The 60,948-nt window shown below is 40.5% G+C and overlaps 1 protein-coding gene across 1 annotated transcript; it reads right to left on the reverse strand.

Annotated features, from left to right (window-relative positions):
• Window positions 1-34,069: 34,069 nt before the first annotated feature.
• On the reverse strand, window positions 34,070-60,701 carry GASK1B (golgi associated kinase 1B). The gene is made up of 5 exons (XM_039322829.1): window positions 60,483-60,701; window positions 58,453-59,730; window positions 40,319-40,533; window positions 38,357-38,583; window positions 34,070-37,477 (listed from the first exon to the last, which is right to left on the reverse strand). Exons 2-5 carry the CDS (start codon window positions 59,393-59,395, stop codon window positions 37,270-37,272), a joined length of 1,593 nt encoding a protein of 530 aa, XP_039178763.1. The 5' UTR covers window positions 59,396-59,730; window positions 60,483-60,701; the 3' UTR covers window positions 34,070-37,269.
• Window positions 60,702-60,948: the final 247 nt, after the last annotated feature.

Consider the following 60,948-nt stretch of genomic DNA (forward strand, 5'->3'; position numbering starts at 1 on the left):
CACTCTCTGAAAGCTGAAAAGGCCACTTGGGGGTTTATCGGTGCTCTTAGGGTTACCTGAATCTATGCAATTGGTTGTGGAATCTTCTTGGAACTGCTGCAAGGCTGCATTGTAAACTGGAGATAGGTGGTGTCTTATTCCTCTCCCTCTGTTGAGGGAGGGGTACTTAATTCTAACACAGATGAGTTCTTTTACCCCTCTTTTAAAGCAATGGTTTTCTCTATCCAAAAGGTGGACTTTGTTGTTTTCAAAAGAGCGACCTTTGTCTTTCAAATCCAGATGGACTGCTGAATCTTGTCCTGCTAGGTTTGACCATGTATGTTGTGCCATGCACTTATGAAGTGGTTGTTTTGCTTCTCCAATGAACAAATCTGCACACATCTCACTGTATTGTATTGCATATATCATATTGTCTGTTTTACCCTTGGGGTGGACAAGTTCTGCCTTATTCTTGGGTTTAAAGTGTACATGGATGTAGTGTTGGTTGAAAATACTCCTGAGCTTTTCAAATATTCCTGCAACATATGGAATGACAACATTGCTACATTTGTTGTTCTCTTCTTTGTTTGTTATGGAGAAAGTTTTAGAGTGGAATGTCACAGAGGTCTATTCTGACCCTGGACTCTTTAACATTTTTATTGGTAAATTTAATGAGGGAGTTGAAGAGCTACTTATACAAAACTGGGAGAAGTCAGCTAACATTGTAATGAAAGAGGGAAGATTTTTAAAAATTTAGATAGTTTTGAGCAATTTTCTGAAATGAATAAGATGAAATTTAACAGGATAAATGTAAAAAACCTGGATAGGAAAAATATAAGCTATAGGATGGGAAGATATAATTTGGCAATAATACTCATGAAAGGGTTCTAGGTTCCCTTGTTGATCACAGCAAGCAATGTGATACAGCTGCTAAAAAGGCAAATGCTATATTGGACTACATTAACATAAGCAGAGAATCCAGATCAATGGATTAATTGTCTCATTCAGCCTTGCTCTGGTCAGACGTCATTTGGAGTATCATGTCCATTTCAAAAGGACAGAACTGGAATAAGCTCAACGGAGGACCACTTTTATGATGAAAGCTTGGAAACCAGTCCTTATGTTGAATGGCTAAAGGATCTACAGAAAAGAAGATTGAAAGGAGATAGGATACAGATCTGAAGGGTTGTTGTACAGAAGATGGAATGCACTTATTCTCATTTGCCCCAGAGGAAAGATCAGAACCATTGTTAAAACTACACGAAAGGAGATTCTACCAAGAGATCTTAAGGAGTATCTATTCTAGATTATACAAGTGGCCAGCCAGTGGAATAGTTTACTACACAGTACACTGACTTCATTGCAAAGATTTTCAAACTGAGGCTGATGGTCAGAGATACTGTAGTGCAGGCATGTCAAACTGCTGGGCCCCAGGCTGGGTGCGGTATGCCAAAACCACGTCCATCCCATTGCCAACAATGGGGGAAAAGTCATGATACATCGCGCAACATCACATGACATCGCGAGTTTGACATGCCTGTTGTAGTGGATCCTGCACTGAGTACTCTCAGTTATCAGCATACTTGAATACTCTCTACTCCCTTCTAACTCTAGAAGTCTGTGATTCAGTGACTCAAACTCAAATCATTCAGCCAAGAGAAAAAATGCTCATAATACAAGTTCCCACCAAAGCAATGAAACTTGAAGAACTTATTTTGGCAACCTTGCATTTAAATTTTGGCTGCAGTATGTTCTTTTTTCAAAATGCTATTTTTCTTCTACATCACTGCCTTTATCCAAGAAAGTAGGCTGTTATTCTGCATTTGGAAAATAGGACAGAATTAGTAATTATGCTTACAAATCCACTGGCTTTAAAATGGGTCAAGTAAAGAAGAAAACTTGGAGAAAAAAAACCACAGCTCCTGTAGCAAAGGATTTTTTAGTTTTATTTTGGAAGGGCCTAGACCATTACTGTTGCTGTTATGCTGAAGTAGATGTTGGTATTAACTGCATATTGTAAAAACATTCAACTGCATATTAACTGCATATTGTAAAAACATTCAACATTCAACTGATGCAGCTTTGTTTGGAATACGCTTCAAAGATTCACTTGTTGTATTGAACTGTCATACTTGCAAAAGCCATATGAACTGAACCATAAAATGTTAGTAATACTAGCTATACTGTTCAAGTAAAGAAAAATGTCATGTACTAGAATGTGCAAAACATTTCAAATCTAAGGTTTCGTTTGACCTCAGAACATTGTGTTGTTTAGGTTACTTGACATCCTTATCTTTCTGAATGGGGAAAGGGTCAGTACTGAATATACTGCAAAATAAAATAAAAAAATAAAAAGTTTGGGTGCAGCTAATCAGAACTGAAGCTTCTACTGTGAAAAGTGATCAAATATATTGTGATAAGGAGTCCTGGGAGATACTCTAAATCTCAGTTCAACAGGAGAAATATGAGAATAACAGTTCTCATATTTAAGTTGCATTCTTCCAAAACTCTTGCTATTTTGGAACTCTAGGTGATGAGTTTCTGCCTAGATAGACTAGAAACATCAATGCCCGATATATAATTACAGGGCTCTAATTTCTTCCTTCTCCACCCTTCTCTGTGACCTGTGGGAGGTGATTGGGATAATCAGTCTGGAGTTTGACAGCCTCCTGTATAAGACCTGGGAAGTAAGGCCAGCTTGGCCAACAGTGAGAATGCTGGCTGAGAAAGGAACTGCACAGTGTTGGAATAGTGGGAGTGTCTCTGAACATTGTATCCTTCTTTGTATTGTTTTGTATTATATATTTATTTGATATTGTTTTTGTATTTTGTTTTAACTAGACTAACATAGAATAACAGAGTTAGAAGGGGCTTTGCTCAAGCAGGAGACCCTCTACTAGGTGTCCCCAACCCCTGAGATGTGGCCTGTTTGAAACCGGGCTGTGGGAAAAATGGGCAAGTGTGCATGCATGAAGTTCTACTCATGCAAGCACAAGTGCCCTCTATTCAAGCACCCTCCACTCATGTGAGTGGAGCATCGTGCATGAGCACATGTGCTTATTACTTGCACAAGTGGAGCTTTGTGCACAAGCACCCTCTGCTCGCGCACAAAGCTCTATTTGTGCTAGAGCAGTGGTGGCGAACCTATGGCACAGGTGCCAGAGGCGGCACTCAGAGCCCTCTCTGTGGGCACGTGCGCCATCGCCCCAGTCCTAGGCCTTCAGCTGGGTTTTATAAAAACCTTTTCACTTTAGGCCTCCGCCACTGTGTGCAAAAAAAAAAAAAAGGTTCAATCAGTCAATTTCAACTTCTCGCGGGAAAAAAAAAGATCTTGCAAAGTTGGAATTGATTGACTGAACTTTTTAATCCCACCCAGTCTGCTGTTACCACCACAGCCACGCTCAGCCAATGGGCCACACCCACCCGTCACTCGGCAATGCATAAGTGGGTTTTGGGTTGTAGTTTGGGCACTCAGTCTTTAAAAGGTTCGCTATCACTGTGCTAGAGGAAGGTGCATGTGCATGCGACTCACACAAATGGAGCTCTGCATGTGCACTTGCCACTCACATGCCCCCACATACCAGGCTGGGCTGCCAAGCTGGAAAGGTTGGGGACCGCTGCCCTATACCATTTCAGACAAATGGCTGTCCAGTCTATTCTTAAAAGCAGTTTGTTGGTTTCCTTTTGCGTAGAGGTTTATAGAAGGTGACTAGATTGTTTTGTCCTATTCTTGCCTGGCAGAATTGGCATGAGTGTCTTTATAACCAGACTGCTGTGATGGCTAAATGAAATAAGGAAGTATTGGGGAAGAGAAGAGTGTGAAACTTGATTTCCACATTAGGTGAGTTGGGGCTAGGAATGGATTAGGAGAGCATGGTTGTGATTTCCCAGTTTTGTTTGGCCTGGGAATATATAGCAGGAAACACCAACTTCTGGAGGCAAGTTGTTCCACTGATTAATTGTTTTAACTGTCAGGAAATTACTCCTTAGTTCTAGGTTGCTTCTCTCTTTGATTAGTTTCCATCCATTGCTTCTTGTCCTGCCTCCAGGTGCTTTGGAGAATAGCTTGACTCCCTCTTCTTTGTGGCAATCCTTGAGATATTGGAATACTGCTATCATGTCACCTCAGTCCTTCTTTTCATTAAACTAGACATACCCAATTCCAGCAACCGTTCTTTATATGTTTTAGCCTCCAGTCCCCTGGTCATCTTTGTTGCTCTTCTCTGCACTCTTTCTAGAATCTCAACAAAACTGGATGCAGTATTCCAAGTGTGGCCTTACCAAGGCATTATAAAGTGATATTAACAATTTAAGTGATCTTGATTCTATTCCTCTGTTAATGCAGCCTAGCACTGTGTTGGCTTTTTTGGCAGCTGCAGCAAACTGCTGGCTCCTATTTAAGTGATTGTCCACTAGGACTCCAAGACCCTTCTCACAGTTACTATTATTGAGCCAGGTACCACCTATACTATACCTGTGCATTTGGTTTTTCTTGCCTAAATGTAGAACCTTACATTTTTCACCACTGAATTTCATTTTGTTAGATAGTGCCCAATGTTTAAGTCTGTCAAGATCCTTCGGTATCTTAAAACTATTTTCTGGAGTATCTTCTTAAGCCTATATGCTGGACTTTGTTTTTACCTCTGAACATGAAAAAGTATTACTATCTGCAATTCATCATATTCAGATTTCTTCCTCAGCCAGATATAATCACCACCTAATGCTCTGCATGGCCTGACACAATTGAATGGCTTGGTCTGGTTTCTTGTGGGCAATGTGGTTGACGGCCTGGTTTAGCACTCACAAGAAGTGGTATCTCAGATCCTTGATGAAATCACCTTCAGCAACCTCTCTCTGCTGCCCAATCCCAGATAAATCCTCAATTTTCTGAGAACCTGCAAGAGATGAAGTGGTAGAAATGACACCTTGAGCATAAATGGAGAACCATTAAGGTTGAGGTTGACTAAGCACAAGTGGATACCGAAGTTTAGGCCAATTCCATACCAATAAGAGGGTGAAAGCACACTGAATTTTTATCTTATTTCATTGGTTGATTGTCATCCAACAATCCTCTCCCAGATGGCCAATTGTGCTTGGGTAGGAGCCACCTATTGATTTACCACCTGGCTGCTATGAGCAATTTGCTTGACACTTTGCCAGTAAATTTGTTCCAAGTTTCTGTAATCTGGACTCCACTTGAGTGCTGACTTGTATGGGAATATCTTGTGACCAAGTTACCTGCTGGACTTATCCCTGGTCACTCTGATCCATACCAAGAGAAACAGCTGGTTATCCCTTGTTTTCAGGAAGTTAAAAGGTCCAAAGTTAAGAAGTGATGTACCAATTTGATAAATAAAAAAGAGTCAGTGGGTCTGCAGATATCTTACTTTATCTTGCTTTAATTTGGAGAGAAACTTTCATTTTTAAAAAATAACCAGAAGCTGCAAAGTAGGCCACCAATTTCTGGGTTTATTTACTGTAAAACTAAGTATCATTTGAACTTTAAAATGTGCAAATGGTTGCAGCTCAGTGCTTGTGTTTGTTTCTTTAGTGATGCTATGTTAATTGCCATCTAGAAGAACATGGGAAACATCATTGTCAAAACTGAAGAACAGCTAAAATCTAGGTGGCCATGTCTTAAGCCAGCTTCATTTTCAACTGGTTTCAGCATGGAAGACAAGCCCACTTAAAGTTCCAGTGGCCTGGAACAGCCTTATGTCTTACAAAATTGAAGAGCCTGGATACTTGTAAGAATAAATAAAAGTGACTGAGAAAGGATATGACAGCAATTTTCAAGAATTTGAAGGAGTATCACATGATAAAAATAGGCTGAGATGCAAAACATAAAATGGTGTTAATTTCCAGGAAGACAGATACAAGCTGAGTGTTAGGAATATTATCCATTATCATTTATTCCTATCCCAGTTCGGAAACTTTTTACCCTAACAAAAATAATCACTGAAAAGAGAAATAGTGGGCAACTTTTCACCGAATGTGTTTAAGAAGGGGCAGAACAACTATTTGTTGGGAATGCTTTAATATGGGTTTTTGTACTGTGTAGAGGATTTATAAAAAGCTTCTTTACTTATATAACAAGGCCTTCCTTCCTTCCTTCCTTCCTTCCTTCCTTCCTTCCTTCCTTCCTTCCTTCCTTCCTTCCTTCCTTCCCTTAATCATTTCCCCACTAGATGTCATCAGATTTCTAAAGAAGGATTATGTTTGAATTGGCCTGAATTGGAAAATTATTTCAGCTGCTCTAAAATCTTTGCCAAGAAGAGCTAGTACTTTTCCAAGTTTGTACTTAGGGAGCTGCAAATTAAATGTTTGCCAATTGTATCAGCTGAAATCACATAATGCTTCCTTTATTTCCTTTAATAATACATTGTGCACTGAAATCTCATAGTTTAAGACTGCTTTCCAAAACATACACAAATGTGGCCTTTTGTGAGTAAACATGTATAGTTAAGCATATGACAATGTCACAGAAAAAACATATCTCACCATGCACAACACATATTTCACATTATAACACATTGCAAAAAAATGCATTTGACTCATGTAAAGTGGACAAAAGAGAGTTTGTTAAACTGTTTAATTAGTGACCAGTTTTTCTAATTGCTTTTAAATGTAAAATCTAAATGAATTTCTTTTAAAGAATTGAAGAAAGAAAATACACACTTAAATAACTCTGCATTTAATCTTCCTGGTGAAAAGTAAGCCTATTTATACTCTTCTCAAAACAGAACATTTATTTTAAGTTATCGACTTCTGTATTTCAATGAAGGATCCAGGAATGAAAAGCCAGATGCTTCCTTAAAGATCTATATCTTTTAAATGTATAATCAGAATATACATACATCCCTCCTTTCCTAGATGAACTCAGTTTATACAAATTGTGGAACAAAGCATGCCACAAAAGAGTGGAAGATGAATGTTCTGAATTATGGACTACATTTAAAAGATATAAATCTTTGGAGGAACTGCCTCTCATGTCCTGAAATCCCCTCTGAAGCTGAATGATGCAGAACAGGACATGTGCAGCACAAATGGGGCCTTGTTTATGCCTGTAAGGATCTGCCCCAGCTGAACCTCTCAGGAAAGAACAACTCTTGACCCCATAGGATTCATCAAAAGAATTTGAACTGAGAAAGTGGTTGCAGTAAAGACAGGCAGAATCTAACAGGACACAAAGCTATTCTTCTCACTTTGAAACCCAATCCCCCTGACCAGCTTACCAGCAGCCAATACAGTGCCGCAAAGTTGTTTTGAGAGCGCTGAGGTACAAGTTTGATAACGGGTCATCCTCACTTGTCATTTGCCAATGTCACTTTAGGGTCAGAGGTCCTATCATTGTCTATTGAAAGCTTGTTTTTTGTTTGCACTCGGTGGTTACTTGGGCTGCCAGTTGATAGGATGGAAGCACTGAATTGATTACCTCTGCTTTGGAGCAATTGTATTGTGGCATGAATGATAGTGCATCAGCTAGAAAGTTCTTGCCCCCTGGGATATAACGCAGGGTGAAATCAAAATGGTTAAAATACTGCACCCACCACATTTGTTTAGGAGAGAGCTTATGAGAGGTTTTCAGGGCCTCCAGATTCTTGTGATCAGTCCACACTTCGAAAGGTATTTTACTCCCTTCTAAGAAGTGCCTCCAGGAAAGAAGTGCCCACATAGTCCATTGCTGTCTCAGACAGTTTCCTGGAGGTGTAAGAGGAACGTTGCAGCTGCCCACTTTCACTTTCCTGTAGTAACACAGCTCCCACAGCCACATCGCTTGCATCAGCTTGTATAACAAATGGCTTTGTTGGGTCAGGGTGCTTTAGAACTGATTCAGCTGCAAAAAAACACTTAAGCTTTTTGAATACAGTTTGACATTCCATTGACCATTTTAATGGCTGACTGTGTTTAGGTTTGTCCACTCACCTTAGTTTTTAATATGTTCATAATGGAGAGGGCTATTTGAAGGAATGAATTGCCTGTAAAAAATGGTGAACCCTAGGGAACTTTGTAGTTGATTCCTAGTGCGGGTGGCACCCATTCCAGCACCGCTCTGACTTTTTCAGGGTCCATTTCAATCCCCTCATGCAAGATACGGTAACCCAGTAAGTCTATTTTGCTCTGGTGGAATTCACATTTTGAGAGTTTGGCATACAATTTGGTGGCATGTAGTTTTTGGAAGATTGCCCACACGAGCTTTATGAGTTCAATATAGTCTCAGTATAGATCAAAATGGTCTCAGTATAGATCAAAATGTCATTCAAATACACCAGTACTCCTTTGTACAGGTGCTCATGCAGGATCTCATTAATCAATTGCATAAAGACTGCAGGGGCTCCCTGTAGTCCAAAAGGGAGTGCTTTGAATTGGAAGCAATCCAGTGGGCAATTAAATGTGGTTTTCCCTTTCCTGATTCTCACATGGTAATATGTTTCTTACAGGTCCAGCTTGGTAAAAAAAATTGCCCTTAGCCAGGTGGGCTAGCATGTCCTTCATCAGGGGTAGGAGATACACATTCTTTACACACATCGTGTTTAACCCTCTATAGTCAAAGAGGATTAGACAAAGAGTTCTGTCCTTCTTCTCCAGGAACAGAACTGGGGCTGCCACCCGAGGTTGTGCCAGTTGAATGAAGCCTTGGGCTAAATTCTTAGCGATGAACAATCACAATTCTTCAGAATGTGCCCCCATCTGCATCCCTATGGGCTCAGTGGCAAAAGTTGCTGGTATGCTCCCTGCAACAGACCCATTTAATTGGCAGAATGTGACTGGGACTTTTAGCCTCCTCAGTCAGATTCCCAGTTTCTCCACCAGTGCTGGGTTCACCAAGAACCTGGTGCAGTCCGAGTCTAGTAGGGCTATTAAGTTGGCTTTCAACCCTGACCCAGGGAAGTTCAGTTCTATGGTAACAGTCACAGCATAACCAGGCCACTTACAGGGGGTCATTGTTGGAGTCAGTGTCCATCAATCCCTGGGGTTGGAGTTTCCTCAGCCTTCCTGGGCATCAGGGTGAACTCAACAACCTCCCCCCTTTCAGTACCATTTCTCTGGCTTGTGGTTGCATCTTAGTGGTTTTCCCTGCAGGGGTAGAGTTCACTTTCTTGGCTGGATAGCCAGTCTTATACTCTGCAGCTTGGTGTCTCTCTTGGCCACACTTAAAACAGTTGGTGGATCGGCTTGAGATGCCTTGGGCTTAGTCACTTCCTTCTTCTCCAAGGGCAACCATTTCCATGACTTTACTGTGTAGTACTTGTTCCGGGCTTGGTTGAGTTCCACTTCCTCAGCCAGCACACACCAGTCATGGAGGGTTGCAGTGTCCCCCCTCACAACACAAGCATTGTACAGATCGTCATTCAGCCCATCTTTAAAACAGCTGACGAGGATGTCCTCTGGCCAGTCATGTTGGCATGTCAGATCGCAAAGCTCCTCAGTGTATTCTGCCATGGCTCTGTGGCCCTGTCGTATGGTCAGCTAGAGGGTCCTTGAACTAGTGACAGAGTGCTGATAGTTTCTCAGTTCAGGTACGTTTGTGTTGTGGAGCATCACCATCCAACAACCTGCCACTCCCTCCAGCACTAGCGTGGCATACCTCACCTTGGTGCCCTCAGTGGGTATCTCCAGCCAATATTCCTGCATGTAGGTTAGGACATGGATCAGAAAGAATCCCAGTTGTTGGGGGTCCCCATCAAATTTCACACCCAGTGGTGGGACTTTTCATCTTCATGGGGCTACAGCATTCACATGCTCCTGCGGCCACGGTGGCACCAGCTGGGGTTGCTGAAATTTCCACAGTACATACGTCCATTTTAATTTTAAAAATAAGATAAATTTATTTTAATTAATTTAAGGGTCCAGCAAAAGTCATCTGGAGAATCCAATATTCAATGAATCTGCAAGTGTCACATGGCTGTTCTCTGGCTTATGTGATATTTCAAAAAAATGAAGATTGGGAACTAGTTTTAGAGAGCATTTGGTTTCCTGCTGCCACAATCATGAGCTAATATAACAGGAAAAGATTAAACATACTTACCCAGGAAACAGCTTAAGCAGAGCACATATCCAGAAATAACTTTATAGTGTGAATCAGGCATAACTAATGTTTTCTGCGGAAGTACAGTTGCTGTGGATAGGAAATGTGTATCCCTAGCAATTGTATGTCAGTTCTGAGATATTATTCTCTATTTTTTTGTGTTCTATAATTTAGTTTGGTGAAATAAAAATAGAAATTATTTCAAATGAAAAACATAGTACACTAGCTTTTATTTAGTGATGAGGCATCCGGTGGGCTTGTCTCTCATTGTATAACCATCTCTCCGATGATTTGCAGCCTCCCTAGCTTCCTAAATTTTAAATAGAAATTATTGGAGAATTTCCCCTTCTCTTAAAGAAACTTGAACATCCATTAAATCTTTTCCCCATGAACTTGGTGGAGAATTGCAAAAGGCCATTTGTATTTAGCTTCATTTTTTTTTCATTGTTATCACTTCCTCACCCAACCTTTCCAATCTGACACTATTGAGATGTGTCAAGACTCCTTCCAGAAATCTCAGTATTTGACAAGCTGATTAAGAATGCCAGAAAATACAGGCTCCTGTTCATGAACATCAGCTGATAATCATGTCAATATTACTAATATTGTAATGACTGCTATTGGTTGTTTTGGGTTATGTTTACCTTATGATTATTCATATTAGTAGCTGTAATAATGGTCCTATTGATAAACTACATTACTAAAGATCCTATGCATAATTATGTGCTATTCAACCACTTCCCAGAATCTAGAGAGTTGACAGATATTTTGTGAGAAATTATTACTCTTTTGTTCTATGTCTCTAGGTTGGAAAGTGTGTGAAGCTGTTTAACTATCAAATGCTTCAATCAGATCCAGACATCTGGAAAAGAAGATTAATGTCTTCTGTCCTATTTCTTTGGAGATGAATCTCAGCTTTGCTTAGTAATAGCTTGCAGATGAGAATTCATCTGTCGTGAAGACTTGACCCAGATGTTCCTTCAGAGAAATACTGACAGGTTCCAGCAAGGTCCCAAAGTGGGAAAAATTGCATCATTAACTGCCTAATGGATATTTAATACTATGTTGTAATTTCTCAAATGGTTTCTTCCTCTGTGAAAGAAGCTTCTGTCTTAAAAACTTATGTAAGCTTCGTGGGGGATGTTTGTTTTACATTTCTTTTTAATATTCTTTATATTGTTTATTGTAATATTGTTTATAAATTTATTTTATGTTGCAAATAGTCACTATGAGTGTTGCATCTTTTTGAATCTTTGTACACCCCTGGTTAGAAGGTGGCAGAAAATACTTGTGGGTGTTGTTGTTCTTTTAATGTCACACACTTCTGAATTGCATTACAGCCTTGTTTACTGCTCTAGACCTGGAGATGTATTCTAGAAACATCCAACCCCTTCCCAGGGCCCAACTCAGACTATGTCACACAAGGGGTTGCCTAACTTTTCTCTGAACACCTCCAGTACCACAGCTCCAGGACACATTTATTCCACAGCTCCTTGAGTTTGGAACTCTTTATGTAACTTTTCCACCAGGTAGTTCTTGTTCTACTCTTGGGCACTATAGCAAATAAATCCATATTGTTTTCTCTGTGACAGCACTTCATATATTGGAATATTGCTATTAACCTTCTTTGGCCTTTTCTTCTTTAGGCTAAACATACCCAGTTCTTTTAACTATTCTTCATAGTATTTAGCCTCCTATTTCTTCACTGCCTTACTTGGTCTTCTCTGTATCCTTTCTGTTCCTTATATCGTGGCAAATGAAAGTTCTCTCCTTTGGTCATGCTCCAGAAGGAAGAAAAGATTCCTTTCTTTTCATAACTAATTACAGGCACTGCATTTCCCATTACAGCATGTGACTTTATTAATAGATTTTACTTGTCAATTTGGACTTAAGGATCTATCTTTAGATACTTTTAATAGTTTGGTTCAATTGCAGATAAATTCTAAGCTCACTGAATGAGTTGGACTCCAAGTAGAATTTCCTCAAAAAATTTTTTACAAGAAACATTTAATACAGACTTGAATCTAATTTTTGTCTGCTTTAAAAGAGTCTAAAAAGTCAGGCATGTATAGCCACAGATCTACTCCTCATATAAGGGGTTTAAATAATAGTTATATTATTTTCTCATGATACTCATGATATTTTCCTTTGTTAATCATAGTTGATAAATACTTTAGCTCAATTATATACTGTAAGGGTAGCATATTGTTCTAACATATTAAAATTTATTTAAGCAAATTAGGAGGGAGAAATGCTACTTGTGTGCTTTTCAAGTTAAGTAATACATGATAGAATTCAATCTGGTGATTTCTTAATTAACAGAGGTTGTTGTGTCCTGAGCCTGCAAAGGCAGGCTTGGGACGTTGCAATGGTCCCAGGCTGTTGCAAGCTGCCCGGGACCAGACTGAGTGGCGCCAGCCTGCGCGCATGCGCAAGGCACAAAAGCACGCCTTTCTTTGTTACCTTTTTGCCCGGAGATTCTATTTAGAGGCAGAGAGGCCTGCGAGCCTCTGAGTTGTGTCGGAGAGAGCTGAAGAGAATAAAAGCTGTTATAACCATCAGAATGTGTGCTCTTCTTTCGCCGTTGACTCGAGGACTCAACAGAGGTCTTTTCCAGAATGCTGGAGAATTTAAAAGAAAAATGACATTCTGGGATACGGGAAGACAGAAGACTATATCAACTGATTAAACCTTTGAAATTCATGTCTTGAAACCCAATATATTTTCCAGAGAAGTAATTGACAACTTCACAGTCTCCAACTTCCACCCTTTTGTATTTCCTTTTTTAGTTATGCTTCCAACAATTAATCTCTTCCCCCATCTTCCCACTGGCATCTTAGCTTTGTGCATGCAAGGAGATTTAAAACACTCCTGCTTTGAAACAGGCAAACTCCTGTATATGTTTGAAATGATCCAGGCTATAGTAAATGCTCTGTTGATTCTCTGAATTATCAGTTCAAGAAATATATGGGTTGAGCAGAACAAACAAATACACCTACCTAATAATTCATACCTTACTTCTAACTATAAATACTAGGTTAGTTAGCAATTAATATAGATAAAACTAAAACTGACAACTACCTTCAGTTCAATTTTAAAAGGCCTAAGGGAAATAAGAAGATATTTACTTGGTCCTGAAAATATGTAAGACTTGTAACCAGGCATACTTTGTAGGGACCATTTCATAGCTATGGGTCACTCCAAATTTTGTTCACCATGAAATTTAGTTCCAAGGTATATAAAGGAAGATTTATGGCCATGGTTTTCCTAGTTGCAATGTATGGCTGTGAAAGTTGGACCATAAGAAAAGCTGAGTGCAAAAGAATTGAGGCCTTTGAACCATGGTGTTGGAGAAGACTCCTGCAAGTCCACTGGACTGCAAGGCGATCAAACTGGTCAGTCATAGAGGAGATCAACCCTGACTACTCTTTAGAAGGCCAGATCCTGAAGTTGAAACTCAAATACTTTGGCCACCTAATGAGAAGGAAGGACTCACTGGAGGAGAGCCTAATGCTGGGAAAGATGGACGGCAATAGAAGAATGGGACGACAGAGAATGAAGTGGTTGGATGGAGTCCCTGAAGCAGTAGGCATGAGCTTAAATGGACTCCAGAAGATGGCAGAGGACAGGAAGGCCTGGAAGAATTTTGTCCATGGGGTCACGATGGGTCGGACATTCGCGACTAACAACAATAACAAAATAATATTTTAAATAATGTATTTTATTATAGTTAATTAATAAAACACAAACATAAAACATAATATAACAATAAAATGAAAGAAAAAATAAATGATATTGGAAGATCTATCATAAATATAATAAAGCCGAAATATTTAACCAAAACTTTGTCTTGTCCACTCTAGTGTTAGCAATGTTTTGGGCCATCTCTCAGCCATACAAGTTAATAATATAGCAATAATACATAAGGACTGAAAAAAAGCTCACCCAAGAAGAAAATATATTGCCTTCTTACTGGTAAACATCACTTTTAACAATCCTATAGATTTCATTCCAAAATGTGGCAATAATAGAATAGGCTCAGCCATGTGAGTTGATGTTTCACCTTCTGAAGTGCATCTCTTGCATTAAGGCAGAAGCAACAAATCATTACTAGATATTATGTGGTATGTCAATGTACATGAATCAAAATGTACTGTTTCACCAATTTATTTCACTTTTTAAAAGTTTAATTTCATATTCTTTAGAGCAGTGGTTCTCAACCTGTGGGTCAAGACCCCATTTGGGGTTGACCGACCATTTCACGGGAGTCGCCAAACAACGCAGTCCGCCATTTTTTCCCCCTTTTCCTTAGCTCTGCTACTCCCTTTTATTCTATTGGCTTTTGAAAGCCAATAGAATAGACTCTCTTGAATAGAGTCTAACTCTATTGGCTTTCAAAAGCCAATAGGAATTGTCCAGGCTGTCTCTGCCCTGCTGAGCCCACCAAAAGTCCCAGTCTGCAAACGGTGCTGCATCAGTTGAGTAGTCCTCGACTTACGACCGGTTGAGTAGACCTCGACTTACGACCGGTTGGGGGTCGCGGCATTAAAAAGGTTGAGAACCACTGCTTTAGAGGAAACAAATTAAATCTAGGAGGGACATTCAGGCATGATATTCTAAAGGTCATGTAAACGTTATATTGATTTCATTAAATTCCTTCAAATTCTTATAAAAGTGGGTTACTGACATAGGAGTCTCAACAGATTCCTCCAATAACACTAACAGAGACTGAATTTCAAAAGAAGCTATATCATCAATCACAGTGGAAGACTGGATTTTATAATCAACTTAACTTGCAAAAACAGCAAAGCTGACCAATTTGGTCAGTGAAAAAGTGATACAGACTTTTTTGAAAGATTGAAAACCTTAATGCAGACTTTTTATAGAAAGAAGAAAAGACTGACTTAATGATTTCCAGATTTGGGGATTAAAAAGAATCAAATAGCATGGAGAAAATTAAGATGGAAACTATTTAATAGAAAAAAAGGCAGAAGGTGTAACTGTGTTTTCTTCTTTTTTATTTTTCCCCCTTTTTTTTCTTACTGTTTATTTATTTTTACAAAAGTTTTCAATTTTTCTATCAGAACTAAGTAATAAACTGTGGTGCAGTTTTACCAATAACATTGATTTCCTGTCTGTTTTTAAACTGAATCTGTCCCATAATATGAGTTTGGGATAAACCAAACAGTCAATATTATATCAACAGACTAATATTTTCTGTATGCAGCTTTTACATTTTAAAAGAAAAACTTTTTACATTTTAAAAGAAAAACCAAAGGACAGATCTGAAATTAATGATGGGTGGAGTCTGTTTTTACCATCTTATTTCTCCCATCTGCCCTCCTGGTCCTTTCTCCCCTTCTTGTCTGGCCCTACCCAAAGGATTCAGGGAAAGGCAGAGATGATGGCTGCCATCTGTCTGAACTGATTGCTTATAGAGTGCTTTTGGAATTAGACCACCCTTTGGCCACCTTTGCCCAAAACCAACCTTGGCACCTTTAAGACTTGTGGACTTCAATTCCCAGATTTCCCCAGCCAGCATGTTGACTGGATACCAAAGTTGGACAAGAGCTCTTGCCAGCATGGGCAAACTCCTTGTTGGTTCACAAATTTGTACAACTCCCTGCCCGGTAAGAAATTCTTTGCACCAATGTTGTCTGGTTCTTTTGGTCAATATTTAGTCGGTCTTTTTGCACTTTAATGTAGAGACTTTTAATAAATGTAGTAATGTTTTTATCTTTTATTCATGTTATATTGTATTTTTGCTGGTTTTATTATAAACTGTCTTGAACCAAGCTGTAAATTGGAAATGGGAAATTATAATCAGTGTTGCATCGCATTGTTATAGCATTCATGGTTTAATACCATAGTCTGCCTAACTATGCATGAGTTCCTTATCAAGGGTCATATATATTTTAATGCAGGGTTGGTAACACTTGTAAATAAAATATGCACTAAATTCCTGCAATTGGCATACTATCCAGTTTGGCCCTAAATAACATACACTGTTGTGGTAGGCTTGTTTACAGTTACCTTAAGATAAAATCAGAGAAAGTGCTTCTGAAAATATATCAAACATGTACTCTGACACAAAAAGGAAAATGTTTTACACATTTGTACTAGTGAACTGAATATTGAATTTGTTTTTCCTTGCTCCCATTTAAAGAATTTGCATTATTATAACCTATATGTTGATTATTTCTGAAAGAAATGAGCTGAAGCTGAAAAGTTCTACCAGGCTGTAGAAGTTCTACCATTCAGTTTGGATGAAAATCTTTCAGGACTGAACTACTAAACTATCTATAATTTCTTTCCTTGAAAAGGCAAACAATGTAGTCAAGTGACAATGGGAAAAAGTGACAATGATACAGATCTCCATTGTCAGGACCACTTTGGGGAGGACATAGATAACAACATAATGGTACCAATATTTCCTGCAAGGGGATGCAGCTAGGGAGATAAGTTTTTTTCCCATTTCCTTAACTGTCATACAGGAACTATATTTATTTTGTTGCACAAAAACAGTCCATGTCTGTTGCCATCGTAGACCTTGCTGGCTCAGAATTGTGGAATGAAATTTCAAGTCTATTAAGGAGAAGAGAATGTGGTACTACAGCAATAGAAATAATTACTGGATATTTTATAGATAATAACAAGGATCAAGCAAATGAATCTTTTTAGGAAATTATACATTTTTTGTGAAAACACAAATGTCTAAATTAAAAACCACCTGCACTTGTATATTGCATACAAAATCTGTATTATCTATTACCCACTCAATTTCTCTCTTCCACAGGTTGTTTTTTTTTTTTTTTTTACAGCACTGTTTGCTTTTCAGGTACATTTATCTGTCCATGCATGATGAACCGATACACATTGCATTGGTTTTCAAAGAGAGATTTTATGGCTAAATTCACATATCATACTAAACTATAAAATGATTTATGTAATGCTTAGCTTTATAATCCTAACAATTAGGACATAGCATTCTGTATATTTCTTCAAAATGCAAAAGGTCTTCTGCAGTCACAACATAAGCCTAAGACTGAAAATCAGGCTTGTCAGATGCTATATTTTTTCTATCCTGCTCTATGGAGTAGGGATTTGGTCTCTGACAGAAGACCACCTGAAGAGACTAGAAGCATTTGAAATGTGGATTTACAGGCGGCTGTTACGTATAAGCTGGGTTGACAAGATCAGAAATGAGGAGGTGATAAGCCACCTGGGAAAGCCAAGGGAAATCATCAAAACAATTAAAAAACGAATATTAGAATATTTTGGACATGTGATGCACACACCCAGAAAAATACGGCATACTCCATTTAATCCTCCAGGGAAAGATTGAAAGCAAACAAGGTCCAGGCAGAAGAAGAACACGGTGGCTTCAAAATCTAAGGGACTGGTTTGGACAAAACTAAGCAGCATTTTTTCGTATGGCTACTGATAAAAACAGGATCGCCAACATGATAGCCAACGTCCAAGAACGGATATGGCACAACAAGAAGAAGAAGATTCTGTATATACTAAGGCATTATGTCTTGTTCAACAGACCACAGTTGTTAAAAAAAAAGTGAATGCCACCTTTGTTTACATATAACCTGCAGACTTAATGGATCAAGTATGCCCTGCAGCTGTTGCTGAATTCCATTTTCCACTAACAAAAGTTAATACAACCTTTTACGTATTGAGGTTTGCGGCATTGAAGCGACACACAACTTGTTAACCAAGTTCTTTCTTTATTTGTTCCACTGTATCACTCAACTAACAAACTGGCACACAGGCCTTTTATAGTCTCCCAAACCATCCAATCACAAACTCCCTTTTTCGTGCCTTGCGCATGTGCGCAAGACCGGTGCCAACCAGTCTGGTCCTGGGCAGTTTTTAGGTTGCCCAGGACCATTTGCAACATTTCTGGGCCTGCTGAATTGCCTCAGCAGGCCCAGGACACAACACCTCTCCCCCCCTGGATAAACACACATAACTATACACACAATACATTTGTTCCAGGGCCGAGAATAGCGGAATTACTCTGGCCTGCACACAGGCAGAGTACTTTTATAAAATAATGGGTTTAACTTAAACAAATGCTCCCCAAAATCATAATTGGTATATATTACGCTATACCAGGTGTTAGTCAACATCATCCTATTACAGACTAGCAAGGTTCCCTCTGCAATGACAGAAACCTCACATAGTCTCCCAGATGCTTGGGAGGGCCCTTAGACCTTTGTGATCTTCGCAAGGTCAGGGAGGGTGCCTGGTCTGCCAGCTCACCTGCCAGGCTAGGCAGACCAGGACTTTTACTTAATGGTGCCTGGCCTACCTGCCCGTCTGATGGGCTAGATCAGTGGTTCTCAACCTTTTTAATGCCGCGACCCCCAACCGGTCGTAAGTCGAGGACTACCCAACCGGTCGTAAGTCGAGGACTTTCTCTGCCCTGGAGCACCGCGCATGCGTGGTGCTGCCCCCTGCGCCAGCCGAGGCGTAGCTGGCAAGTGGCAGAGACGGCACAGCTGACCCAGCCCAAGGGAGGTAAGGCACCTGCTGGGCCCCATGCACGCCAGCAACACTCCCTGCACCCGCCGACCTCCCACCTCCCACCCCTGGCCCTCTTTTACTTACATTTTTAGTAGTTGCTCAGCAGGGAGGGGTGGAAACTTCCAGACAGCTCGCCTTCGCTGCAGACAACTTGCAGCACCGTTTGCAGAATGGGACTTTTGTCGGGCTCAGCATTGTTGGATGCCAGGTGGGTGTGGTCCATTAGGTGGGTGTGGCCTATTGGGTGGGCATGGCCCGTTGGGTGGGCATGGCTGCGGAGGTAACCGCATATTGGATGGGTCTAAAAAGTTCAATCAATCAATTCCAATTTTGCAAGATCTTTTTATTTCCAGCGAGAAGTTGAAATTGATTGATTGATTGATTGAACCTTTTTTTTTTTTGCACACGGTGGCAGAGGCCTAAAGTGCAAAGGTTTTATAAAACCAAGCTGAAGGCTAGTATTGGGGCGATGGTGCGTGTGCCCACAGAGAGGGCTCTGCATGCCACCTGTGGCATGCGTGCCATAGGTTTGCCACCACGGTTCTAGGTCACTTAATGCAGACATGTCAAACACAATGCCTGCGGGCCGGATACGGCCTGCCAAGGCCCCAAATTTGGCCCCTGGGGCTGTTCACAGAAATGGCAAGGAACTGGCCCCTGCTGCCCCAGCCCTGGCCCACCCCAACCCGGCTGGGCAATCTCCCGGCACACGCACAGGAAATGGTGAGCGCTCGGAGGCTGGTGGTGCGTAGGAGCAGCTGCAGCTCATTTGCCTCACCCCGCCCCACCCAGCCTCACCCCACTCTCCCAGCCTTGCCTGTCACACTTTCACTGGGGTCACCACACCCCCGAGTGGGAGAGCTGCGGTCAGCAGCTTCCTTCCTGAGCATGGAGGAAACAGAATAGGAGCTTTAGGATTCTGCCTGCCAGCGTGCAATAGGAGTTTGCAGGGGCTGTCAGGGGAACACGGCAGGTGAACGGCAGCAGTTTTCGGTTTCTGGCATGGGGGGGTCGAAAGCAAAACTGCCCTTTTGGCAGGCGTAGAGTCAACCTCGGCGTGGAGGCAACTGAGGGGAGGGTGGCCTGAAAGGGAAGCCATTGCTCCACGCATTTTTTTTTTTAAGCTGCCAGAGGCTCTGGACAGAAGTTTCCCATTTTGACCACTTTCCCTATCATTTCCTCCTGTTCCATGGCTCTCAGCTCACCTCTCCCAGAACCTGTACACATGTTTGTGTGAGTGTATGTGTGTGCGTGTGTGGGGGGGTCTCACCTCCTGCAGCCCCACACTGTGACATCAGGAGGAAAAGAACAGGAGAGGAATGTTTCTTGCAGCCTGCCACGGGGCTGGGGGCGGGAGCTGAGGGGGGGCAGGGCACAATGCAATTGACAGCACATTGAGAAAAAGAAACAAGTACTCCAAAAAAACAGCTTTCATTAGTTTGCAGCCTGCCATTGCAGAAGGCCTCTGTTGAGGATGCCGGGCTGCAAGGGGAGAGAGAAACAAACACACCTTCGTGTGTGTTTACACACACGCAAACACAAATACACACACTGTGTGTGTGTGTGTGTGTGTGTGTGTGTGTGTGTGTGTGTGTCTGGGAGAGGTAAGCCATGCAGAGGCAATGATGGGGAGGGGAAGCCTTTGCCCACAGCTGGCTGCCTGTTACCACCTCTGCCTGGAGCCTCTGACAACTTTAAAAAAAAGGAAGGAAGGAAGGAAGGAAGGAAGGAAGGAAGGAAGGAAGGAAGGAAGGAAGGAAGGAAGGAAGGAAGGAAGGAAGGAATCAGGGAGGGAGAGGCAATTTGGTTGGAAATGCCCCAGCTCAAAGGAGAAAGCTATTTTGTGTTCTGTTTTGTCACAGACAGAATTTTGTTGGCAATCCAAGTTAACATTAGTATTCTTGAATTGTGAGCTCTTAGGAAAGTATCCCCTCCTTTTATGTTGCAAACAGCCATTTCCAGTGGGGAAAAATATTTTCCTTTGGTATATTTCCAGTCTAAATTAGACCAAGGCAGGCTCCCTACAGGAGAGCTCTTTTAAGGATTATGTATTAATAAAAAAACAACTAACCTATTTCTGCTCATGAAAGCTATAGCTGTTGCACATAAAAAAAGGGAGTTCTGATTAACTATCACAGCTGTTCTGTTTCAGGAAAAGAGGCATTGAGATGAAGCAATGAGTTCCAACAGTCTCCTTTATTGCAACACCAACAGAACAGGTTTTAAAATGGTGCGGCCCCCTTTTATAGCCCCCCTGCACAATACCTTGCTGGCCAATCATTGCAAGGATAGAAACAGCCTTTCTTGTCCTGGGTATCCACATGGTCTACCCGGGCCAATCACTGCAGCCTGTGCCTGCTGGTGCAGGACATAACACCCCTCCCCCCTTGGCTAAAATAATAAGGCACATTTATTATTTTAAATACTCCAACAGTCCATTACATTGCGTACGTTGCATCTATATATACACAACACTACAGTCTTGCTATCGCCATGCTCACCACTCCCCTTGAGCTGCATTACTTAACCCAGACTACCAGGCCTGCCCATGAACTGACAAGGACCGTACATAGTCTTGTAAGTATTTGGGAGGATCTCTGGCCCTCCCTGATCTTCTCATGGCCAGTGTGTGTGCCTGGCCTGCCAGCTCGCCTGCCAGGCTAGGCAGACCAGGACTTTGTTGCCCCAAAGACCCAGGGGACCCACCCAGCTGCTGACTGGCTGGATCTGCTAAATCCAAGCCAGGGTTCCTTGGGGGAGGGTGGAATTCCAAAGTCCAGTGGTAGGGTGGAATTCCCGAAGTCCCCACTGGACTCCTCTTGGGAGCACTGTCCCTTGAGCCCTAGATCAGCAGCTGGAGTGGCCTGAGTGCCAGAGGCCAGAGCTGCCTGCATGGCAAACCCCCTTTCTGTGGACTCTCTGTTTGGAGCAATAGCTGAAGCCTGGGGATGTTGGAGAGCCCGTGGTCCACAATCGTAATTGTAGTCCTCCTCCCCCCCCTGAGAGCAGAGCTAGAAGTGGAAGAGTTGCTGGGAAGCCTCCAGCGCAGTTGGTCAATGTGACGTCGGATCACACGACCATCGTCCAAGGCCACTTCATATGACAGCAGCCCAGAGACCTTGCATACCACTGCTGTGACCCAGAGATGTCCTGGTCCATAGTTCCTTGCCCAGACCGGATCTCCCACTTGTAGTCTCCTAGTTGCCCGTGGCTGTGACACCTGTGAAGCCACCCTGTCTGGGTGCAATCTGTCCAGTTTTGTGATGAGGCGGCGACCCCAGCGGACTTCAGCTGGGCTCTTTCCAGTAGCTGTGCAAGGTGTGGTGCGGTGGCACAGAAGAAAGTCCGCTCGCCTGTGATGCCAGGTCCCATGAGTGATCCTCTTTAAGGCATCCTTGGTTGTGCACACCATTCGTTCAGCCTGGCCGTTGGAAGCTGGATGGAACGGTGCCGATGTGGCATGCCGGATCATGTTGGCCTGGAGGAACGCCTTGAACTCAAACGACATGAATTGGGGCCCGTTGTCGGAGACAAGGACATCGGGAACTCCATGTGTGGCAAAGATCCCTCTCAGCACCTGGATGGTCCTAGCAGTGGTAGTGGAGGAGACAGGCACGACCTCTAGCCACTTGGAATGGCTGTCCACAAGAATTAAGAAGAATTGCCCCTGAAAGGACCCAGCGTAGTCGATATGGACCCTTGACCATGAGGTATGAGTCTCTTCCCACCTATGAACTGGGGCCTGGGGCATCTCCAGCCTTGACTGTTGACAGACAGTGCACCCGTGGACCTGGGCCTCGACATCTTTGTCAAGCCCAGGCCACCAAAGATGGCTGTGCGCTAACGCCTTCATCCAGACTATTCCTGGATGTCCCTCATGCAGAGACTGCAGGATTCTAGTCCTCAATGAGGTTGGGATTACTATCCGGCTACCCCATAGGACACACCCCTTGAAGGTGGAAATCTCGTGCTTCCTCTGCCAGAAGCTCTGGAATTCTGAACCTGGACATGTGTCAGGCCATCCAGACAACGCCCAAGTCAGCACGCGTGTTAGCATGTGATTGGTGGCTGTTTCTGCAGCCACGTCCCTAGCACTAAGGAGAGATTCAGGCAAGTCCTGAATAGACAGGATGCGATTGGCAGGTGCTGAATCTGCCTCTATCTGCTGTAATGGCAACCTGCTGAGACCATCTGCATGACCCATTTCTTTACCTGGCTTGTGAACCAGTGTATGGTCATATGCAGACAAGAAGATAGACCATCTCAGCATTCGGGGGGATATTATATGTGGGGTTTGTTTGTTCGTTGTGAACAACCCCAGCAGTGGCTTATGGTCTTTAAAGACCATGAAGTGGCGGCCATATACGAAGTCATGGAACTTCTTTATGCCAGCCACTATGGCTAAGGCTTCCCTATCTATCTGTGCATAATTGCGTTCAGCTGATGATAGGGTTCTAGAGTAGTATGCTATTGGGACTTGCGTTCCATCAGCCTTCAAGTGACTTAACACGGCCCCAATCCCATAAGGGGACGCATCACAGGCGATGCAAACTGGCAAGTTCTCATTGAAGTGCACGAGGACCGCATTTGAAGAGAGCAAGGCCTTGACCTCTTTGAAGCTCTTTTCATGTGCTTGTGTCCATTGCCACAGGGACTGTTTGTCCAAGAGCCGGTGTAACGGCTCAGCCACTGCAGCCTTGTGAGGAAGGAATGAGTGCTAAAAATTTAGCAGTCCCAGAAAAGCCTGAAGTTCGCCCTTGGATTTGGGACTTGGGGCCTTCTGAATTGCTTGCAGCTTGGATTCAGCAGGGTGGATGCCCTGAGCATCAATGCGGAATCTAGAAACTCTGTGGAGGTAACCCCGATCTTGCACTTGTCTTGCTTAAGCTTCAGTCCCGCTTGGCGGAAACATAGCAAAACGGCTCTCAGCCTTTCGGCTAAATTGTCAGCTGAGTACCCAGCGATGGGGACATCGTCAAAGTACGGGCAAATGCCAGGGAAATTTTGGAACGTTCACTCCATTACACTCTGGAAGATGCCAGGGGCCACATTTACTCCAAATTGCAATCTTTTTACCTTGAATGCCCCCTTGTGAGTCACTATAGTTTGGGCCTCGGCCGTTTCCTCATCAACTGGCAATTGTTGATAGGCCTGAGCCAGGTCAAGCTTAGCAAAGATCTGGCCCCCCTTGAGGGAGGCTAGAATGTGACTGACCACTGGTACTGGATACAAATGCTGCTGCAGTGCTTTGTTAAGCGTGCACTTGTAGTCTGCACAAATTCGGACTTCCCCATTGGCCTTCAGTGGTGTAACTATGGGCGTTTCCCATGGACTACTGTCCACAGGCTCTAAGATACCCTGCTGAATCAGTTTATCCAGCTCTGCATCTATTTTTCCCTTTAAGGCAAAGGGCACCCTGCGTGGTTTGATTTTAATGGGGGCTATGGCTGGGTCTAGCCTCAGAGAAATAGGAGGGCCTTTGTAGGAACTAGGTTCTGGACTAAACACATCTGCAAACTCCTTGCAGACCCCAGCCAGGCCTGTTGTTTGCACACTGTGTATTCCAGTCACCTGAATTCCCAGGGCCTCAAACCAGTCGAGTCCAATGAGACTCATACAGTCTCCCCCAACCACAACTACATCCAGTAGCCCCTCAAAATTCCTATGCTGCATCTTGAGTGTGGCCTCCCCCCTCACGTTGACTCTGGAATTTTGGAAATCTGTGAGGATGAGGTTTGACGGCCTGAGTTTCACCCGTAGGCTGCTTCTGCTGCAGACCTTGTTGAAGGTGTCTAGGGAGATGATCGATAGAGCAGACCCAGTGTCCAGCTCCATCAACAAGGGGACCCCTTGCAACTTCACATTGATGTGAAGCTTCTTCCTAAGTGGCCTGTGGACCCTTGTTCTAAAAACGCTCCTACGTGACGTGCAGAAGCCCACCCTGTTCTGCCTGGGGACCCTGGTACCTTTCTGAGGCAATTCTTCTGGGTAACGTTCCTTCTGGCGACCCAAACAGACAGAGGCAATGTGGCCTTGCCTCCCACAGGCCCTGCAGATGGCGGAGTGGAAACGGCAGTCTGTGTGGCGATGGCGGCCTCCACACCCGATGAATCGAGGGGATGATGCTGTCTGGGCCTTCCCTCCATGAGCCCTTCTCCCTGGAATCTGATGCAGCCAGTCCAGTTCTCACTCTGGATCCTGTTCGGATTCTTTGTGAGCAACTTCTTGATGGACGGTAGCTGAAACTTGAGGGAGCTTAGAGAGCCGCAAGGCCTTCACAGCTCCGCCTGCTGCTTCTTCAACTGAAACTTCCCTCAGGGCATCTTGGAACGTGAGGCCTTCCTTCGCGAAGAGCTTCTGCTGCAACTCCCAGCTTCACAGGCCACAGACCAACCGATCCCTCAGTCTCTCTTCCAAGTCTTTGAATTTGCAGGGCCTAGCTGCTTGTCGCAAAGCCACAACAAACTCTGCTGCAGACTCACCAGGCCTCTGGTCCCTCTGCTCAAATGTGTGTCGCCAGGCAATCACTGAGCACTTGGGTTCAAAATGCTCTTGAAGCATCCTCTTCAATTCTGTGTAGGTGATTGATTCCAGTGGTGCTGGGGCAACCAGATTCTCCGCAATCTCAAAGGTCTCTTGCCCCCCCCCACACAGCAGCGTGGCAGCTTTGAGGTCATCTTCACGAATTTGATTCACCCGGAGGTAGTTCTCCAGCCAGGCCACATATGAGCTCCAGCGTTCCGGGTGAGCTGTGTCAAATTCTGAAAGCCGGCCTATCTTTGCCATTGTTTCAGCCCAGGAACTTCGTCCACGCCTCTTGCTGCAAGGATTGAGAAGGGGCCCCTCTTTTTTGAGCTTACCTCCAGCGTCTCAGTGCTGGCAGGCTAAGGCAATCTCCAGGAGCCACACTTCTCCAAGCTGCAAGCCCCCCTGTGGTGAGTCAGCTTGGCTTCTTAATCTGTTTGCCTTGCAGGCATCCCACTTTTGTCGCCAATGTTCTGTTTCAGGAAAAGAGGCATTGAGACGAAGCAACGAGTTCCAACAGTCTCCTTTATTGCAACACCAACAGAACAGGTTTTAAAATGGTGCAGCCCCCTTTTATAGCCCCCCTGCACAATACCTTGCTGGCCAATCATTGCAAAGGCTGGAAGCAGCCTTTCTTGTCCCAGGCAGCACAATAACTTACTGGCCAATCATTGCAAGGCTGGAAGCAGCCTTTCTTTCCCGGGCATCCACATGGTCTGCCCGGGCAAATCGCTGCAGCCTGCTGGCCCAGGACATAACACCAGCCATCATTTTGACAGTTTTGCTGTACTGCTGTCTGTGGATGCCCCCACTAAATGCAAGCACGGGTTTGTTCTCAGCCTGGTTTGTTCTCCGTCTTTTAAGTGGCCACAAACTACTAGCAAAAGTGGCATTTGATCACAAGGCAAGAAGGCATCGAGAAATGTTCCCCCTTTTGCATTTGAGCATCCAAGAAGGGACAGGAAAGGAGAAAGGAAAGAGGAAAGACAAAGAAAAAAGAAGGAAAGAGGGGAAGAGAAAAGAAAGGAAAAAGAAGGAAAGAGGGGGAAGGAAGAAGGAAGAAAGGAGAATAAAGAGGGAAGGAAAAAGAAGAAAAGGGAAGAAGGAAGGAAGGAAAGAAGGAAGGAAGGAAGGGAGGGAGGGAGGGAGGGAGGGAGGGAGGGAGGGGATTACAATGAGAGAGAGGGGGAGAGTCTGAGGAAAGTGCTGTCTTAGCATTTGGCCACCAGCAGCCCTGCTGCCCTTTTGCCATCCGCTTGTCTCCTCATCTTGATCTCTCCTGGTGGTCTCCCATCCTATTGCTGAGGATACTTTAGTTACAAAGCCAGGTTTCCTCATATGGAGAGAGAGTGGGCCTCCCTCTGACCCACATACTTTGTCCTCCCACACACATCATGGCCAAGGAGAGCAAGAACAGCAGCAGCAGCTTCGAGGAGGAGATAAGCGCAGCAGGGCGCCCTCTTGGGATAGCAGGGCTGAGCTGGGCTGGGGGGTCTCAGTGCTCTGGGAGCTCGAGGACCAGGCTGGATCGCCCCAGCCCCACCCAGGCCACACAGGTGCCCCCCAACACAAGCGATGTTGAGCTGGCCATGCCCACCCTGACCACGCCCACCCTGACCACTCCCACCCAGCCCCCAAGGTCAACCCTGATGTGGCCCTCAGTGAAACTGAGTTTGACACCCCTGACTTAATGTAAAGAAAATATTTTTTCATTCCTTATGCTGTAGGTTAATCCTATTCATGAGCTGGTGAATGCCAGCATAGAAGTACAAAATATGAACCAGGGCTCAGAGTTAGAAAATATGCATCATTGTCTGTTTCACATATAAACAAATGATGCCACATTAATATAAAGTACTTGTTCCATATTAGCAACTGAAATGTTTATAATGAGCCATTTGCAATCTCCTTCTGAAAACCCCATAAACTTTTGTATCCCTTGTTTCAGCATTTGCTTCTTACTCAGGAGAACAATAGAAGTAATTGCTTTCTTACTGAAATTAGTTAGGCTCATTCCATACTGAGCTATTTGTTCCCTTGCAGTTCAATATCAGGAAATAACCAGCAGTAGTTTTGGAAGGACAAAAATAGCTGATTAGAAATAATGTATGTATGAAATGTACAGGAAATTCAAGAGACGCATAGTGGAAAATTAATGTAAGAAATAAGAAGTAGAACTATGTTGCTCTCAAAATGAGGATTCATCAGATAAACTGCTTTTTGAATATAGGCCAAAAAAGCAATCTTTACAACTTCATTATTACCAAATTCAAATAATGCATCTCATCCTGCTGTGAATATAAAAATATAACTATGCCTTCTGTACCAAAAGACTAAAATCTATCATTTTCAGGGCAGAGCTGGTTAGCAAATTAACAATACGTATCAGTGGGACTTTTGGTGAGGACAAAAGACATCCCTGAAGAAACAGAGATGATATTACAGCTGAAATTGTTCACCAGAAGTAAAATCCAAGCCAGTGAATTCTCTATGGATAAAGGAGAGATAGTGAGATTCTCCCACATATACTCTAGACCAGGGATGTCAAACTGCCGGCCCACGGGCCAGTTGCATCATACAGAGGCTGGGTCCACCCCAGCTCTGGCAATGCAAAAATAGTCACGATATGTCACAACATGTCACATGATGTGGCGAGTTTGATACCCATACTCAAGCCCACGGGTCGGCAACCTGCGGCTCTGGAGCCACATACGGCTCTTTCAGCCTTCTACTGTGACTCCCAGTCCTCTTCCGCCATTTGAAGAGAGAGAGAGACAGAGATAAAGAGAGGCACTTGCACTTCCCTTCCCCCCCCCCTCTCTCTCTCTCCGATCTTCTGCTCACCTGGCCAGCCGGCCTCACGCTTTTCTCTGACAAGCTGACACCTTGGACATTCTTATTGGGCTGGTTTTACACCGTCAGAATCTATGTCCCATGATTGGTTGGCTCCCTCAATGTGTCCCTCCCCTGCAGAAAGGGCGTGGCTCTTCATGCGGGCTTGCCCCCTCACGGGGCTCCTGATTGGCCCTGTGCCTGGGTGCCCTGCTTCCTGAGCGAAGCATGGCCAGGAATTCCCTTTCCCGAGCTGGCCCTATCCGAAGTGCAAATGGCCGGGGAGCCATGTGGGGCAGCCCTGGGATTCCCCCAGCCGGAGCCTCTGCTGAGTGGGCCAGCCCTTCCACAAGCCGTGGTCCTGAGGGAGCGCAGCCCCTGTGATCCCCAGCCGGTGCTACCATTGGTCTTGCTGGCCAAGAAGGCGCACCGGAGTCACAGCTGCCGGGAAGGCGATCGGCCTGCTCATCTCCCATCGCCCACTCTGCCCAGCTCGAGTCTGGCTGGAGCAGTGTTGGTACTTCCAAAGGTGGCCACTTCACATGGGCAGTCCTTGGCTGCTCCCCTCCCCTCCGCACCTCCAAATCGATCCCCGGGTCGCTGCCTGTGACCCCCAGTGATCACCAACTGGCGCCTTTGGCCAAGCATCTCTGGGCAAATGTGCTGTGTTTCTATTTGCTTGGGCCTGCAGCTTTGAAATGCAGGTGACAGGCCCCCCAGTGATAGGCATCTGTCAATTTCCCAAGGGATGCCTACTGGAAGAGAAGAAATGACTCGATAGAGGGGCAACCCCATCTTAGGGGCTGGCTTGGCTGCAACATTCCTGCCCTGCAGCCTTTGGTCAAACATGCTGCCAGTGGCTCACAATCGATTGGCCAAACCCAGCAGGGAACTCTGGCAGGCTCAGGAGTGAAAAGAGGGAGGGGAACAGTGAGAGAAAAAAGCTATAAGAGCCGGGGGGTGAATGGCACCCCCATCCCCATCTTCCCACAAGATACACTCCCCATTCGCAAGACCTTAGACCTGTGTGGCCCTCCCTCAAGGCATGAGGATGGACAGACATTTTAGGAAATATTTTTATTTACAAAAGGGTGGGGAACAGACACATGGAATGTGGGATGAAGGGTGAGTGGTCAGGAACTGCTTGGCATCCCAGGATGAAGAAAAAATCAACCTGGAATCAGAAAGAGGTAAACAATTAGTCCCCAGTGCTGGGTTTTCCCCGCATGCAGGTGGTGACACACTTGGTGCAGAAAAGGAGGGTCCCAGGCACAGAGCAGCTTCCTTCGCTGCCTCCTGGCTTCTAGAGTGAAAGGACTTTGTGCCAAGTTAGACCACAAGGAAACTTGCAAGCTTTGCTCTGTGAGCGAGGTTCCAATCCTTCCTGCTGCTGAGAGGCCATGTGGGCTGCCAACCCTCCATGCCATGGGCAAGAAACATGGCTACAGTTCTGACTTGCATTGCAGATACATGGAAATGCACTGTGTAAACCAGTGTTGCCCAGCCTTGGCAACTTTAAGACCTGTGGACTTCAACTCCCAGAATTCCTCAGCCAGCCTGGTTTTCATGATGTTTCATGACCCAACTAGGTAACATCATCCATGCTAATGACTGGCTGCGGAGACACAGCAAGGGCAGGAGAGGAACACTGGTGTAAAGGTAGTCCAATAAAAATGTCTGCGGTGTGTCAGCTTGTTGGAGAAGAGCGTGAGCCCGGCTGGCCAGGTGAGCAGAAGATCGGGGAGAGAGAGAGGGAGGGGGAGGGAGAGAGGGAGGGAGGGAGGGAGGGAGGAGGGAGGGAGAGGGAAGGAGAGAGAGAAGAGAGAGAGAGAGAGAATATGAATATATGTGGTTGTCCTTACTGGACTTTTAGTAAAGAACGTTTAATGAAATATTTTGATTTTTTTTATTAAGAGTATGGGGATAATTATGCTGTATTTAAAGATGGTAGATAAGCTACTAAAATTGTTAATTTAACTTAATATTAAAATATTAAGGAAAAATTAACTATCAGGTCACTGATTGGCTAAAAGTTTAAATGTTTAAAAATAACTAAGATTTGAATTTAAGATATTGTTATGAGTTGAGACAAAGATTAAGTAAAACTTAGAAGTATAAATACTAATAATTAAATTTGTATATTGGTTTGTGGTACAAATGCTGACGGCTTATTATTTTTGTTTGTTTGTTTTTTCTTTGTTTTGTTTTCTTTTCTTTTTCTTTTCTTTTTTTTTGAAAGGAAGAAAGGAAGTAGAAGGAAGAAAAGAAAAAAACTATTAGCCCCAAATATGAGATAGGAGACTTAGAAATTGGGGTCATTTAAAATTTGGAAATGATAAAGATTAAACGTTAAATTTAAATATCAATGGGAAATTAAAGTTAAGAAAAACTTACTAGGTTATTGTCTAAAAGATGGAATGTCAAATCAATTAAGATATGTATAGACTGAAGATTATTGATGAATACTAGAAAGGTATTTTTTGTCTGATTGATAGAATAAGAACTGTATTGGTCCGATATGAGACAGTAGATATTATGGGGGAAAGAGAGAGAATTTGTTGTTGTAATACTTTGAGATTTGTACTGATGATATTCAAATGTAATGGAATTACTGTGCTCAGCCGCCATGCTACTTTTCAAATATGTAAATGTAATATTGGAAAATTAATAAAAAACTTGGGAATTAAAAAAAAGCTATTAAAATTGTTTTTACCTGTTGGGATGAAGGAGAAAGGTTTTTTCCCCCCTTTCTCCTATCCTTTTTTCTCCCCCCCCCCGGTAATTTTTTTCTTTTCTATTTTCCTATTTGTAGTTTTTATAGTTTGCCCCAGCTTTTTATTTCAGAAATACGAGGACTCAAATAGATATTGAATATTTTATTTGAAAGTAACCTTCGACCCAGCATCTTTTTTTGGGAGTTCAAAATGTTTTTGTTCCATGCAGAAATAAAAATTTGTTTTCTTTGTAGCAGTTCATTGATTTCATAAATGCAACACGCTATAGTTTTTAAATACATAGCATAAAGGTAAAAAATATATGTGTGTGCAGTGTTATCTTCATTTTAGATGTCAAAAGGGTTTTGTGGCTCCCAGTGTTTTCTTTTCTGTGGGAAACAGGTCCAAATGGCTCTTTGAGTGTTTAAGGTTGCAGACCCCTGCTCTAGGCAGTGGCTCCTCCTGAATAGGTGGCTGAAGCTGATGTTTTTGCAATCTGCTTGTTAGGTGAGTGTCTGGGAGTCAGGGATTCCTTCAGACTCATAGCATAATGTAGCCATTAAGGGCACAAAGTTTTTCTGATCTTCATTTCTTATTCATTTTGGAATTAATAGTTTATTGCTTTTTAAAAATTGAGAGCCTCCAGAACAACAGGTTTTATGGTATTCACTGGGTAAGGTTTTTTTCAGAAGATTTTTTTTTCTTTTAAGGATTTAAACATTCAGAATTAAAACAAAACAGTGTTGATTTTAGAAATTTATAAATGGATTAAGGTCCATTTTGAAATTAAATATAAGAATTCTTCCTATGAGAAAACTATTCATGTTTTTGCATTCAAAATTAAAACAACGTGATAAATTGGGATTTTGAAGGTTGGAAACTACAAATCATCAGAAACAAATAAATATTATAATTAAAGGGAAAGCATGTAAAACTCAATCTAATAATGCAGACTGGAACAAAATCTTTATCAATGGATAACTGAGACATATTTGTGAAAAATAGACTCATAAATTAGTTTTTATTTATTTATTTATTTATTTATTTATTTATGAGACTTATATACCGCTTTAAGTGCAAGCACTCTCTAAGCAGTGTACACCAGTAAGCAATGTATGTATATATTTACATTGCCCCCAACAATCTGGGTCCTCATTTTACCTACCTCAGAAGGATGGAAGGCTGAGTCAACCTTGAGCCGGTGAGATTTGAACCGCTGACCTGCTGAACAGTCAGCTAAAGTGGCCTGCAGTACTGCACTCTAACTGCTGCGCCACCTCGGCTCTATTTTTAGAGATCTCTGTCATTATTGATAGATGCTGATGCCATGGAGGAGAAAAAAGTTTTATTGGATGCTTTTAAAAAGAAAGAAAAAAGTAAATATTATATTTTTTAAAAAAAATGTATCTTAATAAACAGCAAGTTAAATGTCCTTTAGTAGTTTTTGAGTATGATCAAAGATTTGGCTTTACTTCCTATTTTCCAGTCTTATGGGCATCACAGTGTTTTTATTCACTAACAAACAAAACAATCCTTTTTATAAAGTGCAAGAAGGAAGAAAAGTTTGAGAACCCAAATTCATTCTCTTATGCAAAAAACACTGACATGACAAATAACATCAAAATCCTATACATGTGTATGAGTATGATAGTGTGTGCATGTATGGGGTGAAATTTTATACAAGCTAAGTATATTGATTATATATTTTGTTGATGATGGTGCTAATCAAAGGAGTTATAGTGTTGTAATGGAGCCAATTTTCATAAAGAAGAAATGTTGGGTCAATGGTAACTGAAAGCTCTACTGTTTCTTAGTTCCTTTTGAGCTCTGCTGTAATCTCAGTAGAAAAAGGAAGGATTGTATATTGTTCAGTAATTTTAATATAATTTCAACTGCTATAATAGAAATTCTTTCTAGAGGCTTATTGGGAATGCCAAAAAGAGCCATTCAAATTGTTAAAAATCTCTTTAGCTTAGAAGAAATGAACACTGTTCCAACTCCTTGGGAATATGGCTATGGAGGTCTCCTAATTAGAATATGAATGTTCAAACATTTAATAAATCATTATCAGTTTTTTATACTAGGATAAATTTATACTAGGATAAAATGCACATGAATGTTTCAGGTTATGGATTCATACATTTCAGTGTGCAATTAACTTTCCTATGAATTCAGTAATTTTTGAAAATATTATTCTATGATTGCTTTAACAGCCACAATGGTTGGAATAATAAATACAGTTAATAATAACTCAGCAACAGCAAGGATTATCAATGTTTTGTGAACCTGTTTATTGCTATTTCTGTATTATCATACCCACACCTTAAGAGGTGAATATATATTCTCTGCCTCTTTAGCAAGATGTCTTACCTGATTACCCTAACGATGTAGAAGTAGTCACTATTCTGCAGCTTGGCCTAATAATACTTTTGTCTAGGTAAAGAATTCATAGGGCAGAATGAAGGATGTAATTATTGATCCATAAAGATTGGGAGATGTTTTTAAGTTTGCATGCAAAAGGCTCCTGGTTTCAATTTCTGACAATTCCAGAGAACACTTTCAGGCAACTTGTCCCTGAAATTCTGGCATGCTACAGTCTATGTGAAAAACACTTGTCAAATTGATCAATGGTCTGAATCAGTGTAAGGCAGCTTCCCATCTTTCTAAATGTACCATTTACTCTTCTCACGTGGCTTGTTCCCTTCCAAAAACACTCAGATGTTTAAAGTAGTTCAGAGAAAAGCAGCCTTCAGCAATTTTTAACAGTAAAGTGCCAAACATCTTTGAGTCTTTTGTATGTCTGCATTGCATTCACACTTAACTGTTTCTGAAGTCTGAGCCTTTTTCAGAATTGTTTTGAAATCTTTGAGGAACACAGAAGAAAAGCAGCTGGACTGTTAACATATAATTTGATAATCCCCTCTGTATTTGAGAGCTTTTGGGGGGAGAAGTGTTTCTTAGTTAAAACTGCTAGAATTTTATAAAATAAAATTGTAAATAATAATATGTCTCTCAATATAGATTAATTCATCATCCTTTAATGCTTTCTAATGAAAGTAAATTACTACAACTTGCTTAGAAGACATTGCCTTGTCACAACATAAACTCCTCCCTTATGTATTTGTGTATAATGTTGCAATAAAAGTTATTTCATATTTTGATGTCATCAAGGCTGTGGATGCTATGCAATCATGCCAGCTGTGTTTGGCTCAGTGAAATCAAATTTGTCTTAATTTGTATGTATTCAGAAGACCCAGTTCAGTGCCTCTTATGTGTGCTTGGGGAGTTTAATGCAGAGACTGAGCATCTTCCAATAAAATACTTCCAAAATTATTGCAGTACAAGGAAACATTCATGATATTAACCATTCCATTTTATTATATCGCTAAATTTATTTCAGGATTGTCAACATTAATCTTGGGTGTGAGGATGTCTATTCCAAACCCCCAGACAAAATAATGAGGCCATTGAATTAACAAATAGTTGAGCTGCATTGTAATAATGCTGCATAATTTTCTTCCTTGTAAGTGGAACTTAAAAATATGTAGGTGTATTAATATTTAGGAATATGATGAAGATGTTTTGGAACTATATTGGCTTCTTATTCTTCCTTCAGCATATTAATTACAAAATATTATCTCATTAAAATGATAACTGATGTTGAGAAAGGAATAAATATAGATACAGAAGAGAGAGAGAGTCAGAGATAGAGACAGAGAGAGATTAATACAAATACAGATCAACCTAGTTCCTCACAAAATATATAATTGGTTAAAAGTAAATTCAGAAGATTGAACACAGGCATGAATGTGTGTATGCAAATAACTCATTCATATTAAGTGATCTGAGAATGGAAATGTCTATGTTTGAACATTTTGAAAGCTAAACATATCCCAAAAATAGGATGAAAAAACATACCACATTCATTTTGTTTGCTACATCTCTTTTTTTCTATCACAATTAAATTCCCTAATATATTTATTTTGTAAGTAGCTCTTATTCCTCAAAAAAAAACTGTTTAACACTGTCCATCTGGTGATAGTGAATAAGAATCTGTGAATCAGAAGCAGATTGCATAGCTGCGGTAAAGAACAGGAAAAAAAAAGATGGTACATTTACAGGTGTTTTTGGTATAACATTTATCTAAATGAGTGAGCAAACAAGCCCTTCTTCATATTCACTGACTTCACAGCCAACTAGTCAGATAGACAATTCAATTAACATCAATCCTAAGATGAATTGCACTCTGTCAAATAAAGAGACAAATTCTCCAAAGGTCTATGGAGGTTCTCAATCATCCAGATCATGATTCAAGGTGCTTTTTCAAAAGGCAACTGGACTTTCTTGGGTTTTTTTCTTTGAAAATGTTTTGCTTCTCATCCAAGAAGCTTCTTCAGTTCTCTCTCAGAACATTCACATTTGTTGGGCTCCAACCTAATTTAACACAACCTTGGGTTCAGTTCTTGTTGTTAAAAGGGTTAGGATTAGTTGGATTTCAGGAGAATGGATTTCCCACAGGCAAGGACAGCTACAGAGAAGGCACACTTCCTAGATGACAACATTTAAGGAAAAGGACATCTGAAGTACCTCTCCCATATCTGAGCTAGTAAACAATTAGATACCCTCAAAGGGAGACAATCATCCATATAAGCTTTCCCCATACCATATAGGGTTTTAAAAGTGATAACCAGAATTTTAAATATGCTACCACATTCTAGAGAATTATAACTTCTGGCTATTAAAGGGCAGCCCATGTAGACTGTGTTGCAGTAATCAAAGTGGAAAGTGACCAAGGCACGTGTGACAGTAAACAGGATTCATGATTCCGGAATGAGTACAAGTGGTTCATAAAATGAATTTATGCAATGACTCTCTAGCCACAGCTGCCACCTGTTCCTTGAACTGCATCTATAAGTCCAGAAGGCCCCCAAATTCTGCACAAGCTCTGTCCAAGGGGAATGCTACCCTTTCAAGAATCAAAGATGGCACTTCACCAGATCCAGATATACCAAAACCCATGGTCACTCCATCTTGTTAATTAGACTCTTACAGACTCTAGGTACAAGAGCACTAAAATTGTATTGTCTCATCAGCTAGTAGTGATATACAACTGATCAGCCAGTAGAGATATACAACTGGTATCATCAATATACTGAGGATATTGCACCCATTTCTGTTCCAGAAATTTAATGTAGATATTAAAAAACAATAGTGAGACACCAACTCCCTGAAGCACCAATATCACAGAGTCCTAGGATTAGACTTCTTTTCCTTTCCTTCCCTCTCCCACAAGCAACTGCTGACAAAAGAGGGAAAACATCATAAACAATGCCTCCTACTCCCAACCCCAAAGCTGGTCCAGAAGGATATTGTAGTTGATTATAGTGAAAGCTGACAGGTGATCCAGAAAGGACAGGATGGATACACTATCACCCCAGCTTATCCAGAGGTCATCCACAAGCATGACCAATGCCATCTCGGCACTGTAGCTCTGCCTGAACTTTGACTGAAAACAGTCCAGTACTGAGACTTTGTTGGATATTGGGGTTCCCTTTTGGAGCTGTGCCCATTTGGGATTGGGTGTGGTATCAACCAAGATCTCAGGACAGTGATAGTGGAATTGTTATAGTCACCTGGGATACCCTGGTGACATTCAGAGGCTCTGTCCCACAAGTAACTGATATGAGATTCTATTTGTTAAGTTGGGCTCTAGGGATCAATTGGACTGTTATGCAGTATCAGCATTCATACTGCATAGCACCTTCTTTAACTCATCTCCTTGACTTTATTGCTAGTTAAACAGTACAATAGAATCTTGACTTCAGAACGAATCATGCTCTTGGCACAATGCTGAGATGAAAATAATCCTGGACTTTTATTTGGATAATCGAGCTGGAGTTTGACAATATGTTTATAAATTTAACAACATTCTTGTAATTACAAGAAAGAATTTAATGAGTTTACTAAACAATATTAGAGCTGAATTTAAATATCAGCACTAATTGAGGTCAATTATTTTCATTGGGAAAAAGCAAAGCCCCTACTATATTTGCATTTTAATTAAGCAAGTATTTGCAACTATCGTAAGAACCATTTCAGAACAATTTCAGTGAAATTAATAGAGAGTTGCAATTTTTGTCATAAGTGTAATGTTCTCTCCAATTGTTTTATTTTATTCCCAATAAAATCAAACAAGCAGAGGAAAATCTTTAGGGGTTTTTAGGGATCATCTCTGTCCCATATTAAAACTCATCCTATTCAGCAGGATCCTGCAAAGTCAATGTACCATTTCAGGTAACTGGAGATTAGCATAGGAGGAATAGAAAAAACTAGTCTTCTTTGCACCAATGTCTGAATACAAATATATGAATACATACGACCATGGAGATAAGGATGCTTTTATAAAACAAAAACACCTCGGGATTCCATTAGCAACATCTATTTTTTTAAAAAAAATATGAAGAGCAACATGTATTTTTAAAATGTGAAATCTTATAATTAATTCACATATGTTTGATGTTTTTCAGAGTAAATGTATAAATAAGCTCATAAAGTTCACTGAATTTGCATTCAGCCAAGTATATAGAATTACAACATAAATATATCAAGAAATTTTTCATCAGTATGTCTCTCTCTTTAATGATTTCAAAATCATTCATTCATTGGATATACTTTTGCTCCGTGAGCATTAATGTAGGTGAGAAGTATTTTGGCTCTCTGCTCTACAACATCAATCAACTTTTCAATGCCTTGGCGCCCTCCTTGACTATCCCAAAAAATTCTGTCCAGGAACAATGACTGAAGCAGTTTTTCCCGCAAATGATGACTTTTCAGCACAGAAATGGCAAATTCAGGGAACCTGAAATTGAATAAACCCATGCAATTTAATTTAAGTACCACTTTGCTATTTCATTTGCAGTAGTGAAATTATGACCATACATAAATGAGGCAAGTTTTGGGCAGTCTATATAATGCAGGTAAATCTAATGGGGAATGAAAAGCCAGTAGTAAAATAGTAAAATCGGTGAAAGATTTCCCGATTTTTAAAAAACAAAGTAAAATGAATACAGGGACAAGGTTAAGAAGCACTTTGTAGAAAAATCTACCATGAGATGGTCAACAAAGACAGCAAAGGGCAGTGACTAAACATAATACACAGAGACACCTCAGGAAAAAGATCTGGCAAGGGTAACTATGTCTTCTTATATCTGTGAATTTTCAAGACATTCAATCTCTCTTCATGTATTAAATGCTACACACAGCTCTTTAATTTTATCCCCTGCTGCCCATTTATATTTAAAAACTCTTGAAGCTTTTCATGAATGCTGCAATATTAATTATTTTGAATATCTGATATCTGAATAGATTTTGGGAATCAAGCAGGTCCATATCACAGCCAGAATTAAGGGGCATACAGTGCTATCCCTGCTACAGAAACAGCTCTTATATATTTTATAAATCATGGGGTTATTCCATTGTAAAGCAATTGTGGACATGCCATGGTTAGAATGCAGTATTGCAGGCTGACCCTGCACATTACCAGGAACTCAATCCTGATTCAGCCCTCCATCTTTCTGAGGTCAGTAAAATGAAGACCCAGATAGTTGGGAACAATATGCTGACATTTGTAAACCATTCAGAGAATGCTGTAAAGTACTATGAAGTGGCATAGAAGGCTATTGCTATTGTGTGGACCATATTTTAAATCTGAAATGCCTTTACTAGAAAATGAACTTACTCATTAATGCCTTGTAATATTTTGAAATCCAGATTATCTTCACTTCTGTCAAAGAAACCTTTATTATGTATAAAAACCAAATGCCTTGGATTATTCTTTCTCTGAATAATGTGAGTCAAAGCTATGTTGTCTTGGTCATCACATTGCAGATTTAGCCCTTTCTGGACACAGGAATCCTCTTTACGTGGTTTGAATCCACAACAGTTCTTATCCAAGCGATGATAGATCTGAAATTGAACAAAGTTTCATTACCATCATGAATCATGGACTCCTATAAACAGTTACTTTTTAGGTTTATGGGGCACCACAAAAATGCATGTAAATATGGACCATCACATATCACAACTGCAGATCTATGAAAAAGTATTAAGTTGAAACTCTTAATCAGTAATCATACTGGCCACAGCAGATATAGCTTAAATCTGTATTCATCCCTCCTAGTTTTATAATAATGATTTGCCTCTTGGCCCCACAGTTCTTTTCCTCATGGACATAGTCTATAACGCTTCCACAACAATGTGAATACTGGTAGTCCTTGACTTACGACCCCAATTGAGCCCAACATTTCTGTTGCTAAGCAAGACATTTGTTAAGTGAATTTTGCCCCATTTTACAAATTTTCTTGCCACAGTTGTTAAGTGAATCCCTGCAGTTCTTAAATTAGTAACACAGTTTTTAAGTGAATCTGGCTTCTCCATTGATTTGCTTGTCAGAAGGTTGCGAAAGGGGATCACTGCAACCGTCATAAATATGAGTCAGTTGCTAAGCATTTTAATTTTGATCACATGACCACAGAGATGCTGCAACAGTCATGTGAAAAATGGTCATAAGTCACTTTTTCGGTGCCGCTGTAACTTCAAACAGTCACTAAATGAACTCTTGTAAGTTGAGGATTACCTGTAATGAGGTGGTCAATAGCCGGGGTCTGCCCATATATTATTGGCCCCTTCAGGCCACTGAGAAACATATCCTATACTCTGGTCACTTCTACACCTTTTGACTTCATAAAGGATCAATCAGGCATTACATAAATTACCTTATACTGTATATATCAATTTAGGTGTTTTGTTTTTTTTAAAGCACTTTTTCTATGCTACACAGACGGTCAGTTTAAATGGGAAAAATGAAGCCATTTCTTCCAGATATATGCTTCTGCTTCTGTCTCAAATGAATGAAGTATAGATTTTCTATTAGATTTTATGTAGCCATGGTATTTTCCGTGCTCCGTGGACTACTTATTAACACTGCAGGCCATAAGGACAGAACTGGACTCTTTGGATGCTTCTCTCCACTACTGCCACTTGCAACAAATCACAAAAGAGACACATGCTATTAATCTGTTCAATTACACTTGCAAGTACTGAATTCCAGATGGAGATAGCCTAATTAACAGATCACATGACAGAAGGGTACCAGCAGTGCTTTTTTTGTAAAAAAAAAAAAAAAAAAAAGGTGCCAGAACTCACACGTCATACAACACGCCTTGCCTACCCTACAAGGTTCTATCCAAAAAAGGTGCCGGAACTCCGTTCTGGGCGTTCTATGACAAAAAAAGCTCTGGGTACCAGTAAAGAAGAATGGACTAACTTGACCTGTTACTTAGACAACTTGAGTAATGGCTAAAATGTTCATCTCAGATCCCTCCTGCAGTTTTTGAATACGAAATAGCTCCACCAAATGTCAGAAGTGCAATTAGAGATAGATGTGTGGCATTATAAATTAAAAGTTTGTAGATCAATGGAACTTTAGGTCACAGGTTGTTCACTATTGTTTTAACATCTCTTCTAAAACTTAATCCAACACCTCATTACCATTTTTCTTGTAATAACCACAAGAATTTCTAATAAAATTACTGTGTGAGTTGGTCATATAAATAAAAAAAATGGTTTACTTCTTTAAAAAAATGTGCTGCTGAACAACTTATATACTGTCAACAGATCTCTTTGGACATAATTTTCTCACCTGTAAAAGAAAATCAAGAAGTGCCATCTTGGACCATTCATGGTAATGAATATCTGTACATCTCCATTCTGCTTTGGGTACTTTGTCATTTTGCCAGCACTTTTCTTTTAGTTGTTTCTTGTAGGCTTCCCAGGTGAGTCTCAGTGAAGAGTGTGTCTCATTGTCTGTCTGAGCCAAGGAGGGATCCCAAAGAATGACAGGGCGTGGTCCATCATCTCAAGTAAAAACATTTAAAATACCAACGTGAACTGTTAGTGAAATTTAGACTGTACCTTGGTAATTCTTTAGATATTGTCTAAAATTGAAATAGTTAAAAACATATGTTAGTAAAGGGGCCTACTATAGATGTGGTAAGAAGAAAACAAACTGGCAATCATTTTATTTCCCTTAGTTAATATGGTTATATTCCACATCTAAAGAAGCCATTCAAGTCAAGGAAGAACTCCAGACATTTTAATTGTTTCCAATACCAGCTGGCTTTTATCTACAAAAGTGCTCTGCTTAAAAAGAGCTCTGATGCTTGATGAAATTAGAAGTAGTTTGGCTGATTTGTTCCTGATATATATCTTGGTAGCTTATTCAAATATCGCAAAACAATATTTATTTATGAGAATGAAACTATGTATGACCAAGCAGTGAATATCAACCTATACCAAACAAGTCTACATTAGTGTCTTGAATGTTTTAGTTTTCAAATGGATAGAATTCTAGCCAAAACATATGCATAAAATATGTGTGGCTGTACTACTTTCAAAGAGGAACCAACAGTGAGAATGCAAAAAAATCAAAACAATTCAAAACTGCATAATTAGTGTACAGAATGGTCATGCATAATTTCAATCACATTATTTTAAAGATGTTGCTTGTAGTGGCATCGGTGTAAAGCAGCTGTGCTTTCTCTGGTATCAAAAATCTTTTACATTCCTGCACAACTCAAAGCATCCTTGGGAGAGCAGATCCAACGTACTGCAAAGCCCTATCTCTGTATGTCATGTGCAGGTCAATATGATGATCATCTGCATGCCATTGCAGAATATAATAATAATAATAATAATAATAATAATAATAACAACAACAACAACAACAACAACAACAAAAATAATAATAATAATAATAATAATAGCAAGAAATACCATTTGCCTGCAAGCTAGAACTGAGACCACAAAATAGAAAAGTAATTAAAAAAATAGAGAAGTTAAAGTGCTCTAAAGAACTTTAGAATTCAAACAGATAAGCATTTGCCACATAAGATCCGAGACTTAACAATTATAAGAAAGACAAAAAAATATGGGCAGTGGATATTGCAGTACCTGGAAACCATAGCAGAGAATACAAATTATGAAGCCTTACAACTAGAATGAGAAAGATTGTGGCAAAAAAAACAAAGATAGTACCAATAGTAATAACTACCTTGGATGCAAACCCAAAACACCTGGAGCACTACCTGGCATTGACAATTAAATTGACAATTTAAAATGAACACCTTACATCCTGGAATAATGTCTTTAACACCATCACAAAACATATTGCTTTTTTGTACCCACTATACGAACTGGAAATTCAATTACTCTATTTTGTCAATTCTCTGAGTTTACTGTGTACAAATGCATATATTTAAAAAGAGGGAGTATATCAAATTTGGATGGGAATGGGACAACCAAATCTAGAAATTAAAATATATTAAGCCCTACTAATAAATTCCCAAACATGGGAAACTGAGAGGAATAAAAATGGCTAGATTTGCTCATCTCTAATGACAAGAGGAGATGAGGTTTTGCTTGTCTCATATTTCAGAAGCTAAATAAATAGATACCTCTGTTTTCTGCTTTATATAAACTAGTGATCACATATTCACACACCCTTTCTGATTGCTTTGCACTTACAGTTCTTTTTCCCTCCTGCAAATCAAACAGAAGTGGTTTTCTCAGCACATATATCCATTCTTGCTTTACAAAAGCTGATTTATCCTGTGCAGCCCTTCCTGTTTTCCTATTTTTCTGCTTCCACCCATGCATTCTAGATAAAAGGAAAGGGGAGGAAGAATGGATAATTAATGTGTTATTTTTATCCCTTAAAAATGTCATTTGAAAAATGGAGTGAAGGTGAAGTACAGGAAATGAGTGTTATTCATGGGGAACAGACTTTGCAAATTCAGTCCACCATAACAATACACATTTCAAAAGCTTCACTAAAACAGGCTTCCCATTGCTACTATGGAATCCTTCCCCCATCCAATCTTATTATTTAACATACATAGAAAGGGCCTAAAAAGAACCCATTCCAACCACCTGCTCTAATGCTGGTCAGTTTCAGATGAAATTATGTTTATATCCCACATGATTTCTAAACTGCTGTTAATGAACAACTGGAGGGAACAAAGTGAACTTATAACTAAAAGAATTAACACATACAAAACTATTGGCTAAATTCCCATCTCAAAGAATATTAAAATTCTAATGAAATAAATCCAGAGCTTGAGGCAAGCATTTTAAATCCTGAACTGATAAACATTTTGCAGCCAAGAGCCTCATATTTTTATTTCTTCATTTATTTTGATCTCTGGGGGATAAAAGCATGACAGCCACATAGTGACTTCATTGGAGGATTAGAATCAATATTTTAAATCCTTCTTTGGCTTAGGGATAGGGTCCCTTCCTCTAAATATTTAGTACATTTATCACTTTTTATTTCTATAAAAGAAGTTGCTGTCCTAATTTGTCGGAAAAATCTGGGGCTAAGCTCAGACAAAAAAAAATACATAGGGCTACACATGCAACCAGGAAATCCTGAGTTGTCCACTCTTACTTTAGAGATCCTCTAGTCTAGTCTTCTCATTGGGTATCACTCACATCTGTCAGCCATGCTATAAGAAAGTCAAGAAATATGTTGTTTGAGAGTCCCTGGAACTAAGAAGAAATGGTGCTTTTATTGCATTGATGAAAACAGTAAAAGGGAAAGTCTATCCTAAACATCTTCAACCTTTCAATATATAAAATACATCTTTTTTATCCTATGGAAGCCTGTCCTAGGTTTTATCTTCTAAATTGCTGAGCAGCAATGGTATCTTACATGACTGTAGCCAGTGGTGGGATTCAAATATGTGAACAACCGGTTCTCTGTGTGGATGCTGCTTCCAGAAGTCCATTCTGGGCCTGGGCAACAAAAAATTAACTACCAGTTCTGCCGGCTGAATCCCATCACTGACTGTAGCCAACAGTGGAACCCTAAAGTCCTTACCCAGGCTTTGAGAACCTGGTGGGTAATGCAAAGTTAGCAGCAAATGCTTTGGAGTGACTAGTTTGGAGATAAATACCACATTGATGAAATACCAGTAATTTTTGCTTTTGCGGGTTTCTGTCTCCATAGCAACTTAGTGCCTTGCCTACACTTTCTAATATTAGAACTGCAAATTTGGTATATTCTGGCACACAGTTATAGTTTGTTGGAGGAGAATGGCTTTCAGAGCACTCCCATCTGTTTTTTATTGAAGTGCCAGAAAGATTCCCCAAACTGACTTTTGCTTTATTGGTTTAATGGTTCATTATACAGATCTCATTTAAACATGATTAGGAAATTGCAATAGAATCCAAAAGTGAAATTTTTCTATGCAAGTCCAAAATGTACATCAACAAGTAGCAATGCTGGACAAAACAAGTTGCTTTGTTTTCCACAACTTTAACCTTTTGGAAGTGTCTTAGGGCTTGTTTTGATGAACAATCCATACATATTTTTATATGCAGTTTTTCTTAGTAATGTATTTTGTATGCAGTTAAAGTGTTGCACAAGGACTATTGAGGTCCAAAAGCAAATGCACTCTGAGCTATGGAAATTGAATTCTCTCACATTCCAATCTGTTTTTAGCCTCTGGAGAAAATGCGATATAAATTTAACAAACAAATTTAACCAAGAAATCCTGGATACACTGTTTAAAATCAGAAAATTATAATATGAAAAATAAAGTGGCAAAAGTTAATTATCTTTTTGTTGTACTTTAATTTGGGCCAGTTCATATTAAATTATGAAACAAACAAATGTATCTTTTAATCTAACAGAATAACACAGAATTAGAGACTTTCGTAGCAACATAAGTAAAATAAAAATGCAAAATGAACCAAAAAGCAATTGCCTAATTTCTGACCCAGACAGAAAAGAAATTGTAAATGTGATATAGGCAATTTCTCTGAAATTGATAGAGAATGTGTTATGCTTTTCAAAAAAAAAAAAATACTAACATTCCAAATTATTATAATAATAAAAGCTAAATTTCATCCAATGGATTATTTGACTTTTTCTAAAACTGGAAAGAGAGAGTATGAATTTCTATGATGTCAACTACTATATTCTGATGAAGTCCCTCTCATTTTTGCCAGAGTGAATAGTGAAAATAGTCCCAGGTGAGGTCCAGTCAGGCTTATCGTTCCCTTCCAGGCTACAAATAAGAAACTTCAAGAGAGCTAATTTCAATAAACTTAGAGAGGGTTTGGGAAGAATTCCATGGATGAGAAATCTCCAGGGGAAAACAACTCAAGATGCTTGGGAAATTTTGAAAAGTGAGATAATAAAAGCCCAGTCTAGCACAATACCAACAAAGAGGAAAAATAACAGCTTTCAAAAAAAACCAGCATGGCTGCAAAAGAGCTCTCTGATAAATTGAAAGATAAAAAGGACAAGTATAGAAAGTGGAAAGAGGGACACATAACTAAGTCAGAATATCAGCAAATAGCCCGAGCCTGCAAAGATGAAGTGAGGAAAGCTAAGGCTCAAAATGAACTAAGGCTTGCACCAAAGTCAAAAATAACAAAAAAAGCTTCTTTCAACATGTAAAAAACAAGAAAAAAGTGAAGGAAATGATTGGTCCATTAGTGGGTGAAAGTGGCAAGAAGGTGACAAGCAACAGGGAGAAAGCAGAACCATTTAACTCATTTTTCGCATCTGTCTTTACACAAAGGGAAAAAGCAGACCAACTTATCAAAAATAGTGCCATAAAAAATAGAATAGAAACACAAGTTAAGATAGACAAGAAAATGGTAAGTGAGCACTTGTCCAGCCTAGATGAGTTCAAATCACCAGGACCAGATGGATTACATCCCAAGGTTCTCAAGGAACTGGCAGACATGATCTCAGAACCTCTGAACTATATTTTTCAAAGATCCTGGAGCACTGGGGAACTACCAGAGGACTGGAAAAGAGCTGATGTAGTTCCCATCTTCAAAAAAGGGAAAAAAATGAATCCAGGAAATTACAGACCTATCAGCCTGACCTCAATACCTGGGAAGATTCTGGAAAAGATAATCAAACAACAAATCAGCGAACATCTACAGGAAAACAAAGTCATTACTAAAAGCCAAGACGGGTTTGTCAAAAACAGATGATGCCAGACAAACCTTTTTTATTTATTTTATTTACAGTATTTATATGCCGCCCAATCCCAAAGGACTCAGGGCGACGTACAAAGTTAAAAACAATGATAAAACAGTAAAATAAAGCAGTCATACCACAGTCATACCGCGAGTCCGATCATATCCCGGCCCCCCCGGGGACATCAGCCCCAGGCCTGCCGGAACAGGAGGGTTTTAACAGCCTTCTTAAAAGCCGGCAGGGTGGGAGTTGTTCGAACCTCGGGGGGAAGTTGATTCCACCAGGTCGGAGCCACCACAGAAAAGGCCCTTCCCCGAGGGCCCGCCAGTCGACACTGTCTGGCCGACGGGACCCGAAGGAGGCCCACTCTATGGGACCTCACCGGTCTCTGGGAACTATGTGGCAGAATGCGGTCCTGTAAGTAACCTGGCCCTATGCCATGAAGGGCTTTAAAGGTGATAACCAACACCTTGAATTGCGTCCGGAGACCCACAGGAAGCCAGTGCAGCTCGCGGAGGATAGGTGACACGTGGGCGTACCTCGGCGCGCCCACAATCGCTCTCGCGGCTGCGTTCTGAACCAACTGCAGCCTCCGAACGCTCTTCAAGGGTAGCCCCATGTAGAGCGCGTTACAATAATCCAGTCTTGAGGTGACAAGGGCATGAGTGACTGTGAGTAAAGCCTCCCGGTCCAAATAAGGCCGCAACTGGTGCACTAGGCGAACCTGTGCAAAAGTCCCCCTGGCCACAGCCGATAGATGTTGTTCCAGATTTAGCTGTGAGTCCAGGAGGACACCCAAGTTGCGTGCCTGCACTGAGGGAGGTAGATTTGCCCCCCCCCAGGACTAAAGATGGACCATCCAGTTGACCTTTGGGAGGCAAGACCCAGAGCCACTCGGTCTTGTCAGGGTTGAGTCTAAGCCTGTTCACCCCCATCCAGACCCTCACATCTTCCAGGCACCGGCACATCACGTCGACTGCTTCACTGAAAGGACACGGGGTGGAGATATATAATTGGGTATCATCCGCATATTGATGATACCTCACCCCGTGTTGCCGAATGATCTCACCCAGCGGTTTCATGTAGATGTTAAAAAGGAGGGGGGACAGGACCGAGCCCTGAGGCACCCCATAATCGAGGCGCCTAGGGGTCGATCTCTGTCCGCCCGCCAACACCGACTGCGACCTGTCAGAGAGGTAGGAGGAGAACCACCGCAACACAGTGCCGCCCACCCCCACCTCTCCGAGACGACGCAGAAGGATACCATGGTCGATGGTATCGAAAGCCGCTGAGAGGTCAAGAAGCACCAGGATAGAGGAATGACCCCTATCCCGGGCTCGCCAGAGGTCATCGGTCAGTGCGACCAAAGCAGTCTCAGTGCTGTAGCCGGGCCTGAAACCAGATTGAAAAGGGTCCAGATAATTAGTTTCATCCAAGGATCGCAAGAGTTGGGACGCCACCACCTTCTCTACAACCTTCCCCACAAAGGGGAGGTTGGAGACGGGACGAAAGTTCTTCAAAACAGCTGGGTCCAGGGAAGGCTTCTTGAGGAGGGGCCTCACCACCGCTTCCTTTAAAGGTTGCGGGAAAGACCCCTCCATCAAGGAAGCATTGATTATCGCCTGGAGCCAGCCTCGTGTCACCTCCCTACTGGCAGAAACCAGCCAGGAGGGGCATGGGTCCAGTAAACAGGTGGCGGCATTCATTGCCCTCACGGCCTTGTCCACTTCATCAGGGGTCACAGGGTCAAACTCGCTCCAGATAACATGACTAAGACCAGCCCCTGGCAACTCGGCTGGCACTGCCCAGTCGGAGTCCAGGTCTCTCTGAATCTGAGTGATTTTGTCCGACAGAAACTGAACAAACTCCTCAGCTCTCCCCTGCAAGGGTTCCTCCGCCTCCTCCACTTTAAGAAGGGAGCGGGTCACCCTAAACAAGGCGGCCGGGCGAGAATCTGCGGACGCAATAAGTGCGGAAAAGTGAACACGCTTTGCCGCCTTATCGCCACTAAATAAGTCCTAAGATAGGCTCTTAATAGTGATCGGTCAGATTCAGAGTTACTGGCCCTCCAACGTCGCTCTAGACGTCTCTTGTGGCGCTTCATCTCCCGGAGCTCCTCAGTAAACCAAGGTGTCCTCCGGGGACCACCACCACAGAGAGGTCGCAAAGGCGCAATTCGATCCAGGGCCCCGGACGCCGCCTCATTCCAGGCCGCAACCAGGGACCCGGACGAGTTGTGGACAAGGGAGTCAGGTATTTCCCCAAGCTCCTCCTGGAACCGATCTGGGTCCATTAGGCGCCTGGGGCGGAACCACCTAGTCGGTTCCCTCTCCCTGCGATGGGGGAGTGATGCTCTGAAGTCCAGCCTCAGTAGGAAATGATCTGTCCATGACAAGGGAGAGATCTCTATTCCCCTTAATTCCAGATCATGTCTCCATTGCCCCGAGAGAAACACAAGGTCGAGTGTGTGACCACCCCTATGAGTCGGATCCTGAATTACCTGGGTCAGGTCCATGGTTGCCATGGAAGCCATGAACTCCTGCGCCGCCTCTGAGCGATCGCCGAGTGATGGTAGGTTAAAGTCCCCCAGTACTATAAGTCTGGGGAACTCCACCGCCAACCCGGCTACTGACTCCAGCAACGCAGGCAGGGCTGTTGCAACGCAGCTGGGAGGTAGGTACGTCAGCAGCAAGCCCAACTGAACCCGTGAACCCAACTTCAATAGGAGGGACTCACACCCAACAACCTCCGGGGCAGGAATCCTACGAGGACTCAAGGACTTCCGAGCGATGACTGCCACTCCCCCACCCCTGCCCTGATGTCGAGGCTGATGAAGCACCACAAACCCGTCCGGGCACATCTCCGAGAGGGAGACACCCCCCTCAGGGCCCAGCCAGGTTTCGGTTATACATGCCAGGTCCACCCCACTGTCCAATATTAAATCACGGACAAGGGGGGCTTTGCTGACAACGGACCTGGCATACCTTATTTCATTCTTTGACCAAGTGACAAAATTAGTGGATCAGAGGAACGCTGTGGATATAATTTACTTGGACTTCAGTAAGGCATTTGACAAAGTAGACCTACTACTTGATAAGATAGAAAAATGTGGGTTAGACAGCATCACCACCAGATGGATCCATAGCTGGCTGACCGGCCGTACTCAGCATGTGGTCCTCAATGGAACCACATCTACATGGAGGGAAGTGTGTAGTGGAGTGCTCCAGGGCTCTGTTCTGGGCCCAGTGCTCTTCAACATCTTCATCAATGATTTGTACAAGGGGATAGATGGGGAACTCATCAAATTTGCAGACGACACCAAGCTGGCAGGAATAGCCAACACTCCAGAAGACAGGCTTAGGATACAGGAGGATCTGGACAGACTTGAATACTGGGCGCTATCTAACAAAATGAAATTCAATGGTGAAAAAAGTAAGGTTCTACATTTAGGCAAGAAAAACCAAATGTATAGGTATAGTATAGGGGGTACCTTGCTCAATAGTAGTAACTGTGAGAGGGATCTCGGAGTCCTAGTGGACAATCATTTAAATATGAGCCAGCAGTGTGCTGCAGCTGCTAAAAAAGCCAACACGGTGTTAGGCTGCGTTAACAGAGGGATAGAATCAAGATCACGCGAAGTATTAATACCACTCTACAATGCCTTGGTAAGGCCACTCTTGGAATACTGCATCCAGTTTTGGTTACCACGATGTAAAAAAGATGTTGAGACTCTAGAAAGAGTACAGAGAAGAGCAACAAAGATGATTAGGGGACTGGAGGTTAAAACATATAAAGAAAGGTTGATGGAATTGCGTATGTCTAATTTAATGAAGAGAAGGATGAGGGGGGGACATGATAACAGTATTCCAATATCTCAGGGACTGCCACAGAGAAAAGGAGTCAAGCTATTTTCCAGAGTGCCTGAAGGCAGGACAAGAAGCAACGGATTGAAACTAATCAAGGAGAGAAGCAACCTAGAACTAAGGAGAAACTTCCTGACAGTTAGAACAATTAAGCAGTGAAACAACCTGCCTCCAGAAGCGGTGAATGCTCCAACACTGGAAGTTTTTAAGAAGAAACTGGACAGCCATTTGTCCGAAATGGTATAGGGTTACCTGCCTGAGCAGGGGGTTGGACTTGATGACCTCCAAGGTCCTTTCCAACTTTATTTATTTTATTTATTATTATTATTATTATTATTATTATTATTATTATTATTATTATATTATGGATCATCGCACAGTCAGCCAGATGTTCAGACTGGATTTGGCATTTTGTCTACCTATCGAGTCCTTACCCAGGACCTGGGATAGGCAGATGTGGATGTTTGATGGTATTACAGATATCGTCGCAGGATGGAAGCAGTTCCTAGTAAGGCCGCCTTTTGCAATTGACTAATAGCGAATTTGTCAATGCCAATGGTGTTCAAGTGGTGCTCCAGTTGTTTTGGGATTGCACCCAAGGAGCCTATTACTATTGGTACTACCCTTGCTTGCTTTTGCCACAGTCTTTCTATTTCTATTTGTAGGTCTTTGTATTTTGTTATCTTCTCCAGTTCTTTCTCTTCTATTCTGCTATCTCCAGGCACTGCCACGTCCACTATCCAGACTTTTTTGTCTTTCTTATCGACAATTGTTAAGTCTGGGGTGTTATGTTGCAGGTGCTTGTCTGTTTGAATTCTGAAGTCCCAGAGCAGTTTAATTTTATCATTTTCTATGACTTTCTCTATTTTATGATCCCACCAGTTTTTGCTTACAGGCAAATGATATTTTTTGCAGATCTTCCAATGCACCATTGTTGCTACTTTGTCATGCCGCTGCTTGTAATCAGTCTGTGCAATCTTCTTGCAACAGCTTACCAAGTGGTCCACTGTTTCTTCAGCTTCTTTGCATAGGCGGCACTTACTGTCTGTTGCTGTCTTCTCAATTTTGACTTTGTATGCATTTGTCCTTAAGGCTTGGTCTTGTGCAGCCAGAATTAGTCCCTCGGTCTCTTTCTTCAATTTTCCTGCTCTTAGCCATTGCCAGGTTTTATTATTATCTGCTTTCCCAGCTATTTTTTTCATGTATTGGCCATGTAGTGCTTTGTCTTCCCATGCCTCTATTCTGTTCTTCATTTGGTCTTTCTTGTAGGCCAGTTTGGTCTCTCCAGTAGTTAGTAAGCCTTCCTGATATACTAATTTCAGTGCATCTTCATCATTGTTCTTCAGATATTCTTCCAAAGCCATTTTTTCTTCTTCAACCATCTGATGTACTTGTAGCATTCCACGCCCACCTATTTGCCTTGGTAGATAAAGTCTATCAATGTCACTGCGTGGATGAAGGGCATGATTCATTGTCATTATTTTTCTGGTCTGCCTATCCATTGCTTTTAGTTCTGCTTGAGTCCAGTCCACTATTCCAGCTGTGTACCTAATGACTGGGATTGCCCAGGTGTTGATTGCCTTTATGGTATTTCCTCCATTGAGTTTGGACTTTAAGATCTTCTTCACTCTCTTGATGTATTCACCTCTAATCTTTTTCTTGACTTCAGTGTGCTTGATGTTGTCAGCTTGAAGGATACCCAAGTATTTGTAGTACTCTTCCTCATCCAGACTCTTAATGTTATTTTCGTGGGGCATCTTGATTCCTTCAGTTTTCACTATTTTTCCTTGTTTGATAGTAAGTGTGGCACATTTGTCCAAGCCAAACTCCATTACAATATCTTGGCTATATATACGGACAGTGTTGAGCAGCGATTCTATTTCAGATGATGTTTTTCCATACAGCTTCAGATCATCCATGTAAAGGAGGTGGGATAGTCTGGCAGATGTTTTTGATGTTTGATAGCCATGTCCTGAGTTATTCAGTATTGTTGACAGAGGAAACAGTGCAATAACAAATAGTAATGGTGATAATGAATCTCCTTGAAATATTCCTCTCTTGATATTAACCTCTCCCAGCCTCTCACCATTGATCTGCAACTGTGTCTTCCATTGTGCCATCGATCTTTGCACAAATTTTCTGATGTTTCTACTGACTCCTGTTATTTCTAGGCACTTTATTATCCAATCATGTGGCAGAGAGTCAAATGCCTTTTTGTAGTCAATCCATGCCACATTCAGGTTGGTCTTCCTTCTCTTGCAGTTTTCCAAGATCATTTTGTCTATTAGGAGTTGATCTTTTGTTCCTCTGCTATTGGGGCGGTTTCCTTTCTGCTCAGGTGGAAAGAGATTGTTTTCAACTAGATGCTGTTGTACTGCATCAGCTACCACACCAGTTAGTAATTTGAAAGTTGTTGGTAAGCAGGTAATTGGCCTGTAGTTACCTGGTGTTGCCCCTTTTGCTGGATTTTTCATTATTAGGTAGGTTTTCCCAGTTGTTAGCCACTTTTCAATTTCTCCTCCTTGTAGTATATTGTTGAACTGCTTGGCAATGAGTGGGTGTATAACAGTTAGATGTTTCAACCAAAACCCATGCAGTTCATCTTCACCTGGTGCTGACCAATTTTTGATTTTCTTTGCTCTTTTTTCTACCATTTTTGTTGTTATTACTAGTTCTTTCATTTCAACTTCTGTTTTATTTGCATCCACCTCTTTTAACCAAGCCGCATCCTTGTTGTATTTTTTGGGTTATCCCATATCTGCTTCCAGAACTGCACTGTTTCTTCCTTGTCAGGTACTGACTGATTCCTTGCAGTTTCTCCATTGATGGATTGGTAGAAACATTTCTGATTGGATTGAAATTGGAGGTTTTGCCTATAGTTTGCAATTCGAGCTTCATATCTACTGATTTTCCTGGCTATAGCTGTTATTTGTTGCTTTATTATTTCCAATGCTTCCTTGATCTTCCTTGTTTCTAAGTGGTATTTCTTGATTAGGTATTCTTTGGTCTTCTTGTTCTTCAGCTTCTTTTCTTTCATCTGTTCTAGCTTGCTTGCATGTGATCTTAACTTGCTGATCTTATTTTCTAGTCTAACCTTCCATTTTTGTGGTGCATTGTTTGTTTGTTTTTCTTCTTTGTTGATTTTGCATCCCAGGTATTCAGTTATAACTGCAGCTGTGCTGTACATTAGTTGGTTTGTTTCTTGCAGTGAATTGGTGCTTATACTTGCTATTGCAGTATTTGCATCTTTTAATGCTTGTGCTAGCTGTTTCTTTGAAACAAGCTTCAATGCAGGCAGCCTTATTCTGTTGTTTTTGTGCTGTTCTAGATGCTCAGTTATTCTTTGTTTCAATTCTTTTATTTCTTTAGTTAGAGGGTTTTGTTCTTCCTGAGGAATAGGCGCCTGGTTTCCAAATGAGAACAGTTGTATATCTCTACTGGATTCTTTCACTGCCAACTCCCCCTGGTTTGCATCCTGTAACCCATTTTTCACCTGATATCCAGGAACTCCAATATCTAGCGCGGACCTTGTTAACCCGGGCGACATCCGAGCCGGTATGGCATTCTGAAATTTACGTCTCACCATATTTTTTATGGGAGAGACACTCTTTGTCTGACTCCTCTGATGAGACCTGTCCAGTATGGTTGAACCTCTGGCATAGCTCTCATCTTCCTCAGAGTACACAAGCCCCACAACCACGTCAAGGTAGTGCCTTATTATTATTATTATTATTATTATTATTATTATTATTATTATTATTATTATTGATCATTGCATAGTCAGCCAGATGTTCAGACTGGATTTGGCATTTTGTCTACCTATCGAGTCCTTACCCAGGACCTGGGATAGGCAGATGTGGATGTTTGATGGTATTACAGATATTGTCGCAGGATGGAAGCAGTTCCTAGTAAGGCCGCCTTTTGCAATAGACTAATAGCAAATTTGTCAGTGCCAATGGTGTTCAAGTGGTGCTCCAGTTGTTTTGGGATTGCACCCAAGGAGCCTATTACTATTGGTACTACCCTTGCTTGCTTTTGCCACAGTCTTTATATTTCTATTTGTAGATCTTTGTATTTTATTATCTTCTCCAGTTCTTTCTCGTCTATTCTGCTGTCTCCATCATCATTATTACTATTATTATTATTATTATTATTATTATTATTATTATTATTATTGAATAAAGTCAGCACAACTGAAGTGAGAGAAAGTGCCTTTTGCAACAGGGAGCCAATGGGAGCAAGATGCCTCTTTGTATAACATTGGCCCAAAGAAGTGGTATTTTAATCTTATTGTCTTCTTGCCTCTGCCCATTGTAGATGCCCCTCATTCTGGCATGATTCTAAGAGGCATTGGTGTGGGCATGCCAGTGCATTAAACTAAATAAGTGGAAAAATACAGAGAAAACTAATTAATGAATATAACAGTGCCAACCAGGAAAAATATCCCTGGTGGCATCTGTTCCCACCCACAATGACAAACTATGTATCACAGTGCACGGTACATTTATACATGAAATGACATTGCAAGAAATATGTAAAAAGTAGAATTTGCATTATGAAATCACAATGCACATTTCATCATTTGTGCCCCCTACAAATTTCTGTGACTATCTTCTGAATTTTTTCTCATCAATTATTAGTTTGATGACTAAAAAGTTGCTTTCAATTTTTCTTTCAAAGAAGAAGAGAATTAGATGAAATTCTCAAAATAAGAATGTGATTTTGCTCTTATTTAGTACAAAGTAAAGGATGCTTGTAAATATTCTCATCTAAGATTAAACCAGAAAATCAAAAACTTCTTTCACAGAGGAAGAACTTTTTTGAAAATTTGCAAGGCAGGTTTTGATACAGCTTTTAGAACACCATGACAATATTGTAAATTAGGCCTGAAGACTGAGGTTCATTAAACAAAACTCTTGTTTATCATCACTGAACAAAGCAATTATATTAAAGCTGTGGCTAAGCAAATGATTTCACTAATATTAAGACATGTGAGAAGAAAAACTCAAAAGATTGCACTAACATATTACAAATTTAAAAGGTTTTTCAAACACGGTTATTAGTACTAACATTTCTTTGGCAAATTGAACAAAATTATTGGTTCTGATGAATGGCACAAAATAATATTGGAGACATAATAAAGTTTTTCATTACCCCTTATATTAATTAAACTGATGTAACCTTTCAAGGGTGCAGGCTGCAACACTATAAACATGTTTCTTGTTCTTCCTGCTGCTTACCCAGCACATAGGGAACATGATAATTAGTTGAGTTTCTAGTTCTGTCTGTGTCAAAATAGTTCGAAATAGTTCGAAATGTGCATGTATGGGTGCATGCGTATAGCGTGCATAAATACGTACCTCCAGAAGACCTGCTCATAGGAAGGAAAGTGATTGCCAAGGTCAGAGATCCTAAACAAAGGATCTGATAGCCTGCAGTTCAGAATACTTTACATACTCTTGGCATTCTTTGATTTAGAGGTATATAATCTGCCACAAACACAGGATGGGAGCATCTAATGGTTAAGTGTGGATATGCCTTATGCCTCATCTGAGAATACTAAAACTGGATTTCAGCATTCTTACCAAGCATCTCTATATAAAACAACAGAAATATTGTGAGATTTAAATATTTAACAACATTTTGTTTTTAAGAGTTTATTTTTAATTAAATTGGGACAATCATGCTTATGACCTGAAGTCCCAACAACCACATTCCCTATTCCCATTGTGCTTGCTACAACTAGTTTATTAAAGCCTGGTTTGTTCTGTTTGGCCTCTTTTGAAAAGGAAGATATTCATTCAGCCAATACCAGATGTTGCCCTAAGGACACAATTCTCAAATTTGAAATAAATATTATAAATAGCTTTGAAAGTCAGAACTGCAGAATATTTCTTCCCCTTCTCATCTCCAAGCCTTTATAAATTTTGATCTGTCAACAATAATGAATCTTAGAAAAAAACATTGTTGGGACTTAGCTTTTCTTTGTGATTAAAGCAGCTATGTCACAGGACAAAGTGAAATAATTTGGTGATTTAATAAGTTCACTATTCATTTAGTCAGTGACAAACCAAAACATTTTATTAGCAAGTCAAACATGATGAGAATGTCAGACAGGAAACAAAAGGTGTAAGCTCAAGTTATCTTAAGGGAGGCTTCCACAAAATGAGTGATATCTTTAAGATGCTTACTGTGTGAAAGGGTAATATGACAGCATGTTTATCTTTCTGTATCCTTTCTATATAGAGATAGGTTAATAGCACATTGAGGTGTTAGTTCCAAGCTTTATTTATATTGGCTGCTGCTGGTTTTAAAGATGCTGGATTTTAATATGGTTGTCATGTTTATTACTTTATATAATGGTAATTGCTTTATTTTGATTTTTGTCATTTTGAATTTGATCCTGTGAATAAGAGAGGTTTATAAAGTAAATTAATAAACCACATTTATTCCGATAAAATCACAACATTTAAAATGAAAATAAAAGAGATCCATAGAACATTAGGCAATTGTGGATTTATTTATTAAAGTAGCTAATATTCTCATTCAGTCTGGCTTTCTGAATAAATTTTTATCTTAGAGATATACAGATAAAAATATCTAGATAAATAAATAGCACATTCATAAATAAAAGTGTACAAAATTAATCCTATTAATAGATTTATCTCTAACTTGTCACATAAATAACCACAATGGCATAAGATTGACAAATTAGAGATAGACTATAAAACCCCAAACAGATTGGGAGATTTGTCCATGCTCATTATAAGAAATGAAATCTTCCAAGAGTTGCCATTAATTTGTCCTGACATATTTTGCCATTATTTTCCCAGTTCCTGCCTACCTAGCAGTTGGAAAGCATGCAAATGCAAGTAGATAACTAGGTACCACTTCAGTGGGAAGGTAATGGTGTTCTGGGTGCCTTGGCATATAGTCAGGCTGACCACATGACTACAGAAGGATCTTCAGTCAATGTTGGCTCCCTCAGCTAAGAAACAGAGATGAAGACTGCCTCCTAGAGTCAGACACAGGGAAACCTTTACCTTTATTTTGCATAGCATAACTAACTCAGATTGGATTTTAAGATCCAAAACAGTAAAGTGGGTTTCCCATTTTAATGTTATTTATAGTTAAGACACATCGTAACAAGAAATTTATGAATTTTTATTTATAAACCACCCAAAATCATTTTACATAAGATGGACAGTATAGAAATTTGATAAATATATAAATAATAAATGAAATAACAAAAAGGAAAACTGCCGCTTTTCCTCTTGCACATCATCACCTAGCAACAGTTCTCTATCTCTGTAGAGAATGAAAAAGGCTGAATTGTCCTTTTTACTTCTTGACAATCATAAATGATAATGCATCCAAAAAAACAACTGCTAATATGATTACTCAAAGAGCAATTTACAGAGGGCCTCAGACCATGATTCTCTATCCTGGACCCTGAAGTCCAAACTACATTCTCTTTTACCAGCTTCGCACCAGTAAAACCCTTCCCTAAAAATAACAGATGTATAATGTGACTTCTGTACTTTTAGAGTCTGATTTTTCTTAAAAGCTATTAAGAAATCACTCAGACTATTGACATTTTCAGTACAGAGACCCATTAAAACATAGACTACTTTTATATTTGCTTATAGGATTGTTTTTCTAGTCAATTTCTCCTAGTTTTCTTTGCCTTTAATAAAACACACACTGATTAGAAATTTTACATAAAATAGCACTGTGACCATATTAGGAAAGAATCAGTACAGAAATGGAGAACTATTTTCGGACTCTTTCAAGCAAATGTACTGCAGCCTTCTCTGATATAATTATATTATGACTATTGCTTCAGTTGAAGTCATAGTTCAGCAATAAAATGGAATATGAAAAGGGCATTCATTTTGAGATTTAAAAATTGAATGTGCACAAGTTAGGTCAGTTTTAAGTTTAGTGCTTATTAGGCAATGCATGTTATATTATCTTAGTGGGACATAAGTTTAAAAGGTGAGAAACAAATTCATAATTACATTATAAAATCTTATTGAAACTATTTTTTTCTAGAAATAAATTCATTGGTATAGACAACCAGAATCCACCAAAATTATGGTTCATAATATCTGACTATGATACAAAATCCCCACACTGTACATTCTTGGTTGTTTTTTAAATAAAAAAATAAAAGTATAAAGGCACTGAAAAAGAACAAGTGTTTCATTGCATTCTTGACTTTGTCAAATCACCATGGGCTGTTTGAAGTAGAATTGCACTGTATTATTGCAATTAAAATTGGCATACAAATCATTAGGTAAAGTTGTTTGGCAATCTCTGTTAAGAGCACTGATTTATTCTGCACTTTTGCAAAAATCTCACATGTGATAGAGACTACATAGCTAAAATATTAGATGACATATATGCCATGGCAGCAATATCTGGCCCATACTTTTCTTGCTAAACCAAATTTTGCATCCAGAATGTTAATGTAATCTGAGAACTCCATGCTCTCCTGAACAATTTTCCTTTCTTATAATACATGAATTTTCATATTTGATATGGATAAAACATATCACCCACCCACTCAACACTGTAATCATAGTATGAAATTTGATAAATTAAGAAAATTAATTTAGTTGAATATTTGAAATTTTGGTTACTCAAGCAATTTATACTGTAATTTGACTGGGCAGTAGATACAGGCAATCTGAATCCTTCCAGATGTTTTGGACAGTAACTCCCACAGCTCTTGCCATATGATATACTCACTGAGGTTGAATAGAATCAGTCAAAAATCTGGAAGGCATCAAATTACCACCTTCTGCTGTTGAGCATTTAATAACATTTATTTCTTGATGCTACTAAAGGGTAAAAGTTTACTCTAAGAGAGAATGTTCCATTTTCCAATGCAGTGAGTAAATTAATTACCTTGTAAAAATTCCAATTTTCTGCTTATGGTAGGCAAAGTCCGATTGAGCCTTAGGATCCTGTCCAAATGGAAAGCAAACACTTCACTCATGTCAAGTGGTCTCTTGATGATGCCACAGTGACCTTGGCTACATATGTCTTCTTTGACTGACTTATTATCAAGCTCTGTTCTCCCAAATACCAGAAGTATTCCATGTTGAGAAGGCACTTCTTGGATACTATTTATTTTGGAATCTGCCATATAACGCATACTTAGGATATCCTCTTTACTCAGCCAAGATGGTGGACTCTCACTGTACATCCTGATATTGCTCTCCTGAACATTAGTTTGAACATTTAGGCCTCTTATAATTATTTCAGGTCTCCAATGCTTTATATTTTGAGCCATTTGTTTTTCTTTCTGCTGTTGTTTCTGCTGAGCTTTCTCTGGAACTACTGTTCCTTTCCTCTTGTTCATAGATTTGCCATAAAATGACTTACGTTGGATTGTGCCATCCAGCGAGTTCTTATTCCCATACTGCAAAGGCAATACTTGCTTCTTTCTTTGCTTGGGCCTCACAGTGCCTCGAATCCTGGCAGGTTTCCTTCTCTTGGACCGCAAAGTGATATATACCACATTAGGCAACATTGATGTGTTATTTGTCCCCATCTGAGATTTTTCAAGGTCAGAAAATGTCCAGGTACCATCCATTGGGATTTCAGAAAAATGAGGCTGAGCAACATCTTGAAGACTCCAAGATTTTGCTTTTAATAGTCCTTTTCTATTTTGTGGTACAACACGACCTACTTGACTGACAAGGAAACCCAAATATATCACAAAAGCAATGCCCAATAGCAAATTCCTTCTGATCCTTGAGCATTTGCCACTCCAAAGCAGCCGAGGTGAGCGCAGAGAACAAAAGAGCCAGTAGATAATTTGGCATGTCTGAATCAGGAAGCTCATTTCTCCAGTGAATCAACATGATGAAAGTAGTTTAAGAATCCACTGGTCGCCAGCTACGATGATGCTGCATGCCTTCTAAATGACCAGATGTCTCCACCTCTTTTTCCAGCTGTTATGTGTATGTGTGTCTCTATGCATATACACATTGAAAATGCCAAACAATTGTAAATGTTCAGTTCTAATGAATCTGACAGCATACCCTGACAAGCTGTTAAAATCTTTCGGCCACCTCGGAGGGTGTGATTGGGTTCAGTGAATGAATGGAGTCGGCTGTATAAACAGAGTTAACTGAGTCACAGTATGAAAAGTCTGGGAGTCCCTTCTGGGCTGCTGAACTATTAGAGGGGAAAGAATGATAAATATCATTTTACAGTCATCATGGTTATTTTTAAACCATGTATATCTCTTCATTTAAAGAATACATTCCCCAAAGGAAGAAAAGGTTGGAACTTCATGTTCTGTATGTCAAATTAATATAAAACTATAAAAATAACCTTCAAACGTAGGAGAAATTTCTGTCATATTACTAACAACATTCAGAAAAAGGCAATTTTTTTACAAATTGATAGTTGGTATATCTTTTTCCTATGCCAGTGGCAAGGAAGATACAGTATATAGAAATCACTCACTGTATTGCTTCTAGTCAACATGAAAATATTTCATTAATCAGTGAAGGACTATGTAGAAAAATTAACTTTATAATTATATAATATTTAACTAAAGGAGAACCTACTAGTCAGGTAAAAAGATGTACATTCTTGGGTTGACATTCATTTAGGCATTCGTTTTTTTATAAAGCAAAAATTCTTCCTTTTTTCAATGGCTAGATTTTTTAAATATAACATTACATTGCAAACAACAAATATAAACAATTGCATGAGTAAATTATATACATGTGCATATTCTATTCTGAATGCATCCTCCTAATTCTAAAAATATTACATTGATGTGTTCACATAGCACATGTGTAAAAATTTATAAATCTTATAAATGAACATAATTTTCTGGTGCTACAAAAACTCAGCATGTGAAACAAATCTTTTACTTATAATAACTATTATTAAAATAAAGCTTAGAATAACCTTACCGACAGAGTTGGCCCAAATCTTAGCTCAAAAATTCTAGCAGTAATGAATACTAGCAAAACCTTTAGAATGTAAAGGACGTCCATTTTTTTTGAAGGAAAAAAATATCCACTAATTGGATAATACTTTTATTAAAACTGAATAAAATATTAAAAAACAATAAACAAGTTTTTGATGTTTTCCTGTGTTCTATTTCAAAATCCTGATGCATGCAGTTCATTTAACAAGAAAGTTCTGTTTGAGAAACCTCAGTCCAGTTCCATATTCCTTCTACATATTCTGATCATCCCAGATGGGTGTTCCTAGTTGACTGCCACAAACTTATATGAACTTTTCATTTCTTTTGAGCTATTTTAATTTCTGGAATGGGAAAGCCTAGCCTAATGTCTGGCTTCTAAAACAGAACACTAAATCTATGTAAGTTTTGAGGGCCCCCTAGTGAACAAAATCAGAATGGTTTAACACCAT

Source organism: Crotalus tigris, unplaced genomic scaffold (assembly GCF_016545835.1).
Source record: "Crotalus tigris isolate CLP2741 ecotype Arizona unplaced genomic scaffold, ASM1654583v1 scf7180000024133.156889, whole genome shotgun sequence".
Lineage (NCBI taxonomy): Eukaryota > Metazoa > Chordata > Lepidosauria > Squamata > Viperidae > Crotalus > Crotalus tigris.

Coding starts and splice junctions, on each gene's coding strand:
- GASK1B (XM_039322829.1), bottom strand. CDS start 59,395: ATGAGCTTCCTGATTCAGACATGCCAAATTATCTACTGGCTCTTTTGT. Junction 40,534..58,452: donor AAAATTGGAATTTTTACAAG/GTAATTAATTTA, acceptor TTTTTACTTGAG/ATGATGGACCACGCCCTGTC. Junction 37,478..38,356: donor ATATTACAAGGCATTAATGA/GTAAGTTCATTT, acceptor ATTCAATTTCAG/GTTCCCTGAATTTGCCATTT.